The sequence below is a fragment of the Chenopodium quinoa genome, unplaced genomic scaffold (genome assembly GCF_001683475.1).
Source record: "Chenopodium quinoa cultivar QQ74 unplaced genomic scaffold, ASM168347v1, whole genome shotgun sequence".
Lineage (NCBI taxonomy): Eukaryota > Viridiplantae > Streptophyta > Magnoliopsida > Caryophyllales > Amaranthaceae > Chenopodium > Chenopodium quinoa.
The window spans coordinates 1,331,747-1,403,835 of record NW_018742904.1 but is presented as its reverse complement, the minus strand read 5'-3'; the positions used below and the strand labels follow the sequence as shown (position 1 = coordinate 1,403,835).

At 37.4% G+C, this 72,089-nt stretch overlaps 6 protein-coding genes across 7 annotated transcripts; 3 read left to right on the top strand and 3 right to left on the bottom strand.

Moving 5' to 3' along the window:
* Nucleotides 1–14,095: 14,095 nt before the first annotated feature.
* On the top strand, nt 14,096–23,785 carry LOC110727337 (pentatricopeptide repeat-containing protein At3g18020-like). 2 transcript variants are annotated; one of them, XM_021906901.1, is made up of 9 exons: nt 14,096–14,307; nt 15,511–15,645; nt 15,817–17,854; nt 18,830–18,937; nt 19,138–19,345; nt 19,454–20,353; nt 20,632–20,727; nt 20,842–20,902; nt 23,232–23,785. In XM_021906901.1, the coding sequence occupies exons 2-4, from the start codon at nt 15,567–15,569 to the stop codon at nt 18,876–18,878; spliced, it is 2,166 nt and encodes a 721-aa protein (XP_021762593.1). In that variant the 5' UTR covers nt 14,096–14,307; nt 15,511–15,566; the 3' UTR covers nt 18,879–18,937; nt 19,138–19,345; nt 19,454–20,353; nt 20,632–20,727; nt 20,842–20,902; nt 23,232–23,785. The 2 variants fall into 2 exon arrangements, with proteins under 2 accessions (XP_021762593.1, XP_021762592.1); XM_021906900.1 differs by having other exon boundaries at nt 15,814–17,854.
* Nucleotides 23,786–24,291: 506 nt separating this feature from the next.
* Nucleotides 24,292–24,801, bottom strand: LOC110727402 (E3 ubiquitin-protein ligase RNF181 homolog). The gene has a single exon (XM_021906963.1). The coding sequence runs from the start codon at nt 24,799–24,801 to the stop codon at nt 24,292–24,294; it is 510 nt and encodes a 169-aa protein (XP_021762655.1).
* A 14,749-nt stretch (nt 24,802–39,550) lies between these two features.
* LOC110727401 lies at nt 39,551–40,574 on the top strand. The gene is made up of 2 exons (XM_021906962.1): nt 39,551–39,598; nt 40,065–40,574. Exons 1-2 carry the CDS (start codon nt 39,551–39,553, stop codon nt 40,572–40,574), a joined length of 558 nt encoding a protein of 185 aa, XP_021762654.1.
* Nucleotides 40,575–43,725: 3,151 nt separating this feature from the next.
* LOC110727400 (protein MAIN-LIKE 1-like) lies at nt 43,726–44,658 on the bottom strand. Its single transcript, XM_021906961.1, has one exon. It carries the CDS (start codon nt 44,656–44,658, stop codon nt 43,726–43,728), a length of 933 nt encoding a protein of 310 aa, XP_021762653.1.
* A 4,003-nt stretch (nt 44,659–48,661) lies between these two features.
* Nucleotides 48,662–49,149, top strand: LOC110727295 (small acidic protein 1). The gene has a single exon (XM_021906858.1). It carries the CDS (start codon nt 48,757–48,759, stop codon nt 48,946–48,948), a length of 192 nt encoding a protein of 63 aa, XP_021762550.1. The 5' UTR covers nt 48,662–48,756; the 3' UTR covers nt 48,949–49,149.
* A 1,020-nt stretch (nt 49,150–50,169) lies between these two features.
* Nucleotides 50,170–62,593, bottom strand: LOC110727336 (ankyrin repeat-containing protein NPR4-like). The gene is made up of 4 exons (XM_021906898.1): nt 62,337–62,593; nt 52,157–52,995; nt 50,934–51,457; nt 50,170–50,821 (listed from the first exon to the last, which is right to left on the bottom strand). Exons 2-4 carry the CDS (start codon nt 52,836–52,838, stop codon nt 50,264–50,266), a joined length of 1,764 nt encoding a protein of 587 aa, XP_021762590.1. The 5' UTR covers nt 52,839–52,995; nt 62,337–62,593; the 3' UTR covers nt 50,170–50,263.
* Nucleotides 62,594–72,089: the final 9,496 nt, after the last annotated feature.

Genomic DNA, 72,089 nt, shown 5'->3' with positions numbered 1-72,089 from the left:
CCCTCCTCTCATTCCTCACTTTGCCAAAATTGAGAGAGAATTTATTTGAGAGAAAAAAGAGCGCTCCAGATCCCGCCTGCTTTTTCGAGCAAACAACCTTCAACCTCAAGTCATTTGGATACCGGCTGAGTATTTCTTTGTCCGCCTCACTAAGGTATCCGTCTGGCCTTGTTATTTTCTTCAATCTTGATTTTTGATAAAGCTGCAGCCGGTCTTACGCCGTTTGGAGCTTCTTTAAGCAATCTCATGGTGAATTGCACTCAATAGACCCTCAGCCGGTTTTTCACCGTCTGGGGTATCTTCAAGCAATCTCATTGTGAGTTGCATTCAATAGACCCTCAGCCGGTTTTTCACCGTCTGGGGTATGTTGAAGCAATCTCATTGTGAGTTGCATTCAATAGAACCTCAGCCGGTTTTTCACCGTCTGGGGTATCTTTAATAAAACTTTCTTTTGAATGGCTTCGCCATTCCCTCAGCCGGTCTCACACCGTCTGGGGTATGTGCGAGCAATTTCTTACTGAGTTGCTTTGCTGATACCCCAACCGGCCTTATATCGTCTGGGGTATCTGCGAACTGCCTCTTCATTTATTGTTTTAACGGATACACAACTGGCTTTCTGCTGCCTGTGGTAGTTCCGTTCAATTCTCTTCGCAAGTTGTCCGTTGATGGACCTCAGCCGGTTTATACCGTCTGGGGGGTCTTTGGACAACCTTTCATAAAATCTTCAAACTATTTGCTCTGCATATCTACCACAACCGGTTTTTCTCGCCTATGGTATCTTTGGGCAACATTGGTGATTAACTCTTCTTTCTTTTGCCAATTTGCAGTCCGCTTAAAGTGATACCATCTGGGGTATCGTTGGTCAACAACCTCAACTTCTTTCATCATCTCCTTTCTACTACAAGGTAACGCCTTTGTTCCTTGCTTTTTTGGAGGTTTTTAATTTTTTCGGCTGTATATATACTGTTAGAATAATGGGCTCACCCCATTCACACACGACACACCACGATTTAGAGGTCAGCCGGTCTCCCGGTACGACTGAGTCTAGGACTGGGAGTGCCGCCTTTGAGTACTGGGACTCTCCTTGCTCATCTCCAAAACCGACCGGTTCTGTTTCTGTGCAGGAGGCAATGGCTCGGACTAGGAAAACAACCGTTGATCCAGAGTATATAGGGGAAACTCAGAAGAGTTGCCGCCTGACTCTAATCAGGCTGAGATGACAAGGGGATCGCCGCATCGCACCCCAAGCACCCGCAGTGATGGAATACTGGGGTTGGATCAGGAAGGCAGTGAAAATGCCGCCTCTCCTTCCAGGGTCGAGCAAGAAAACCCTTCAGAAAATGCGAGCGGTGAAGGGGCCGCCTCCTCATCCGGTTTAGAGCAAAGCGGCAGTAGCAGCAGCCTTCTTACACCGGATGCGGATAGCGAGGAAGAGGAGAGGCCCACATGGAACAACAAGGGCGACCCTTTCCTTATTGTCGTCTCTGCAAGAGATAGGGCTAGCATGGCCAGAAACTTGGAGAACTTTGTAAAAATTCGTCCTCTTGGAGAGGATTGGAGAATAATCGTGCCGCTTGAGATGGGCACTATAGTCTGGGAAGATGATCAACCAAATTCAAACGGGTATTTCGGCTGTTACGAGGCGGCGTTTCTAGCCGGTCTCCGCTTCCCTTTGCACGACACCATAAAGGCCATTCTTCGAGGGTATGGTCTGGGTATTTGGCAGTTAACCCCCAATTCGTGGGTTAACAACTTAGGTTATATCTCCGCCTGCAAGATGCAAAACATCAACCCCGGCTGGGAGGCCTTTTCCAATATGCACTATCTGAGTAGGAGCCCAGGCGGGTGGAGAGCCTGGTATACCCTGACCATCTACCCTCAATACTTGATGGCTCTAGATAAACCGTCCAAGTGGTCGGAATGGAAGAATAGGTTTTATCTGGTTTCTGCTCCCACCAAGGAGGAAAACCGGGAGTATAGGACATACAACCGGAAACCAGACCTTCTGGGGCACAAGTGCAAAAAGCCTCGAATCCCAGATGAGGATTACGAGAGAATAATAGATCCAAATTTTTTTGAACATACCACCACCACCCTCTCCAATGGGGAATTAATCAGTGTGCTCAGGAACTGGGTACGAAAGCACGAATTCCTTCGTGATGAGGCGTTTTTGTCCACCTGTAAACTTAGCACTCAGTTTGAAAAACGTAGGTTGCATTAGCGCTTGACCCTATTTTGCCGTTTGTACATGATGTGCTTTCAATTCTTTTCTAACCGGATGGATTCCTTTTTGCAGTGCGTGCCTTAGCCATGTTGTCAGCAGAGAAGACATCGGCTAAGTCTGCCAAAGTAATCCGCAAAGAGAATGCGGAGAAGAAACTTGCCGCCCAGGCGGCAAAAAATAAGGTATACTGCTTTTCCTTTCTTTTTTTTCTTTTTTTTTTTTTAACTTCCATTTGACTTCGTGCTGGCTGACCTTTTTATGCGTTTGCTATTTCAGGATGGAAGAAAGGTGCCCCGCTCCTTGACAAAGCTTATCAGACCCAGGCCGGGGGAAGAGCAGGCTATCCAAAATAAGGCGAGGAAGACCTCCTCCCAGACAGTTCCCAGCCGGCTGACGGTTGGGGGTAAATCTGTCAAGACAACAGGTCTGGGATTTGACCTGGTCCCCAAGCAGCCGGATGTCCCAGGGGCATCCAAGGGGACGGCGCCGCCTAGGGCATCCGACGCTTCAGTACCGGCTGAGGGCAGTTATGACCCTCATCCAACATCCCAAGGTACAAATAATCCTTTCAACCCTTCTTTGCTTGGAACGCCCATGCGGGTCAAGTCGCACTCCCAGCTCCTGCCAGAAGACTCTTCTGGCAGCCGACAGTCCGTAGGAGGGAAGTATGTTGCTTTCTCACCATTTCTTTCTGGTGCAGATCTCTCCTCTCGCTGGCCGGATGTAAAATAGTATGCTCGGGCCATGCTGAAGGCCATTCCCAGAGAAGAGAAGAAGGCGATCCCAAGGATCAACACCTTCAATGCCGACCAGGTTATGGCCGGACTGGCTGAGGTATATGCTCTTCCAACTTGTTTAAGTTATTATGCCGTCTGACCCCTTCTAACACCGCTTGGGCCTTTGCAGTCAATGCTACGCGTGGAGGGGCTCAAGAAAGCCCATGCTCGCAAGTGTGAGGAGGTAAGACGAGCTAAACGGGATGCGTCTGAGGCACATAACGTTGCCCAACATGATTATGCGTGAATTAAAAACTAAAGGCATAATCATGTAACAGGTGGACTCCATCAAGGCTCTTCAAAAGTCTCTCAATGAAGCCCACACCAAGATTTTCAACCTCCAGGCGGCAAAGGAGAATGCTGAAGCGGAGTTGCAGAAGGCGTCTGATTCTACTAAGCTTCTGGACCTGGCCAAGAAGGAGAATTCAACGCTCCTGGCTGACAACGTCCGCTTGAAGAAGGAGGCGGCCGCTGCCAGTCAGAACTTCAAAATTACGTTGGAAGCTGAAAAGAGCCGGCTCATTGAAGAGAATGAGCAAGACTGCGCTAACAGAATGCAAATGGCTTGGTCTCTGATTCATCCGAACACGGATTATATCGTTTGGGAACTTGCCTATAAGAACGCTGATCTTGCCATTGATGCCCAAGAGTCAAACAAGCCGGCTCTAGAGCCTTATGAGGAGTGGGTCAAGAAAGAGATCGAGGCCATGCAGGCGGAGATGGGCTCAGGCGGAGGGGATGAGACCCAAGTTGAAGATCAAGGAGAGATCGCCCCCCCTTCCCGCCTCGGAGACCGCCTCCAAGGATCCGACTCAGCTTTAAGCTTTTATGTCATTCAACTTTTTCGGCTTGCTTGCCGTGTATCTGATGTATCTTTTTTCACCGGACAAGGGTCCGGCTAACACTTGAACAAATTCTTATTTATATATATATATATATGTCGACTGGGTCGGTTTGCTTTCACTTAAATTCTTTTCAATTTTTGCAACCTGAATTTTGAATTTTTGCGTTCTATTTTGAATGAACTTCTTGTGATATGTCGGATGCATTGGCTATGCCTGCCCCTGGACAGTTGGTTGCTTAGCTCAACTCTAAGCAGGCAGCCGTCCATAATCATCCGCGCATGCTATTCGACCCTTCGTTAGGTACGAGGCAAGGTTCTGGCCTGTTTCCCAACGTCGTTGCCGGCTGTAGTGCTTTCTTGCAAAGACAGGTTGCGTACTGACGTATAGATTGCCGCCTGAACTTCCTTTGGGCAATAGTCAGGCGGATGCTGGGGTCAACAGGGCTTGACCTTTCGCATAGGGGATTGTGCCGGCTGGGGTGCTTTTGGGCAAAAGCAGGTTGTCTGTACTGCTGATCGATGTCGATAATACTGTCTATACTGCATCGGAGCAATAACCAGGTACAGATATATAGTTGCATCGCTTTTTGTCAACGGCCGACTGTATTACCTTGGGGCAATAACCGGTTTTTAATTTTAAGACAACTTTGGGATAGAAGCGGGGGCCGGCTGTAATGCTTTTGGGCAAAGCCAGCTGCTTAACAAGATTTAATTCACCTTCTGTATTGCCTTGGGGCAATAGCCGGGTGTATCTTGTTTGCGATAGGTCACTAGAACGGCCATGGGTTATCCTTAACCTAACCGGTTAAGGCCATTAGAGATCATGACGCATAGAACAATGTACCACCCGGAAGGGAGATGTTCTCTTCGACGATTTCACCCACATGGGCGTCGCCGGATGCCTGCTAATAGTTAAAGCCGGCGATTTTAAAATATGTTGACTTTGGGGCCTTTAAATAGCTAAATTAGGTACTTAGCTTCTCATTTTGGGCAAATGGGTGCCCGGCTGCGCATTGCACGGTCGGGACTTCTTAGGTGCCCGGTTGTGCATTGCACAAGGGACTTAGATGTCCGGTTATGCATTGCACATGGGACTTGATACAAAAAATTGAGATAAAGTATTCCTTTCATTCATTTACTCTTTACTAAAAGTATTTACAATCTTCCTAGAACTAGTAATTTTTCAAGTTATCTACATTCCAGGTTCTGGCTAACTGCCTGCTGTTTGGTGTTTCCAGGCGGTAGGTGCCGCCTCTAACTTCTTCAAAAATCCGGTAGGGGCCTTCCCAATTGGGGGTTAGTTTTCCTTGTTCATTTGCCCTACCGGTTGCCTCCATTTTTCGTAGCACAAAGTCCCCAACTTTGAGGGGCCGCTTGTGTACTCTTTTGTTGTAAGCCCTCGTCATTCTCAAACGGTATATCTCATGACGTAAGGCGGCGTTGCCCCTGTGTTCTGGGAGAGAATCCAATGCAACACGCATGGCCTCCCAATTAGCCTCTTCGTCATAGAGCATGACTCGGAGTGTTGGCTCATAAAATTCAATTGGCAAGACGGCTTCAGTGCCGTATGTCATGAGAAACGGGGTTTCACCGGTTGCCCCCTTTTCAGTTGTTCTGATGGCCCAAAGGACGTGAGGTAACTCATCCGCCCAAAGTCCAGCGGCTCTTTCAATCTTCTTTTTTATGCCCTTTGAGATGAGCTTATTAAGGCTTCAACTTGGCCGTTTGCTTAGGGCCGGCCAACAGATGCAAAACAATGTGAGATCCTCTGATCTCCCAACCAATTCTTGAGGGTAGGCGTTTCAAATTGAGGACCATTGTCAAACACCATAGACATAGGAACCCCAAATCGGGTGATGATGTTCCTCCAAATGAAAGAGATGACATCCTTTGTCTTGATGCCTTTGACCGCCTTGGCCTTAACCCACTTGGTGAAGTAATCTACAGCCACCAGAATGTATCTTCTGCCGCCTGAGGCAGGTGTATAAGGACCCAAAATGTCCATGCCCCATTTTGCAAATGGAACCGGGCTGTAGATAGCCGTAAGATCTGTTGCCGGACGGTGTATGAGCCGACCAAATCTCTGGCACTTGTCGCACTTCTTCACCAATTCCATGGCGTTTGCCTCAAGGGTGGGCCAAAAGTAACCTTGCCGTCTGGCCCTCTTTGCTAGAGACCTGCCGCCTATATGTGAAACACAAAAGCCCGCATGCAGATCCTCTAGCACCTCTTTTCCCCTTTCTGGGGTAACATACTTCAGCAACGGCTGGAGGTAACACTTTATGAAGAGTTCTCCTTTGTACATTTCAAAGCTCAAAGCTCATTTTTTAAGTGCAGGCGCTTCTGAAGATGCATCCGGAAAAGTGCCGTCTACTAAATAATCCCTGATGGGGTCCATCCAGGTAGAGCTTCGGTCAAGAATTCCAATGGGATCATGTTCATTACTTATTTTTCCATGACCTCCCAGAAGACTGACCTAGGCGTATCACAAGTGGCGGATGAGGCCAATTTGGACAGAGCATCCGCCTGATTATTTTCTGACCGGGACACCTGACTTAGATGGAATTCGTCAAGTGTCCCCGCCTCATCTTTGACTGCCTGAAGGTATTTGATCATTGCCGGATGGGTGGCCTCATAGTCACCATTGAATTGGCTTACAATCAATATAGAATCAGAACAGGCGTCAACTTTTCTTGCCCCTTCCGCCTTACACATGCGTATACCGGCTAGCAAGGCTTCATACTCAGCTTCATTGTTTGAAGCCTAAAACTTGAACCGTAGTGCATATTCATACTTATCCCCTTCCGGAGACTTGCAAATTACGCCTGCACCACAGCTGTTCAAGGTAGAACTACCATCTACGAATAACTTCCAAACCTGATCGGAATTTTCCGGCTGTTCCGGCCTAGTCATCTCAACAATGAAGTCGGCAAACGCCTGACCTTCCACTGCCCGCCTAAGTTCAAAAGTTATCTCCAGGCTTTGCATTTCAACAGCCCACTTGATCATTCTACCGGATGACTCTATGGTAGTTATTGGACGCTTGAGCGGCTGATCAGTATAGACAGTCACCGGATGAGCCAAGAAGTAGAGCTTTAGCCGCTTGACTGCTTTGTAAAGAGCCAGCCCAAATTTTTCAATCATAGGATACCGGAGCTCAGCATTTCTGAGTATATGACTGATGAAATACACTGGGAGCTGTTTGCCGTCTCTCTCAGCAAGGAGAACAGCACTAAGGGAGTGATCTGAGACGGCTAGGTACATGTAGAGAACCTCATTAGGCAGGTGGCTCACTAGCCTTGGCAAAGAATGCAAGTGTTGCTTTAACCTCTAAAATGCCGCCTCAGCTTCTTCTCCCCATTCAAATCTAGACCTCTTCCTGACTGCTTGGAAGAAGTAAAGGCACTTGTCACCTGACTGGATGAGGAATCTTCCTAGGGCCGCCAGGCAACCGGTTAATTTCTGGGCCTCCTTGACGGTTCGGGGTGATTTCATGTCAATCACCGCCTGGACCTTTTCCGAATTAGCCTCTATGCCTCTTTGATCAATCGAAAATCCGAGAAACTTCCCAGACTCAACACCAAAGACACACTTCTTGGGATTAAGCATGACCTTATGCCGCCTGAGGGTGGTGAAGGTTTCTCGGAGGTCGGCTAGGTGATCCGCCTGTAGCTTGGATTTGACTATCATGTCATCAATATACGCCTCTACATTGCGTCCAATTTGATTGATGAAAACCGTGTTAATCATTTGTTGGAAGGTGGCAGGCGTATTCTTCAGCCCAAACGGCATCACCGTGTAGCAATAAAGCCCCTGATCAGTGACGAAGGCCGTCTTCTCTTGATCCTTCTTCCATAGGGGAATCTGATGGAAGCCTGAATAGGCGTCCATGAAGCTCATCAAGGCATGACCGGCTGTAGAGTCAACCAGACTGTCAATCTTAGGAAGTGGGTAGCTATCCTTCGGACATGCCTTGTTCAGATCTGTGTAATCTACACACATCCACCAGGCACCATTTGGCTTCTTGGCAAGAACAACATTTGCTACCCAATCCGAGTAGTAGCATTGCCGAATGAACCCAGCATCCAAGAGCTTTTTGACCTCGGCGGCTGCCGCCTGAGACCTCTCCTCGCCATGATCCCTCTTCTTTTTCCTAACCGGCTTTATTTTGGGATCGACGGCTAGCTTGTGGATGGCTAGATCCGGGCTGACACCTAGCATCTCCTCCACCTCAAAGGCAAATATGTCTTTGAACTCTCTCAGAAGTTAGAGTAAGTCTGCCCCCAACTTTTCAAAAGCAACCATCCCAACCATGACTGTTCTGTAAAGACGGCTGTCGTCCAGGACGACATCAATTCTCTCACCAGCCGGCTGTGGTCGGGAGTCATCCGGCCTTTCCCCGGCGAGTGATTGCTATTTCGTTTTTCTAGCGGTGGCTAATTGGTCCGCCTTTCGCTTTTTGTCGGCTGCCTTGGGAGCAGGCGCAACTTCCTCTTCCTCGAGGTAAGTGGGTTCCTCTTTATGACCGGCTGCAGTAGCAGTCGGCCTGACGTCTGAGAGGTAGCACTCCCTTGCCGTCTTTTGATCCCCACGCAGGGCACCCACTGACTCGTCATCCCTCTCAAACTTTATCAGCATAAGAGATGGGATGATGACTGCCTTGGACTCGTTGAGGGTGGGACGGCCCAGAATAAGGTTGTAGGCGGTCAATTCCTCGACCACCAAAAACTTGACGACCATGTGCCGCCCTTCCTCCTTGTCCCCTAGCTTGATGGGTAGGTCAATCCTTCCCACCGGATGCACCACTCCTCCCCCAAAGCCGACTAGGGGGTGGAGAGCCTTGTGCATACTGCTAGGCTTGTACTTGAGCTTTGTCAAGCACTGGTAGCTGATCAGGACAGACGAGCTTCCGGTATAGATTAAGATCCGGCCAACTCGTTGGTTGGCAACTTTGCATTCGATGACAATGGGGTCATCATGAGGCCGCCTGACCATGCCCCTATCCTTCTCAGAGATGAAGACATCAAGAAAGGTGTCTTTCGACGCCTGGCCCTCATCTTCTGGGTTGGATAATTTCGGATGTTACCCTTGGCACCCCGGATGGTAGGAACTCCTCTTGCGAAGCCGCCTGCTATAGTGAAGATATGCTCTTCGTCCGTTTCAGAGCTAGCAGCCGGTTTCTTGGATGGTTGTCCCCCACTTGGTTTGGGGTTGCCCTTGGACTTCACCAGATAGGACTCTAGAGCCCCCTCATCAGCCAGACGGTCCAACAGCCGCCAGAGGCTACAACAACCATTGGTGTCATGGCCAACGTCCTCATGGAACTAGCAATACTTGCTTTTGTCTCTGTTCTTGACAGAACTTTTCATTGCAGCCGGTTTTTCGATTGTCAACCGGTTCTTTATCTCCATGAGGATGGAGGAGCAGTCTTTTTTGAACTCGTACTTGGGGACGTACGGTTCAAACTTCCTCTGCTTCTTCTGGGACGGCTGACCTGGGCGGTCTGCTGCCCAGACTTCTTTTCTTTTCTTATCTTCTTTTTTGGCCGGCTGGGTAAGCCGGTTGTCTCTCCTGTCAGACCGCTTGGGTTCCGACGGGTGCTTGATGGCGTAGAGTTCAGTTGCCTGTATATAGGCCTTCGCCTCCATCAGCGCCTCCTGGAGGGTAGCTACCCTCTTCCGGACAAGGTCAAATTTGAAAGTTGACCCATCTTTCAGACCCTTGAAGAAGTCTGTATATGCAACTTCATCAGACAACCCCTGAATCTGAATTCTCATTAGGTTGAACTGTCTGACATAGGACCGAAGCCCCTCCTTGTCACCCTGCTGGATTGCCCCTAGGTCAAGACTAGTCTTTTTAGCAGGGATATTCATGGAAAAGTTGGACGCAAACAGATATGCAAGCGTCTTGAAGTTGTTGATGCACCCAGCCGGCAAGTTGCCGAACCATCGCTGGGCTATGCCCTTCAAGGTAGCCGGGAAGCATCTGCACCAGGCAGCGTCATCCAACCCCTGTAGGTACATGAGGTTGGTGTATGCCATTAGGTGATCTTCCGGGTTGGTGGTACCGTCGTAGGCACCAACCTACACATTTTTAACCTTGGCCGGCTGTGCCGCCTCGGTTATTTCCCGGGAGAAAGCCGAAGGCTGTTCCCCAAGGTTTAGCAGTCGTAGCTTCCAGTCCATAGGCTGGACCTGGTAGGCCGCCTGACCCCCAAAGGTAGCCGACTGCATGAATGGAGATCCATACGGGGCGTATGGCTGTTGGGGCACATACGAAGCCTGCTGGATAACATGAGGACCAGTACGTGCAGTCATGCTGCGTGACTGACTCCCCTGCTGCGTCTCCGAATGATTCATTGAAGCATTTCGGAAACTGTCTGAGTAGGTCGACGTTGAGGCCGACTGAGACATACTCTGACTTCTCTTCTCCTAGATGAACAACCGGGCGTCAGAGAAAGTCTTCTTTGACCCATCCGGCTGTGTATGCCGGATGGCCTTTCGTTGCCCTGATTCAGGGAAACGAAGTTTTGAGAGGTCAATCAGGGGCCCATCCGTCCCCTTGGGTTTGGGGTGCAAAGTAGGCACCCGGTCTTTGATTTTCTTCTTCCCGGAGGGAGAAGGCTTCTTTGCCGACTGACCCTTGCTGGAGCCAACTGACTTCTTGATTATGTCTTTGATTTCCCCCTTGAAACTAGTCATGAGATTCATGAGTTCGTCTCTGGTGACGGGGGCAGCACCTTCCGCCGCCTGGGTTGTTGGGACAAGCTTTGTCTTGGCCCCGTTCCTTCTTTTCTTTGGAACGGGTGCGCCTAGAGCGGAATGACCCGTCTGGGGCCATGTAGGTTTCGACATTGTAGTCGTCATCACTGCCACTTTCATGGTCCGTATGGACCTCAGGGTCAGCCGTAGGCCAGCTGTCCTATGCATTCGGTATAGCATCAGATGCCATCTCAGTAGTACTCTCCCCACAGACGGCGCCAAATGTTTCGGGTATTTTGGTCCCTCGAGAGAGTTACAATACGGAGTATGTGCACCTGACTTCTGTACCTGCAAAACCACGAAACTCCGGTTGGGTGGAGTTCCGCCTCCGAAGATTAAGTTAGTATGACTCCGGATGAGAAAACGTGCGGAAAGTAAGATGAATATTTCTCTCTGATTCAGGGAGATTCCGCAATTAATATTGCTCGGGATTTGTGTATGTATTTATGAATCCAATAAATGAGGATGATTCCTCTATTTATAGCAGATGAGAATCTGCTCCCCCATTGGGGGTTCAATGTCACGTGGCATCCTCTGATTGGGTCCCCTTGGGCTTTTATGAGGGTGACACGTTTCAGGCCCTCATTGGGCCACGTGGCAGGGGTTATATTTACCCCAATCACCATTGATACAGTTAACAGGCATACAATGTTTAAAACCATCGATACAAGGACCAAATGCCCAAAACACTCGTTCAAACACTTCCATGTTGCTGGTATACCTACCCTCCACTAGAGCTTTGTGTTTCCATACGACTGCGGTTCCCGGGTTTGACTGTTCCAGTGCTTGCATGAACTGAGGAAGTGTACTGTAAGAACTCTCCCAATCCCCAAAAATTTGAGTGATGGCTTTGTCCTTGGCATACCATGCTCTTCGATATGGAACTTCAAAATAGAATTGCTTGGAGATGAGTTCCTGTATGAATTCAACTTTTAGGGTCGGATCTTTCTGCACAAAGAACTTCACATACTCAGATATTATATTCGAATCCAAGTGTGGGTGATCAGTAGATAGTACTTCCGTAACACAGTTCTCCCGGTGCGACCCTTTGTATGTGACTAGGGTGAAGCCATGCAAGTGCTCACTTGTCCTCGTACCCCGTAAAGACCAACCACATTTCTTCTTGCAACGCAGATGAAGGACACTCTCATTTGAGGTGACTGTGGTGTAGAATTGATTTCTTTGTATAGAATACATCTTCACCATTTCTTGAAGCACTTTCTTACTCTCAAAGTACATGCCCTTCTCAAATTCTCCCCCAGGAACAAATGATGTATGGCTACCCGAATCGGCCCAATACTCATCAACTTCATAATTCTCGTTTATTTGACTAAACCATGGTACTGGAGTTCTAACCATGGGCTCATCAATTTCCATCTGGCCATGTTCAGCATCCATGAGCTCAAGTCCATCATCCTCCTCCCCGTTGTCGTCCTCATCATTTGTATCCGCACACATCGTAGACCGACAGTTCGTTGTTCACAATATTATCAAAATGAGTTGGCTCTTCTCGAGAAGGTGATTGTTGCACCTCATCTTGCATCGGTGAAAGAGCCACGGTGTTTGATGTCGAAGGACCGGATTGGCTGAACATTGTCCCACATCCCCCCCGCATGTACAGGTGATGCTATATGAGAACTAAACGACATGTGAAATTGATCGTCATGCAGCATTCGACTAAAAGTTCCCATCCCATATTCATTCGATGGAATGTGGTTTGAGGGCACTTGGAAGGACGCGGTGTTGTAATCAGAGACATATGTAGCATGTTGTTCTGCCCGAGTACTTTGTTGGGTACATAAAGGCACCGTTTCTACATATATCTCATTGGGAACACCCTTCATTGCAACAATGCTCCTCAAAGCTTTTAAATGTTTGTTTGTAGAGGCAGGTAACACTTGAACCCCATGACCAGTCTCAAACCTCATTTTAATGTTCAGTTCAACATACATTGGGTTTGAACCAATACTGTTATGAACCTCATTCATCAAATCAATGACTGTCATGTTAGGTTCAAGTGTTATAGGTTCCATATTTCCTCCAATGTACTCAACACTAGGTCCATCCGACAAAATTTCACCTCCCCACCGGCATAACAACACTACATTTTGTGTAGCCATATTCTACATAACAACCAAATCACATTTAAGGATAATCGAACTCTAAAACAACGTAAAAAAAAACCTAATTGAACCATACATAACATACATAGCAATGAAAAAAGGTCATTCTCACTATCAACAATTTCATCACCAATTTCATTAACATACATAGCAATGCAAAATGATTACTATAACCAATTTCATCATAAAATTTCACATTCAAGTACCGCATTACCATCAACAATTTCATCATTATTGTCACAAAAATAAACCACATTACCATCGACATTTTCATCTACATTTTCATCTACATTTTCATCAACAATCTATAATTTACAATTTACAACATTTTCATCTACATTTTCATCAACAATCTACAATCTACCACATTACCATCAATAATTTTCAACAATTTACAACATTTTCATTACTAATTACCAACAAATTAATACAATTTACATGACAAATTGCTACAATATACAACATTTTACAACATTTTCATCTACATTTTCATCTACATTTTCATCAACAATCTACAATCTACCACATTACCATCAATAATTTTCAACAATTTACAACATTTTCATTACTAATTACCAACAAATTAATACAATTTACATGACAAATTGCTACAATATACAACATTATCAAAGCAAATTTCAACATTATACTATCAATTTAGGGTTTACCTGAATTGAGTGAGCGAGAGAGAGTAAGTGTGACAGTTGGGCAATGGCGGCAGCAGAGGCGGTGGCAGCGGCGGTGGGAGGAGTTGCGGAGGAGTGTTAGAGTGAGAACGAGAGTAAGAGTGAGAATATGAGAATGAAAAAAAAACCAGAAACTGGTCTATATTCCCCGCAAGAATAAACGCAGCCTGAGGCAGCGTTTTATCTTAAACAATAAACGCAGCCTCAGACAGCGTTTCATTAAAAGGTATAAACGCAGCCTGAGGCAGCGTTTTACTGTATTTGAGTTTATTTTTTTTATTTTTTTTTTTATTTTTATTTATTTATTTTTTTAAAGTAGGAAATACGAACTTTTTTATAAAAGTCAACTGACATAAAACGCTGTCTCATACAGCGTTTTATGTCTTGGATTTTTTTTTTAAAAAACTCTGGGTATAAAACGCTTTCCGAGACAGCGTTTTACCCCAGAAGTTTAGTTTGAGAAATACTTTTGCCACGAGTCTTCTTTGCAAAATAATTTGCCAAATTGGCTTAATTTGGTAAAAAAATCCCTTTCCAACTAAACACTTGGTAACGGTAATGGTTTTAGCTCAGTAAAAATATTTTCTATTTAACAAAATAACTTCAATTCAATAAAATAATTTTAAATTAGTAAAAATAATTTTAGTTTCTTTAAAAAAAAAAGTTTAATAAAAATAATTTAAATTTATTAAAAATAATATAGTTCATCAAAAATTCAAAATTAAGGTCTAATACAATTGCTTAAAGTGAATTAAAATGATACTGTAGCTTTTCACTTGTATCACTCCCTGTTCGACTGTCCCTTTTCTACACTCAGTTTTTTTTGCGACTACTCTGAATTTTCCATTGAAGCGGATTGTAAGCTTTCTCTGCTCCATTGAACCGTAGCATTGGTAAGTTGTTTTTCTTAATCATCGAATATCAGTTTTTCACTATCTGCTGTTAATTGTTAACTTAAGTCATTGATTATTGAACTATTTCTCATAAATTAATACTGAAATGCAAGAATTTAGGTGTTCATATTGTTAAACAAGAAGAATTTAATTTGATAATTTAATCAAATTTGGTTGCTAAATGTGTTGCAAAACCCTTAATGTTAGGACTGAACTATGAAATTGGAAAATTTATGCCTTGGCTCAGGGACGAGATGATTTAATGTCTGTTTAGATTGAGGTTTTCCACATTTGTTTTTGATTTTTTTACGCAAATTTGAAATATGGATGAAATTATGGTGATTTTTACTTAATTACTGTATACATGGGATATGATGATTAATTATAGTTGAATTATCAGTTCAGAAAATCAATTACAATATAAATTACGTAGATTAACCTACAAACAAAAATAAATTTAAGCCATCAAATGTTATTTTGCATCAATTTCAGAAGCTTCAAATGAATTTATTGAATTAGCTAAAGAACTCTAATTTTTATGTGTGGGTGGCCACACTGCCATGGGGTTACTTGGTTAGTGTTATTGAGATTACCCTGTTAGGGTAATAGGGGTTAGTTAGTAATAGTATATGGGTTACACTATTAGTGTTGTAGGAGTTACTTTGTTATTTTAGGGTTACTCAATAAGTGTAATAGGAAGTTACTCACTCAGTATTAATAGGGGTTAGTCTATCAGTGTAAAAGGGTTTGCTCCATTTATTTACAAGTAGACACATAGTGTAATCAGCCGTACTGCAAAGTTTTACCACCAAATTGGTGAAGAAGTTGACTAGAATATCCTAGTACATAAGTAGAAGAACAAAAATTAGGTTTTTTGGTTTACATGTGCCAAATTCGATGAAATATTTGGCATAAATTTTCCCTGTCATAATTCTAATACCTTAATGTTGATGGAGGTTTTTTTCCATCAATTATAGAAAAGGATCTTGTCAATACCAATATGGTAATCTGTCCAAAAATAGTGTGACATGTTTTATATTGTTGCTAGCTTCAATGCTATAGGAATTAAATACTAAAAATCAGTTTTAGAAATACTTGTCAGATTATTGATAGATTTATCTTTGCAACCGATGATTCAATTTATCTTTCTCTAGCTCCCTGAGAAGAAGAATTGACCCTTCTTCATTGTTTTGGTCTTTTCAGGTGAGTTTTATATTTGAAACTTGAAATTCTGTTGCAAATTCAGTTTTTGCAAAGAAATGAAATTGACAGTGAAGCGAATCTGCATCCGTGCTCATCTCATAAACCCACAGCCCATTTCAGAATTCCTGGAAAAAGGTTAGGTCCTCTCTGTGTTCAGTTCTGGTTTTGTGTTTTTATAAATTTATAGGTCATTTTTTCAATGTATTTTTAGGACAAGGTTTAGCTTCTGCCTACATAAAGCATTAAATCTTGCGAAAATGGCTAACAGCTGCATCATTATTTTCTCTTTGTCTCTCTCAAAAGCAGCTAGATTCATAAGTTATGTGCCAACCCAAAAACAAGAACAGAGGGTTGAAGAAGTAAACTTGGACAGTGAAAGCATATTGAACAAGACATACTGGACAAGAAAAATTCATAAGCTATGTGCTATTGATGGAAATGTTGATGAGGCACTTTGTCTCTTGGACAGCATCCGTGTCCGAGGCTACTGTCCTGATTCTCTAAATCTCAGCAGTATAATCCATGCCCTTTGTTGGTCTAAGCGTTATGCCGAGGCTCACCAGCGCTTCCTCTTCTTCATTGCCTCTCAATGTATTCCGGATGTGCGTACTTGCAATGTCCTCATTGCTAAATTACTTGATTCTCGAACCCCACACATTACATTTGATTTGGTCCGCAGTTTGATCAAAGAAAACCCTGAGTTTGTTCCATCTTTGAACAATTATAACCGTTTGATTGATCAGTTTTGCAAGTCATCCGAGCCTCATGTAGCTCATAGAGTGTTGTTTGACATGGTTCACAGGGGGCATTGTCCAACTGTTGTTTCCTACACTACTTTGATTAACGGATATTGTAAATATGGGGAGATGGGTTCTGCATTTAAGCTCTTTAACGAAATGTTTGAGAACAATGTAGTGCCTAATTCTCTGACTTACAGTGTTTTGCTTGGTGGAGTTTTGGGGAGTGGTGATACACAGCGTGGGAAGGACTTGATTATTAAGCTTTGGGAGCAGATGAAAAATGTTATCAATCCATCTGTTAATTGTGCAGCATTTTCCAACCTTATGGATAGCTTGTGTAGGGTAGGATTATTTCATGAAATTTTCCAAATTGCTGAAGATATGCCGCAAGGTAGAAGTGTTCCTGAGGAATTTGTTTATGCTCAGATGGTAGATTCTCTTTGCAGAGTTGGTAGGCATCATGGAGCTTCAAGGATAGCATATATAATGAGAAAAAGAGGGTTTACACCAAGCAAGACAGCATATAATTCTATAATCCACGGATTAAGCAAGGAGGGGGGATGTATGAGGGCTTTTCAGCTGTTTCAAGAAGGAATTGTATTTGGCTATGTGCCATCTGAATATACATACAAGATCTTGGTAGAAAGTCTTTGTCTAGAGGGTGATGTACCCAAGGCAAAGGAAGTTCTGCAATCCGTTCTCAAGCTGAGAAATGTGGACCAAACTAGAATCTATAATATATACATTAGAGCTCTATGTCTTATCAACAATGCAACAGAGCTCCTAAATACACTTGTTTCTATGCTGCAGGCACAATGTAAGCCCGATGTGATCACCCTTAATACTGTTACTAATGGTTTATGTAAAATGGGAAGGATCCAAGATGCAATGGAAATATTTTATGACATGATGCTGGGTAAATTTTGTGCACCTGATGCCATAACTTTCACTGTTGTTATTGGTGGATTATTGAATGCTGGAAAAGTCAAAGAAGCTCTTGTTCTGTTGCATGAGAAAATGCCAGAAAGACAACTCAGGCCCAGTGTCGTGACCTATAACGCTGTTCTTCGAGGATTATTTAATCTCAAGAAGGCTAATGAAGCTATGGAGATGTATAGAGCCATGGTAGCCCAAGGTTTAAATGCTGATAGCACCACTTATAGTATAGTTATTGACGGGCTTTGTGAGGCTGGTCGCTTAGATGACGCCAAAAGATTTTGGGATGAAGTAATATGGCCTTCCCAGATTCATGACAATTTTGTTTATGCTTCCATATTGAAAGGGCTTTGCCAGTGGGGTAGGTTGGATGAGGCTTGCGACTTCTTATATGAACTGGTAGATTGTGGTGTATCGCCTAATATTTACAATTATAACATTTTAATTGACTGCGCTTGTAAGTTGGGCTTGAAGAAGCAAGCTTACCAGATCGTTGGAGAGATGAGGAAGAATGGGTTATCTCCAGATGCCGTCACTTGGAGGATACTTGACAAGCTACATAGGAACTTCCATATAGAAGAAAAAGAAGGCAAACATCAACATCCGGACGTAGAACCTTTAGAGGGCAGGGTTTCAGAATTCAACAATGTTGGCAGCAACATGGAAATGTAAGAACAAGTACTTGTATATTTTTATATTTTCTAATTATCTAATCAAAAGGGGGTTTGTGAATCTATTGGAAATTTTTAAGGTTTTAATCTGATGATTGGCTTGCATTTTGATATTTTCCTACTGAGACATGGGTTTTCTTTGGTCAGGGCTGTCTTCCATCCTCACTTTCATATTAGAGAAATGGAAATCGAAAGCATCTAGCTTAGAGAAATGTTGTCTTTGACCACTTTTTAAAAGGAGCTTAAAGAAATGCTGTCTTTGACCAAATCTTAAAGGGTTTTACACCAGTGATAGAATAAAAAAAAAAAAAAATCAAAGAGTGCTTTGGTGTTAGTCCTGTCTGAGAGATCATATCTTTGGATAGTAGAGGTAACTATTATTTTGCAGAAGACAACTGTGATGCCTTGGTTAAGTCACTTGCCATAATCAACAAATCAATATAATAGCTGGCATAGCGAGTCCTATAGGTTTGGTCAGGATAGTTGTAACAGGTTGAGGTTGTCACTCAAGAGAAGTTTATAATTCCTGATTCTACATCTATTTCGGAGGCCTTTTCTTTTCGGGATCAAAATTAGTTTCAAGAATTCGAAAATAGGATGCTTCGTATGCCTTTCTATTTGTAAGATGTATGTGAATCTTTGAAATGTCATTTGTGACATCTTTGCATAGGTTGCGATTGGATTTCATCTTTATGCATGACTTAAATTTTGTTTGTCTTTGTTTTCAAAAATGTGGTGTAGTTTTATGCTTGTAATGTTTTGTCATTGTGTTCTTAGCTTGAAAGGAAATGTGTTAAACAGACAAGGATTAGAAGTTGTTTGCCAACTTGAGTGAGATTGAATATTTCATTCTGAAGGACTTGAGATTTTTTGTTTTCAATTTCGTGGTGATTGATTGATGTGCAGATTACATTTTATGGTTTCTATCTTGATTTAAATTGTTCTTATTTGTGCCTTTTGGGAACTATTCAGGTTAGGTTCCATCCAACAATTGCAGGCTTGTTTGCTAGTGGGAGTCTAGATCATGAAGTTCGGCTTTGGGTGCAATTACAGCAGAATTTATTGGGTCATGGGATATTTGTAATTGCTTCTATCTCTGATTGTTTATTTCAATGTTTGTAGTTCATTCTTTTTCTTTTATTATGTTAATACTTCGTATCCTGTATAAAATATAAATAAATTAACGTATTTTGCCCGTTCTCTCTTTTTCTTTAAGTCCTAATCTGAATGCTTCATTTTTTACAGACTGACCAATTGCTCGTATTGCTTTCCATGTCCAGGGGAAACTGCTTGCAATTGCAGTTGCTCAATCAAGTGATGGCGTGATGCTGAAGTGTAAATTCTGTTTTGGCTAGCTATACATATGGCTAATGCCACTATAATGAATGAGGAGAATTGTCTATCCCTACTGTTGTCCTGAAGACACGGCGTTCATTACATGCTTTTCACCTCCATCTACATGCTTCACCTTTTTTATTGACAGCTGAGGTAAGCTGGTTTCATTGAAGTAGAAATTAATTATCTTTCAAAAAAAAAAAAAAAAAAAAAGAAATTAATTAATTCGTTAGGTTTTCTCACAACTTTCTCGGCATGCAGGTCAATGGCCTTGATTCTTCAGATTCATCAATGACACTTGCAACTTCTCAGGGTATGTATGATATCCACCTTCTACTGTATATGTTGCTAATGTTCATGCTTCTGATTGGTCTAGCTCAGCTTCCTCTCATGTCCCTTCCCATCCTGATCTGGCCTCCGCTCTCTGGAAATAATGGAAGAATATCTTTTCAGCACTCAGATGGAAATGCAGGTTCAAGTAGTTTGAAGCAGAGGTTTGGTCCTTCGTCGGTGAGGTTGCTAAGCTCTTGTTGTCTCCCATTGAATCTAGTAACATTTCTTCGGTTCCGAATGAAATACGGCCTGTGTCAGCTGAGGTGGAAAGCCATTGCTCCCGAGTTTTCTGTTGATGTTATGAAATCATCTGATGTACAGCCTGAAGAAAGAAATACTCGGTTTTTCCCTGTTGGAGACCCTGCATATTAGGATCTACCTTTCTTGCAAGTATGGTTAGTTGGTCATAACCAAACTGGACAACGCATGATATGTCCTGTAAATTCTAGGTCGCAACTCGCAAGAACCTCCTTCTGCGCAAAGTGGGATGTTAATTCAGGATCCGGTGGCTTCGTCAGCCATGCAAAAAAGTACATCTTATACACGGGGTACCAGTTGGTTCAATTCTTGGCATCATTCATCACGTCCTCGAGCAGCAGCTAGTACTGCTGCAGCGGAAGCAACTGTTATTCTACAGGATGAAGGTGACCCTCATCCTGTCATTAGTAGAGTTCAATCTGAGCTTGCCACATCACTAGCAGCTGCCGCATCAGCAGAGTTTCCGTTCACTGTGAAACTTAGAATATGGCCATATGACATAAAAGATCTCTGTGCTCATGTTGATCCAGAGAAATGTCATTTGATTATTTCTCTTGCTGGCCTTTGCAGGTGAGCTAATATATAGCTATATGCATTTTCTACCTGCTAAACAATTGTTTGTTATGTGAGATGGCCTTTTGCTTTCCTGCTGCTTGGGCTTTATTGGTGAAGTTTTCGTAAATTGGGATTAAGCAAGAGTTAACTGTTTTTTAATTTATGTATATTCAGTATATTGATTTTTTGCATTTAGTGACTGTTGCGCTAACTGTTTTTTCAGTGAAATGGGTGCTAATTTTTTTCCACGTGGCAAATTTTTGGCTGCTTGTGTTTCATGTATGTTGCTGCAGGCAAGTGTTACCTGGAATTAAGAAGCAGGCTCACCATGATGCGTTAGGAGCTGCAACTTCACCAACAAGGCATCCAATCTCAGCTCAACTAGTTATGTATGAACTATGGATATTCCTTTGAGGCAACATATGTGGTCTAATTATTGTTCTTTGTCCATTTTGTTTCTGGTTAAATCACATATTTATTTGGTTTCTATTGCAATGATTTAGGTTTGGGGTAGTACTTGCATCACGGGCATTAAGGGTTGCCCACTGTTTGATGTCAATTCAGGTCTGTTTTTGATGTGCTTTTCTTTGGCATATCTGCCTTTTAGTAATTATGATTCTTCTTCATGGAACATGATGTGATGTTACTGTAGCTAGTATAATACTTCCTTCATTCTTTTTTAGTTGAAATGTTTTGACAATGCTCACAAACTCTACTTTGACTAGCTTTTGTAATCTATATTCACGATAAAACATAGTCATTTAGGATTTTGTTAAAACCATCTCAATCACTCGATGTATATTTTTAGGGTATCAATTTATTTTTTTTTATATATTTATTCATTTATATTTTTTCTGCTATGATCCTTCTTTTGCTCACTTTACTCACCCTTTTTTCAAACTCTTTCAAATGATTAGCTTGTTATGTCCCTTTCTTAATATCGTACTCCGTATGGTTCCTTATGACGATTCATTTTAGCCAACCCCAAATCATTTTGGGACTAATGCTTTGTTGTTGTTGTTGTATTCATTTATAATTGGAGACATTAATTTTTAAACATGTGCATTGGAAAACGTGATAAAAGAAATGTGTTAACTAAAAAGAATAGAAGAAGTAACCTAAGAAAGGCTCACTATCTTGCGGTTTAGATTGTTTCGGCTCACTAAGAGAGAATGAATTCATTGCTAAGAATTTTCTGCTGTACTAACTCGAAGAGGCGTATTGGAAGCTAATTAGCAACCTGTCCTAATATTAGAGATCAAACTGGTCAACCTGTTTTAGGGGCATCAAACCTTAAAAGTAGGGAATTAGTGAAGCATAAATTCTTGTAGATAATAAAGTTTATTATTTGTTAAGAATTTTGCTTGAGAGATGTTCTGGTTATTATTTAAGGATATAATAGATCTAGAATTTGAAGTCAAATCCTTGATCTTTGATTTCTATCTGTTTTGAGAACTTGTTGAGTAATTATTTATTAAGTAGTGGTTTCCCTCTGTCTATAATTTCTACTTCGTGGCACTATTGAATTGCTGGTGATCTAGCTATGCTTCCTGGACTTGGCAATTTTTTTCTTGGAACACTACACTATGTGTAGGAGATCCAAGTCGGATTGGGTCGGTATCACTCGGACATGGCTACTTCAGATTTTAGGTCATGGAAACCCTATATTTACAAATAGAAGAATCAATTTTATGAGAAACAAGAGTTAGAGAATTTTGGCTTTTGGTCACCCAAGGGAAATTCCATGGTGGTATTCTCAGCACTTGCCTGCCAGTGATCAAAGAGAGTGTGGAAATGGGCGGGAAAACAGAGGAACCTGGAAAAAAATTCAGATATGCAAAGAGATATGGAGAATGTGGGGGTAGAGAAGTCATAACCTACAATGGAGGTTGTCCACTTTGAGATGTTGAATGCCCTTTCTTTTTCCTTTTAAGTTCGAATTCCAGTATTTTTTTTTTTGTTTGTTTTGTGGGGAGGGGGGGGGGGGGGGTGGAGAAGCTGCCGAGCATATTTTGCGGCTGTCACACATATACATACAGGTCTAGTTGCATGATTGATAGGGATGAAATAGCTCCTCCGTTCTCTTTTACTCTTATCGTTTTGACTTTTTTGTTGCCTGTCTAATGCAATCCCACTCATTTTATCTGCATAGGACTAGTGTTTGGGCATGGAAAGATTTCATTCTCAGTGAAGCTCACCTATGGCTTTAATTCCCTCCTGTCTGGCCTCGCCAGTTGCCAACCAAAAAAAAAAAAAAAAACCACCTTGTTGATTTAAATTTTCTCCTACCTCGTTTAGAACAAACTTGAGAAAAAAAAAAAGAAAAAGATACTTTGTGTGTTTGAAGTATGGATTGGCCTTTTTTGCTATTTGTTGCCTGTCTAATGCAACCCCACTCATTTGATTTGCTTGGGACTAGTTGTGTGTGGGGATGGAAAAGACTTCCTCAATCACTTTATTTGTGAAGCTCACTAGTTCCCTCCTTTCTGGTCCACCCAAAGAAATTGATAGAAGAAAGCAGTACCAGTGTCAATTGTTAAACAATGTTACATTTTGTTTTTATCCCCCTCTTACATTTAACCCCGTAAGATATTGAAGGAAGCAAGATTTGATGTACATGATTATTAATTGGTCTGGATTTATATGATGGTAAGATCTTGTGATTTGATTTGTACTGGGACTATTGAGGCATCCAAGCACTATCATCAGATTACAAGAGCAACAGGCACAAGGTTTCTTTATATTGAATTTTGTTGTTTCTGTGTACCCTCGTTCTAGTTATACTTTTCTGTTGGATAATATGATAAGGTTTCCTAGCTGACATATCTTCTGGTATCTCCTCGTTCAATTTTAGTTTAACAATTTTTTATTTTTTTTAATTCTTCTGGTATAGGCATGGCTGAAAATCTGGGCAGAATAAATTTGGTTGTCGATAATCTTAATAGCAATTTAGCCTAGCTAGTGGTGTTCATCAACAATCTCCCGTTTCCTATCTACACTTTTGACGATTGTTTTATTGCTGGAAGGCTTTGAAGGTGTCTGTTCGAAATCAGAATGATTGTAACAGACCATGTGACAGAAAGGAGACTAGTAAGGAGCTATACTTTGATTTTACAGATCAGCTGATGGGCAATCTTATTCATATCTGAACAGCTGCGCCTCAGCGCCTGTAATCTTATTCTGATCTGAACAGCTGCGCCTGTAATCTTATTCTGATCAGAGCAGCAGCTTTTCAGTTATGAAGGGGAAAATGAAACGAATTCGTCGATTTTTGTTTTAAGATTCAGAGCAAGACAGATTTTGGTCAAAGGTTGAAAAAGAAAGAGAAGCTTTGTTTTATTTTGATAAAATTGTATATTAAGTACAAAACTCAATCATTATTCTGTTTTGTATCTTGTAACATTTATGATTTGCTGGTTATATAAACTAATGGTGTTATTCGGATTATATCTTTGTATAGTCGAATACTATTACAAATAATTTACTGTTGAATATAACGCATATTTGCTCAGCATATTTGTAGTTCTTCACTATAGAGAATCTAGCAAATTTCATGAAACTATTTTGAATAGGATCCAATTTCCAATCCTCCTGTCAATCTGTAAAAACTGTTACAACTAAAATTATAATACTAACCCTACAAACTCAACAATCTATAAATGTGGTAAAACCTAATTAGTAATAACAACAAACGTCAAAAAAATAAAAAAATAAAAAAATTAACAACAAAGTAAAACCAATAGAATAAAAGATATTGACAGCAACTTAGCGTAACACAAACGTCAGCAATCAAAACAACAAACGCTGCAACAGAGCAATTAACTAAAAGCAATATACTATTAATCTGAAAATGTCGATTACAAATTTGCTAAACCTAATTAGCAGTAATTACATCAATTAAATTGAAACAGTCACTAGTGCCTAAATTTCACGGCATCATCATCTATAGTTAGCTAGCTTGAATAATCGAAACGACAAAGCGGGCATGACCGTTTCCTCTGGAACCACCTTCGTAAGCAAATCTCGTGAAAGCCATGGTTGCAACTCAAAACACAATTAATGTTTTCCGTAACGTCATCTAGGCAGATCGAACATATCTCATCGCATTCGTCAGCAGTTATCCTCTTAAAATTTGGCAGAACATCGGGAACTTCATGATTGATCCCGTCAACAGGAACTGCTACATCTTCATTATTGATCCCTTCAACAACTGCCATATTTTCATGATTAATCCCGGCACCAAGGACTGCCATATCTTCATGATTGTTCCCGCCAAAAAGGTCTGCCATATCTTCATGATTGATCTCGGCAACAACACTTTCCATGGTCGCGAGCATCGATGCTAATGATGCTCGTTCATCTCTGATGTAGTCGTCTAATGTCGCGAAATCACTCAAATTTGTGAGGTTGACATCAACAAGGTATGAAGTAGTACGAAAGAAGTCAACTTGGGAAATCGACATTTTTGAATAGGGTGTATGAAAGTGTTGATTCAACTATCTCAATTTGTTTTTCTGACGAGAAGTGCGTAAAATTGAAGTGGAAAGTATGATTATTTTTGACGAGAAGAGCGTAAAATCAAATTGAGATGTATGAAAGTATGATTACTGATCAAGCATATTTATAGAAATTCGACCGTTGGTGTGTTATACGCGGTCAAATTGCAAAGACCCGTTATTTTTTTCCCATTTCGTTCTTCACATACGCGGCAAATCTTTTGATTTTGGAGGTAAATCTTTGGGTTTTGGAGGTAAATCTTTTTGAGATATCTAAAAGATATGTTTTTATTCTTGTGGAGGAAAAGATTGTTAACCAAATTAAATGGCATTTAATCTTGTTACCCATTTACGTGTACACTTCGTATTATTAAATAAATAATTATTGTCTTTCTTCAAAAGAAAAATTTTATTCTTAAATTTTGTATATTTTTTTTATCTCATAATTATGTATTTTAGACATGAGATATCTATTGCTATTTGCTAATATTATATTAAGACCAGTAAAACTCATTATAATTTACGAATAGACAAACTTTTAAATAGATTGAATAACCAAAAATTAGAGCACATAAGTTATAAAGTAATCCTAAAGTGATCAAAAGTTATTTCAATATTTTAAAAGCTACCTATATTTAATTGATATAATTCCCCAGGAATAGGAGTAAAAAACATTAGTGTGCAGAGGTAATAATGTTACCCTAAGTCCCTAATAAAATAGGAGAATGAGAAATCGAGTGAGAAAGAATGAAAAGGAGGGAAAAGGGTGGGAAAGTAGTTAGAGGGTCTTACATGATGTCACATTTGAGTTGAGGGCCAAGTAGGTGGGAAGTTTTAATGTTTTAAAAAATAGTAGGTGGTAAATTTTTTTTTTTTTTAAAAAAAAAAAAAGAACTGTAGGTGATAATTGCTAAAATAGCAACAATTGTAGGTGATAATTGCCAAAAAAAACCTAATAATAAAGGCAACATTGATAATAACAATGTTGCAAGTCTTACTCCAAAATCTTCTAATCTGATATGTCATCTAGGATTAAGAAGTCTTTTGGTGATAATTGGAAAAGTCAAGTTAAGAAAGGCCCTTTTGGGCAAACATGGAAGCAAAAGAAAACTCAATATTCTTTTGGGGATATGCAAGCTGATTCAAAATTTTTAAATCAAGCCTCCACTTCAAAATCCAAGAATAGCAATGATAGTCTGAATTTAAGTGTTGCTCAAGAAAACAAGCTTTTGCCTTCTACTACTATCTCAAACCATGCAAAAGATCTTTTATGCAACGTGGAGGACATGATTCTTGATATTCCTCTTAGAGCATGCACAATGTAAGGAAAAAAAATTTCCCCATCAGTCTCTCTCTATCTCCATTTTCTTCTCCTTCACATCAGCTTTTTTTGTGAGGGGATTTATTTTATTCCATTATAGAATAAACCAAAAATTTCCTCACCAATTTCTCTCCTACTTTTTTTCAATACCCCATCATATTTCTCTCTCTTATTTTATTTTATAATTTTGATAAATAAAAGTATTTACATATATTACATGAAATTGTCAATAACTAATTAATTTGTTATTATTTTTATTATTACGTAATTAAGGGATAATTATTCAATAATGAGTTAGTTATTTATTCCTAATGACATGATTTAATTTATTACTTTTCATCTCACTTTTACAATTTTTTTAATAATTCGATAATGAATAATTTGCAAATAAAATATATAATGAACACATAGGGAATGAAAATGCAATTACTTTTAATTTGCCACCTTTTATATTGATAAACGTTTAAATCAATTATTTATTTGTGGGCTATGTTTGTGTATTATTAGGCTCTTTTATTATTTCGGTGGGTTTTGAAAAGGAATTATTAATTAATCGATCGCAATATTTTTGTTACGCTTTGTTTGAATAGAAGAAAATGGAAGAAAAAGAAGGGAAGAGAAAGGGAGGGGGATAAACTCTCTTGTTAATAATTAATAATTAATAATCAATAATTACTCCCTCCGTCTTTTTATTAGAGTCTCATTTCTCATTTTTCACGGGAATTAAGGTTTTTGTAGATTCCTTAAACCATGTGATTGGAAGTACCAAAGTATATTAAGCGCATTAAATAACAAGTGAGAGAAAAAGAAAAAAGAGGTTAATAAATGCCAAAAAGAAGATGAAGTACCTAGAAAGAAGAAGAATGAGGAGAGAGAACATATGTTGATGGATTAATAAATACCAAAAATATTTGGCACAAAAAATCAGTAAAAATTGAGGATAATTTGGGGATTATATTAGGAGTGAGGTTAAAGTTGTAAAAAAAACCACTTACTAAAAAGGGAAAGATTTTAACAATGGGACTTTAATTTTGATTTGCCAAAAAAGGAATAGTGGACTCTAATAAAAGGATTAATATCAATTTGGTGCTATTGATCGAGTGCACTCTATCTCACTTAATAATTTGTGATGTATAGAGTGCACCCGATCAAGATTGTGCTATTCTAAGCATCGAACCTATAATTAGCATTATTGAGGCCAATAATGCCTTTATTTTAATGTTATAAAAATTAATGCTATTATAAGGTTAACGTAATAAAAGCGAACGGCCTAAAAGTTGACTTACAAATTTTTCTATTTTTAAAATTTATTTTAATTTCCCATTTAAAATTTTCAATTAATTTTTTATAATTTTTTATTTTACTAAATCCCTAATTATCAATTTTAATTTAATCTTCTATTTAATTTCGTTATTAAGGGACTGGAAAATTAAGTGAAATTAGTATTTTTACTTTTTTTTATTCAATATTTAATTTCTCTAAAAATGATTGGAAAAATAAGTGGGAAAAATATATGGGAGAAATAAATAAATAAATAAATAAACCATGACAACCATTAAATTAGACATTCATGAATAGTTTGCCGGAACTTTTTTTTGGGTCAATCGTCGCTGGAGGGTTTTTTTTTTTTTTACCAAATTACTGCTTGAGTTAACTTTTTTTAACCAAATTGTCGGTTGAGTAAGTTTTTTTACCAAATTATCGCTAAAGGCTTTTTTTTTTTCTTTTCTTTTCTTTTCTTTTACCAAATCAGCGTTTCCAGTGGTCGAACATGTTGAAAACAATGGCAATGATAACTAGAAGAGCCTCAACAAATTTCTTTGCCTTCATTATGTTTATTTGCTACTATAGTAAGTCTTTTATTTTGTGTATAGTACTACTCCATTGGTTTTCTATTTATAGCCTTCAATTTCAATGTCTTTCGTTCCTAACATAATAATTGAGGGTTTTAATAATGTAATCATTTCAATGCATCTTCTTTAGCCTAAACATGGACATGAGTTGGCATTATTGTCGTGAGATGCCGTTATTCGAACTTGGTGTTCTTATTATTATTATTATTATTATTATTATTATTATTATTATTATTATTATTATTATTATTATTATTATTATTATTATTATTATTATTATTATTATTATTATTATTATTATTATTAACTTTGTTATGGAAGTCAAATTTATCAATCTATATCACTTTGGGCCTTAATAATCAATGAAATGTAAGGAAAAGTCAAATTTATCAATCTATCACTTTGGGCCTTAATAATCAATGAAGTGTAAGGAAATTATCACTTAAATTATGAATTTAGGAGCCTGATGCATGCATGTACATTATATGCTCTTGATTAATGTTCTTTCCATTATTTTTATAAGTTCTTTTTATCATACTTTCATTTCCTATTGTTAAATACTTTGTATTTTCGTTTATCATATTCCGTTCTATAGATTATTCATAATTTCTTATGAATGATGATGATGTACTAGTATGCACTTTAATCTAATTTTATGTTAACATGGATTCCCCAGCTTTCTCAGCCTAAATATTTACGTATGTCCTCTTTTTAATTTAGGAAAAATACATTTTAATAATCCCAACTTTGCTTGATTTACTTTAAATAATTCCAACTTTTGATTATTCTGCAATAATCCCAACTTTTGATTATTCTGCAATAATCCCGACTTGTACTTGCGTTTTCTTTCTTCAATCCCAACAACCGACAACCTGCTGAAAAGGTTTTTTTTTAAAAAAAATTTCCAATATGCCACGTGTTGAGCATTTATTGGTCTTAAAAATGAAAACCAAAAAAAACAAAAAAAATAAAAACAAAAAAAAAAGGAAAAATTGCTTTAAATAATACCACCTTTGGCCCGTCCGCTAAAAACAAGTCCACCTTTTGTTTATCTCTAAATAATACTACCTTCGTAGGTTGTCCGCTTTAAACAAGTTATGACCTGTTGTTGACTTGATTAATAGGTATATGGGACACGTGTCAATGTTTGATTGGGTTAAAAAAATATAATTTATTTTTTTATTTAATATTTTAATGTTTAATAGGTAATAATATTAATTATTATTATTATTATTATTATTATTATTATTATTATTATTATTATTTTTGTAAAAATAAAAAATAACCCCCTCCCTCTCCCCCACCAGCCACCCTTTCTCCTTGCGCCGGAAAAGCCTATCACCCCCTCCCCTCGCATCCATAGCCACCCCACCCTCATCAAAACTTAAAATTAAAAAAAAAAAAAAATCAAACCCCTTTTGCCCAGCTCCCCTTTCACCGGGAACCACCACCACGATTTCAGGCCCCCTCCCTTCCCCGTTCTCGATTTCAGCGCCCACCCCTCCTCCTCCCCGTAGCAGATTCGATCACCCCTCCCTTCATCGTCCCCACTTTCGAGCCTTTCCCCTTTACACAACCATCATTTACGACTAGTTAGGGTTTCGAGGAAGGGGATAGGTGGTAGGGGGCCGAAAATGGGGAAGGGAAGAGGAAGGGAGCCGAAAATAGAGAATGAAAACTGAAGGAGGGCCAGAAATGAGGACGGGAAGGGGAAGGGGGCCCGAAAATGATGACGTAAAAGGGAAGGGGGATCGAAATCGGAGACGGGGTCTAAGATGGGGTGGTTTCAGGTGGGGTGGGTCGGTGGGGGTGATGGTTTCCGGTGAAATGAGGGGCTGGGAAGGGGGTTGATTTCAAAAAAAAAAACATTTATTTTGAAAATAAAGATCAGTTAAATGAAGTTATTAAAAGAAAAAAAAATTTACCGGTCATTCAGGTTGCAGGTTTAATAACTTGTTTAAAGCGGACAACCTACAAAGGTGATATTATTTAGAAATAATCAAAAGGTCGACTTGTTTTTAGCGGACGGGCCAAATGTGGTATTATTTAAAGTAATTTTTCCAAAAAAAAAAATCAACAAATCACCCCCTCCCTTTACCAGCCCCACTGTGAACCTCCCCCATCTCCTCCTCCCCACTCCCCAACCCAACCGAAAACCACCACCTCCACCTCACCGGAGATTGAGCAAGTTCTAGAGCCAAATCAGACGTTTTCACCGCAGATTGACGGAGTTTTGGTGCCAATTAACCTTTTCTCACCGGAAATTTCAAAAGTTAGGTCACCGATTTGTGCTTTTTGGCAAGAATTTAGAGCAATTCCAAAGCCTGATGATGTGGCTTTCATCGGAGGAAGCATCAATTCAGTATCAGTTCCGCCAATTGATGCTTATTCACAAGAGGATGTCAAAACTCCGACACCTTCACCGTCAGTGGAAGCATCAAGTGAGTTAAGGGTTATATTGGTTGAATTGAATCGGGTCGTAAGCGGAGCAGAGGTTGTGACGGTGGTTATGGTGGTCGAATTGGGAGAGGCGTAAGGTGAGTGGTGATTTTGGTGGTGCGGCTGAGTTCGCAGGTGGTGGCGACTGGCGGGTTTGGTGGTGGTTGTGCTGCTTATTTTGGTGGGGAATTGGTAGCAGGGGATAGTAGGGAGAGCTGGCTGATTTGGGATGGTTTCGGAGGCGGGGTTGGGGGGGGGGGATGTTCTGGTCAAGTTGATGTGGAAGGAGGTGGTTTCGGCGGTGGGGCAGGGGTGGAGGTGGTTTCGGCAGTGGGGCAAGGGGAAGAGGTGGTTGTTGGGGCTGAACTGAGGCTGGGTAAGGGGGTAGTAATTAGGTTGGGTGTAATTTTAATTTTAATTTTTTGAACCACTCACGTATCAACACGTGTCAAGTAACCTACAATAATAGATTGTTGACTTTTGTTGACCGGTTTGGGATTGTTGAAAGAAAACGGAGTTGAAAGTTGGGATTATTTAAAATAAAACGGGTAAACTTAGGATTATTAAAGTGTATTTTTCCTTTAATTTAAATGCAACACTTTCTTAAAACAACCTTTTACTTAATGAGAAATTATTTCATGAGGCTTGCCTCACCAATAGCTTTGTGAGGCAAGCCTCAAAACAACTAGTCCAACTTATTATAAATGATATTATAGAACAAATAGAGTATATTACCCAACCTATAAATGATATTATATCCATTTATTACCCAGGCAATAATAGATGATATCGTAGACACAATAGATGATGTCATCCACTTTATAAATGATATCATAAAACCAACAGAGGATATCATCCAACCTATATATGATATCATCCAAGCAATTAATGATATTATAGACACAATAGATGATATCATTCAACCTATACATGATATCATCGAACCAATAAAGGATATCATCCAAGCAATGGATGATATCATAGACACAATATTTATATGATACCATCGCCTATAGATGATATTGTTTGGGCCTAGTCCGTGTCGTAAATTCAATATTGCTGAAATGACAAAAATACCCCTCCATGATCCAACCCATCATCATTAACCATCCATTAATAATTATCACAAAGTACAGATTTACCCCTAATCTGTAATAAAGTACAGCTTTGCCACTTGAAAGTATATCTATAAATAGCCAACTTATGATTAATGATGGTAACTTTTTCTAATTTCCCTCCTTCATTTCCCTCTCTACCTCTCTCTAGAAAGTGCTTCTCTCTACTTTCTCTCTCTAGGAAGTGCTCTCTCTAATTTCTCTCTCTTGAAAGTACGTTTCGCTAACTTAAGCATTGGAGGGACTTTTCCGGGTCATACCCCAAAGCAGCTAACCTTCTCTTTCTTGCAGGCAGGGCTCTCCGACACTCTTGCAAGACGGAGCTAAAGGATTTATTGGACAATTGGACATAGTCTCTGGGATATCTTGATATACCCGAAATACCTTAACACTCCAAGGAGAAGTTTGTTTCCAAAAAAAGATATCATCCATAGAAACAATAGAGGATATCATTCATCTTATATATGATATCATCCAAGCATTGGATCAGCCTATAGACGACATAATCAGACAATGGATGATATCAAACAAAATAAATGGATGATATCATACAACCAATGGATGATATCATTAAAACAATGAATGATCTTGATATCATTCAAATAATTAAGGACTTTTTGTGAAAAACTATCTTATTAAAAAAATGTTGTAAGTAACTACCTTATAAACACTATATGTTGTAAGAAACTACCTTATAAAACACTTAATGTTGTGATACGGATCGTTTACTACACCAAATTAATTAATTAAATACCTAACTTAGACCTTCAAAAATATTAACAACTAGTAAAAAGGACGAATAAGGGTCGATCCCACGAGGAGATTAATCAACTCTATAAATTCAAAGTCAACTCGAAAAATAAACTATAACCACAAAAAGAATACTATATACATGAGAATGAGGGGTTTTAACTTGAATGAGCAACTAAACTAAATGAGAATTAAATAATAATCTACTAATCACAAGTGATGACACATTATTCCATTCATAACTTTACTTGAATTAAACTATTGGTGATAATAATTGACCGACCTTGCATAAATAATCAATTAATTACTAGACTAATTGTAGAGACTTTATTAATAAAGACTCCCTGTCTTCCCGTAATTGAAACCAAATTTGGACTAAGCCAAAATTGACTCTAAGCTAAACCAATCTAATTGACACAAATATGGTCGCAACTTCCATGAATTAATCTTCGAAGCATTAATATCTAGGATACCTCATTGATTAGTCCTAACTAATCTAAACACATAAATGTCAGATTATATAGATGAAAAATTGCGCTCTAATTTAAATCAAACCGTAATCGCATACTCGATATAAAATGAGGGACTAATTCACTATACAATTAAAACTAAGCTAAACCATATAGATAGCAATAATACACAACCAAACAGTTGAAAGATAACAATCAATGTCAAATTGCAAATTAATAATCAAGACCAAGCAAATTTCAAATAGTCAGTAAATTGAAAGAAATTATCACTACTAGAAAACAAGCGATTTCCGACGGAATTTTTCCGTTGAAAACCCGTTTTCAGCGGAAATTCCGTCGGGAGCGGTTGTCGGAAGAGGTTTTGTAGGAAAAAGTACCTTTTCCGACGGAAATTCCGTCAGAACCAGTTTTCCGACGAAATTTTTCTGTCGCGAGACATCATCCGGCCCGGAAAAGTCCGTTTGAAATTTTCGACGGATATTTTTCCGTCGGAAAATTTCGACGGATATTTTTCCGTCGGAAAATTCCGACGGAAATTCTGTCAGAAAATCCTATTAAAAAAAATAAAATAAAAAACTGCACCACCACCAGCCCCCACCCCAGAACCACCAGCCCACCCAACCAGACCTCACTGCACACCGACCCCAACCACACCACCACCGACACCAACCACACCAGCCCCTATCCCACCTTCACACACTACCACCGACACCACCAAAAATTAACCCCACCTTCACACACCACCAAAAATTAACCCCAACTTCACAAACCACCACCGACACTAACCACAACAGCCCCTATCCCACCTTCACACACCACCACTGATACCACCACACCAAAAATTAACCCCAAAAAAACGAAACTTAGCACAAAAAAAAATGCAAAAAATCGAAAATTAACCCTAAAAATATGAAAATTAACATAACAAACAATAATTAAACAAAAAAAATTAAAGGAAATATATAAATATAAAATTATCTAATAAAATTTATAAATTAACATTACAATTACATAAAAAATTAACTACATCTACAATCTAACCTAAATTAAAACTAGATCTATAAAACAAAAACCTTGAGAGTGGGTGGCTCGCAACGATGGTTGTCTGAACCATTATTGTTGCGCCGTTGTTGTTGGTGTTGATGTTGGTGGTGGTTGATGTTGTAGCGTCGTTGTTGTTGTTGATGGAAAGGAGGACGAAGAGAGAGAAGAGGAGGACGGAGGAGATCGAGAAGAAGAGGAAAGAGAAGAGAAGAGGAGAGGAGAGGAGAGAGAAAGAGAAGGAGAAAGGGGAAATAAGAGGCAGAAATGAAGTGAGGGGGGGGGGGGTTTGGTTATGTTTAGGGTTTGGTATTTTTTTTTTAAATTAGATTTTGACAGATATAAATTCCATCGGAAATTTAGTGTTCCGACGGATTTGTACATATTTTCCGACGGAATAATTTTCCGTCAGAAATTTTCGACAGATTTCCGACGGAATTTTTGAATTCGTCGGAAATATCCGATGGAAATAACTCCATCGGAAATTCCGATTATTCCGACGAAATTACGTGTCCGTCGGAATTCGACCTGATTCTTGTAGTGTATGCAAATAGATTATAAAATCAAAGACCAATTTATCACATCAATAACCTAATCAACGTAACTAATCAAACTTAGCAAAATAATCCAAAATAATAGTAATATGGAACAATTGAGTAAAAAGACTTATGAACTATACTCCCAAGAACATCCGAATGAACTCGTCTTCGACCCCGCAATTCACCTTCGCCCTTGTTCAACCTTGGACTTGAGACTAAGCTTCCCTCCAAGGCTATCTTCTCTTCTCCAATTGCCCAATTATGGACTCACTCGAACTATCTTGCTCTATGTATATTTCTCGGCTAAGTCGTGTGTTTTGAGAAGGAATACTTGGGGATTTTTATAACCAAAAAAACAGTCTAGGTTTTCTGGTTTTGAAGAGATAAAATTGTAGAATAGGATAGAGATTCATCTTCTCCATATTATCTCCTTGAATTTCGAATGGAAATTATCAATCTTGATGGAGATGAATCTTGAATATTTGTGGGTTTGGATATACACTAGTTCAATGGTTTTCACGCCACTTTCCTTCTTCCTTCTATCTTTTTTTTTTTCTCTTCTCTTTTTTCTTTTCTTTGCTTTTGATGGCACGTGATCTTGAGTGGTCTAACACAAGTGGGTTTCTTGTAGCTATTTTGCATTTGCCAATTCAAGTCCACTTTATTTCCCTCTTGCTTTCCTACCAAAAACACACAACATAATATTAAGTATCAATTATTATAAAAATAGATATAAAATAAAATACTAATAGAAAATAAGAACTAAAATTATTAAAGTGAATAATTTCATAAAATAACTAATAAAAAACAATTATAGGACTAATATTAGGGATAAATATAGGGTATATTATGCACTTATCATGTTGTAAGAAGCTACTTTTTGCCGGATTATTACATTAATTAAGGAACGTTTAATGACCCATTTTCAATCATTTTTATCCTTTTCCCACCCAATTTCTCCATAGCCCCCTTATAACCCCTAATTCCCCTTATCTTTCATTGTTAAATCAAGCACATGATAGCAACTTACAACATTTAGTTTTTATAAGGTAGTTTCTTACAACAATTTTTTTATAAGGTAGTTTTTCACAAAATTTGATGTATATAAGGTAGTTTTTCACAAAAAGTCCAACAATTAATCATATCATCCAAATTAAACTAACAATGAATTATGATATCATACATCTAGCCTAGAAATTAAGAATATCGTCCAAACAATTAATTATATCATACAAACAATGAATGATATCATCCAACCTATAAATTACAGATATTATCAAAGCAATTTATCATTTATCCAAATAATGAAAGATAATATCCAACCTAGAAATTAAAGATATCAACAATTAACCATGTCATTTATACCATAAAATATATAATCTTAGACAACTTTTTTTTTTTTTAATTTTAAAAAAATTTAAAGCAAGCTGGTATTAATTAGGAGATATCTTCTAGACACTTATGGGATGTTCTGTTCACATTATTTTCACTTATTTTAGGTCTAATAAGTTCAAATAAGTTTAATTAAGTTCATCTAAGTTCAGCTCAGGAAAAATAAGTTTTGATAAGGGTTGCCCAAGTTCAAATTTCTACTAAAATAAGTGTTAATTAGGTCTAATAAGTTCAGATAAGTTCAGGTAAGTTCAGATAAGATCATATAAGTAAAAATCCGATGAATAAAACACACCCTTATTCCACACTTTATTTCAAAAAAAAAAAAAAAAGTTCAGATCACATCAGATTAGAAAAATACGTTCATATCAAAGCATCGTTATAGGTGCAGTTTTTTATCGCTAAATATATTTAATTACGTAATAAAAAATCATAAAATTACATATTAATAAAATATACATTAATACAAATCTAACAAGACCCTACTTGATTTTTTTTTTTTATAGATTATAGTACACAAAAGGTTAAAATTTGGACAAATCAGCCAATCAGATTAGATCATATCATATAAGAAAAAATAAGGTGAACTAAACAAGAAGCCCTAAATTACATTAAAAATTGAAAAAAATATTTTAAAAAAAAAAAGAGGAGAGAGAAAATGAAGAAGATGATGATATTGTAGGAGAGAAAGAGCCAAACTACCATTAACAAAAGTGTTGTTCTAATAATACATACTCTGTATATATTAACAAGGAACAATTGAAACTAATAATCCCACCTTTACCTCATCTTCTCAAAATATTCCCACCTTTGCGTATTTTGGAAATAATCTCACCTTAACACCCCATATTTTCAAAACAAGCCTTTTACCAATTTGTGAAATTGGCAACTTGTTTTAGAAGGCAATATGCCACGTGCCATCTTTTAATTGGTTTTTTTTTTTATAATTTTTTAAAAATTAAATATAAGGAATAAACAAAAAAAACCCTGCTTCTTCTTCCTTCCCCTGTCGGAGCTTGCTGGACCCAGCCAACTGCGGATCGAAACAGCCGGACCTAGCCACCCCCATCCCCGATTCCCTCCCCTTCTGCAATTCTAACCACCATTATCACCACCGCCACCACCCTAACACGCCCATAGTGCAATAAAAAGCCACCACTTTAAAACTCAAATGGACAAATTAAGCACAATTGCAAACACCAAACTCAACTTGACCCATCATCATCTCCACTTGAACTTCACCAAAATTGTCAGATCAACCTCTTCTCTTTCAATTCCTCTGATAAGAATTGGCAGACATTCTATGGTGAAGCAAACAATTTTTACTCTTTCCCTTATTTTAGTTCTTTAATTAATTACTTGTTCTTCAACACCTTCTTTCTCTCTCCTCTCACACCCCAATTCTTCCGTGGATACTGCTTCTTCGTTCTCACTTTTCAACAATAATGGTGATAATTCGGCAAAGAAGGTGAAGATTTACATGTACGATTTGCCTTTTAAGTTCAATTATGGTGTTATCGAAAGTTATACGATGGCAAGAGGTGGGATCAAATTGCTTGTTGCAGATGATTCGGATTTTGGAGCTTAAGTATCTACAATACGAGAATTGTTTCTAGAATACAGGGAAGAGGGTGGGGGTGGGGTTGCTTCGGCAGGGATGGGGTAGGCAAATGTAGCGTGGGGGAGTGTTTCAAGTTGGGGTTCGGGATGGGGGAAACCGAGAAGGTGGTCAGTTTGGAGGTGATGGATGGGTAGGTGGGAAGGTGGTCAGTTTGGTGGTGATGGATGGTTATGGTGGTTGACATGGATGAAGGGGGTGAGGTGGAAGTAGATGGATTAAAGAAAAGAAAAAATTAAAAAATTATTAACCTGTAAAACAGGTTAAGGGTAAAAAAAACTTATTTTGAGAATATGGGGTGTTAAGATGAGATTATTTCCACGCAAAGGTGGGATTGTGTTGAGAAGATGAGCCAAAGGTGGGATTATTAATTTCAATTTTTCCTACCAACAAAAGTGTTGCTCTAATTAATAATATATATTTTAGTAGTAGTACGTATATTACTCTTGAATCTAAATGAATGAATATCACTCTCAATTTCACTCGATGTTAATCGTCATCCTTGTCACTTTGCTCGGTGAAATGATCGGATCGGAAGTGGTGGAGTCAGTGATGGTTTCATCGCTATCCCGTCACTTTCAGAGCTACTACCGTTCCTCATTTAGATTACAATTGATTGGTTTGATCTAAGCAATTTTCATATGATGATTACGAAGTTTCGCTGACGACAAACTTCTCCGAGCTTAAATCAGAGATTATTCCAGCAATATTTGTGCAAAGTTAACTTTCCTATGTGAATTTAGCTTTTCCTTACTACTCAATCTGTCCCTTATTTTTTGCTCCATTGGACTTTTCACGGTCTCCAATGCGCGTCTCCACACTTATATATCTTCATTTTTATACGTGTAAAAATTATAAGAACTTGATATTAATAAAATATACAATGAGGCGATTCTAACAAGATCCCACATGAATATATTATCACTTTTAGATTAACGATAATTTATGGTCAAAGTTTTAAAAGTTTGACCCAAAAAAATAAGGGACGGATGGAGTATATATTACTCCCTCCGTGTAATACTCCGTATTTTTATAATATTTTTGTATATAAAAATTATTTATTTATTTATTTTATAGATTAAAATGATTCATTTCATTTTTAAAAGAAATTAATTATTTAAATATTATGTAAGTGTGCACAAAATAATATGGGTCATTAATTGAGGCAATAAAAGTGTTTTGAATTGGGTCATCTTTATTTAAATAGTTGGATCAACTTGTTTGGAGATTGAGGACACTTAAGAGCCCAACAAGTTGGCCCCAAAGGAAGAAGTCAAGAGGGAGTGGATTTTGTAATGACAGTTTTGTAATTATGAGTTTTTGCTTTAAAAGGGGAGTATAAATACTTCAAAACATCAAGATTTTTCACTCTAAAATCATAATTATCAGATTTCACAAAAATTCCAAAGGTTTTCTCTTTATTTTCTCTCTCCTTTTTCTCCTTATTTTCCTATTCTTTTTCTCTCTTTCCCATGCCTCTCTCTCCCTCTTCTTCTCCCCTCACGCCGGCAGCCACCAGTGACCACCGGCGGCCAGCAGCAGCAGCCGGCACACCGTCATGCGCCACCCCCTCCTCCTCTCTCCTCTTTTTGCGATTTGGTAGTGTTAAAAAAAACCTCTTTTTCTCTGTCTAATTTAATTCTATTATTTTTATTAATTTAAAGCATGATTTTGATTATGTTTTGGTATTGATTTTGGGTATTTGACGTTGTTAAATTATTTATATAGTTTTCAGATTTTTATTCAATCAAAAACCCCAATTTACAAACCCTAGAATTTGGGAATTTAAGGTTTTATGGTTAGGGTTTGATCCTAGGTTGTTGTTGTTTAATTAATGATTTAAACATGTTTTTAATGAGTTTAAAGCCCTCAAATTAATGCTGAGATTTAGTGAATTGCTAAACAACGCTCCCATTTTACAAGGGAATGCTCCTTTTTTGACATGGAAGGACGATATTGCCCTGTGTGTAAGTTGTAGTATATAATGGCCCATTATGGGACATATTGGCATTATAATATCATTCTCGACCCCTCCACTTACTAGCATGTGGTAAAAAAATTCCCGACCCTTCCACATCCAACCCCACTACATCTGACCCCACCACATTCGATCCACCACCAAAATTTCGAGTTTTTTTTTAAAAAAAATTCTTAAGCATTAGCGACGGGTTTAGGACGATGGACGACGACAATGTTCGGACACCGGAGACTTCGTCGGAGGATTCTGTAAGTCGTCGGACTTTTTTTTAAAAAATTTTTGAACAAAAAGATCTGCCTAAAAAAATTAGGATACACTTAAAATTTCCGGATCCACCTAAGTAGATGCGGAAATTTAAAGCAGATCTCCACATCCGCCCAGAATTTTTAGATCTTCCTAGGTGGATCCGGAAATTTTAAGTGGATCTACCTAGGTGGTCCTAATTTTGTAGGCGGATCTTTCCTAATTTTTTTGTTTTGTTTTTTTTGTTTGAATTGATTAATTAGTTAAATTTATTATTATAATCTTTGTATTATTATTATCTGATATTTAATAATAATAACAATTTGAATTATAATAAAAGAAATAATATTGGGGAATATTGTTTGTTTTGTTTATTTTTAAAGGATTTGGAGTCTGAAGACGGCGGTGATGGTGCCAATTATAGTGTTAATTTCGTCACGAACACGTTATTTTCAATGTTATATGATGCAGTTAAATGGGCTGGATGCTGTTTCCATAAATCTGGGATTTATTTTGGTTAAATCATCTTACAACAAAACCAGAGATGGTCAGCCCTATCGATATTTGAAATGTGATCGGGGACGGAAGAGCAAATTGAGAGAATTGGAGAACGCGATACGGAAGGACACAAAAACCAAAGCTAATGCTTTTCCTTTCTACATCAAGATATATTATGAATTCACCACAAATAGTTGGAAGATTCGTGCAAAAAATGATGAAATTGGGACCCATAAACATCCAATGATTGTGTATCAGGAGGGTCATCGTAAAATTAGTGGCTTAAGCCCGGGTGCCAAAAAGGTTGTGCGTGACATGACAAAGTCCAAGGTTGCACCGCGTAACATCATGGCAACTATTGTAGAGCAATTTCCTGATGATCATCCAAACATCAGACACATGTACAATTGCAGGAATGACTTGAGAACGGAGATGTCTGAAGGCAGAGGAGTTGTTCAGCAATTTCTTCATTTGGCGAGATAGAATCAGTATATTTACTGGGTCATGGCCGATGACCTCGACGTTCTACAACATGCATTTATGGTGCACCCAATCACGGTAAACATACTACGCACATATCCACATGTAATCGGTATGGATTCGACTTGCAAGACCAACCGATACGGGATGCCATTCCTTGAGATAGTAGGTGTAACACCGACAAATCAGAATTTCCTCGTTGGTTATGTGTTCATGTGCAACGAGTGCACGACAAGATATCGATGGGCGTTACAGAGATTAAGGGAGTTGATTGGGTATGATAAAGAACCAACGATATTTTTGTCTGGCCGTGAACTTGGCCTATGTGCAGCATTGAGAGAAGTGTTTCCAGGGACGTCGCAATTTCTTTGTCGATGGCACATTAACAAAGATGTGGAGGCTAGGGTGACTGATATGTTAAAAAATAAGAAGATCGGTGAGAGTTTCAAAAATGGAAAATGGAAACGTATCATGGATGCTACAACCGAGGCGGATTATAATGTTGCTGTAGATACAATGAAAGCTAGGTGGACAAGTTATCCGGCAGTGATTACTTATGTTGAGAAAACATGGCTTTGTCATAAAAAAAAAAAAATTTGTGACATATATTACGAATCAAGTTCTTCACTATGGTAACACGAGTAATTGTAGAGTTGAGAGCCAACATTCGGCAGTGAAGACGTGGTTTTAATCATCGACAAGTTTGTTGTTATAATGTTGTAGTTGTTGTCTTTACTTCGTTTTAGTAATTTTAATAAAAATCATAATGTTTTTTATATTCTGAATCAACGACAGGTTCTTTGGATACCGTATGGGCCCGAGTACATTGTCATATTGGTAATCAGATCATTGCAATTCGTGATGGTTTGGAGGCATCAAGATCGAAAATTGGTGAGAAGTACAGACAATTGCCACTGTCACGTATAAATGACAAAGTGTCTCAACATTGTTTGAAAATTCTGGATGATGAGACGACAAGGATAAGGGAGTTGAGTGACAGGTGTATGAACGTTGTGGTTGTGCAATGCGTGTGACCCATGGTCTACCATGTGCTTGCCAGATACATGATTTTCTAGTTGCACATAAGGGATTGTATATCAGGAAAATTCATCCATTTTGGAAGACCTTGGTTATTGGTGATGGTGTTGATATACCTGTGTTCGTTAACGATTCAAACGAGGAAGTTTCACATTTTTGTTCCCTGGTTGATGAGGTCATTGGTAGTGATCCTGCTATACTTCGAAATGTATCTTGCATCATTGAAGAGGAGCTGCATCCGGATCATACAAACCTTGAAGAACAACATGTAAACCACAATGTTCGAGGTCGACAAAGGAACAATGATACCATGCGTGATCCCTGTTATTTCGAGCATGTAAACCGTCAAAACAGTCAACGTGGTACACAACAAACAGGTACGACCTCAGGTAAGTCATGAAATTAAACTTATTAAGCTTAATGTAAATTACACTTATTTCATCTTGTAGCGTACTAATAAATGACCATTTGTTTTGTGCAGAAGATCAATGTGACATCAGGCAATGAAGGTATTTGCACTTGCTTCCAGGACCAATGGTGCCTTACATCACGGCATGGAAGGATGTCATTGGTGATGGAAACTATGGCTTTCGTTGTGTGGCTGACTTCTTCTTTGGTGATCAAGCGTAATGGTTTACCGCTCGGGAAACAATTGCAAATGAGGTCGCCGCTCATCCAATGTTGTACGAAAGGATTTACGGGATTGGAAGGCTTGGGTTGAATATAACACGTATTCGATGAGATGGTGGGGCGGTTGATATGCGACATTGGATGGTAGCAATTCAGGATTTATTTCGTATTTCTACTTGGTTCAACGCAAGGGTGATATGTCTTGTTATAGGGAATGTACCAACCTACTACTACCCATGCATCACGGTGTTACCGTTGCGGACACGAAGCACAGTTAGGGCACCCACTCGAGAGTTCGTGATCGCTACAGTTGGTGGGTCACATTTCATTCGTCTTGATCTCGCACAGGATTCACCTCTTCCCCCAATTACAGGTTAGTGGACCGAGCACCACGAGCTAAGTGTTGTTGGATGGGATCAGCAATATGAAGTTAGAACAAACATATGGGATGCATTATTTAGATAGTGAACATATTTATGTACTTTTATTAAGGTTGAACATTTGTAGTTATGTAATATAGATTAATAAAAGTAATAAAACTAAGATCCAACAAAACCAAATATAAAAGTGTCCAGTTCTTACATTACATGCCGAATAAAGAATAATAAAAAATAAGTAAGACAATTAATAAAAATCAAACCACTAATTAAAGTACTTAAAGATAAAAATAGTCAATATTTTACAATCCAAAAATCTACAACCCCATCATCGCGTTCCAATCAACTACCAGCTGCTCAGTCATTGCCCTAAACTCACGCGACATGTTGGGATACTCAGCAAGAACTCTTTGGTGAATCTCCATGGACCGACCCATCCACTGCAGAGAAGAAAACAACATATTATAGACATTAAAATTACTGGAAGTAGGATTAATAGTATAACTAAACCAAAACTACTTACATAATCCGTGTTAGTCCTCTCGGGTAGACCAGTACTCTCAGCTGCTGAACCCCCACGAGATACACGAGGGTGACAAAATCTATACAACGTTGCATGTAACCAGGTGCAAATGTAGGAGGTCGATGACCAAGTTTGGTGTAGGTACCTAACACTACACTGAAAGACGAACCAGGGACAAACCTAGTCCACATAACAGATGTCATCTCATTCGAAAATTCTACCCAATACATCTTCAAGTTGGTCGGTCTCTTGGCCTTCTCAGGCCTGATAATGCTCCTTGGAATGTCCTGCACGAATCTAAGTTGTCGAACCACTCGATTAGGCATGTACGGCTCAATGATGCTACGGTACTGTATGCAGCCAATAAATAAAGTGGTAGGCACGTGATCTGCAGGATCAACTCCGTACAGTAACCAGTTAACCTCAAGGTCAGTTAACTCATCGAGTCTACTACGAAAAGCTAAGAGGCGCTCCATGCTCTTGTTGGGGCATCCCGATTCAACATCCCAAACAGACGCACGAGGGATATTAAGCTCCCTCGTCAAAGTACCCTGTTGAGGCCGAAAGCACGGAAAGTACTCGTAAATCACGCTTGCAGAAGCGTGAGACAACAAGCGATCGAATTAGTATCTTTTCGTGATGTTGTACCCAACTGCCGATACAGGTACGTTAGAGTAGCTGAACCCCAAGAGTACTCATAAATCGGAACACCTTCAACAACAAGCTCGTGGAGGAAGGAATAATGAGTGCGGTTACCACTCTTGTCTAAAAAAAGTGATCCTCCTAGTACTAACCACATGTATGCAGTATCATGGACACTAAAGGGCCTTTGTGCCTCCAAAGTCGAACCAAAAATCCTCTCAGTCAGCACCCCACTACCCTGCCAAGTGGTTTTAGTACCGTACTTCTCATTCAACTCATCCGCAGTCAAATCCATGGTAACCGAGCACGTGTCCCATACGGTGTCTGTTCTAGGGGTAGTGGAAACCATGGAACAATCAAAACGAAGCCCAAGAATATGGTACAAATCGTGCAGCATGATCGTGATCTCCCCAAATGGCATATGAAATGTGTTCGTATCTGGATGCCATCTCTCAACAAAAGCAGAAATCAACGGCCAGTCGAGACGCTTATACATAATCCCAGGTAAGTGAGACAGACCACTGCCATAAATCAACTCGAGGTGCTCCTGGGCAAGACGAACTCGCCAATCAACCAATGCAGAACATAATTGTATCCTACTCAAACCGCGCAAAACTTCTCGCTCCTGCCCGCCCCATATATATGACGTCACATGACCACCAAAACTAGGGATAACACTCCCATCCTCAGGACCACCTGGCATCAACTGCTGCACCAACCATGTCTCTACTGAGGTGGTAGTAGGTTGACTCGCTTGACTACTAATAAATCTCCCATGCTGACCCCTATATACCGTATGAAAATCCTCAGGGTACAAGTCTTCGTCTCGATCATCATGATGTACCAGCTCATCGTCAGGCGGTCCACCCGAGTACATAGGGAGGCTCCCTTGTGACTTATGCTCTCCCGACTAACTACTAGGAGACCCATATTGCTGCTCATGACGAAGCGCTGCCCCCGTAATATTTGAATGAGATGACTCCCTTCGAACAGACGCATTCAAACTTCGTGATATAGCATGACGAGCACCCGAACCCTCAATCTACATTAAATATGTTCAAAATCAAATGTCAGTAATAATTACAAATATAACTATTTGATTAAAATTAAACAACCGATATTAATATTAAAAAAAAAAAAATTCAGAACAACACCACCACCAACAACATTATTAATAATAAGGACGATAATAATAATAATAATAATAATAATAATAATAATAATATAATAATAATAATAATAATAATAATAATAATAATAATAATAATAATAATAATAATAATAATAATAATAATAATAATAAAGCCACTTCCTTAAAAAAAAAAATTAAATCACGAAAAAAAATAAAAATAATTCAGGACTTCCGCTTGAAATATCCGGATGAACCAAGGAGGATCCGAATTTTCCAAGCGCATCCACCTTCGAACATCGGATTTTTTAGGCGGATGGGTGGATCCGCCTTAAAATTTCAGATCCTCTTAAGTTCGTCCGGAATTTTCAAGCGGATCCTTCTGAATTTAATTTTATTTTTTTTTCAATTTTCAGGTGGAATTCATACCTGCTTGCCTCCAGTGCCGCCGCCTCGACCTCCATAAGTCAACCTTATTTCGCGCCGGTCTGCCATCGCCGGAACTTCGTTGGTCTCCCTGGATTGGTGGCTGTCGTTGATGGGTTGTGGCTTTTTTTTTTTCTTAAAAAAAATTTTAGAGAGATGAAATGAGAATGAAGTTACAAGTGAGTTGTGATATTTTCAGAAATGAGAAATGAGTATGAAATGAGAATGAAGTTACAAGTGAGTTGTGATATTTTCAGAAATGAGAAATGAGTGTTGTGAGTGACGTGAATATTTATTTACGAGGGGTAAATACGGAAGTTCGTATTAAAATGCGAGCGGTGCCTTGTAAAATGGGAGCATTGTTTAACAACCCCTGAAATTTATCTATGCACACTGATTTTTAATTATTGAGTTAGGGTTTGATTACCCATAAAAGGGGATTAGGTTTTAATGATTTAAATATGATTTCCTAGCTATTGGTGATGTTTTATATTAAATAAGTATGTTGGAATTTTGTTCAAGTCATAAAAATTAAGTCTTTTTGAAAGGATTTGAAGTACCCACTTAAAGAAAAGGTTTTATGGCTTTTATGTCATTAAATTGGGTTAATTAGTAAGGTTTAAAGAGTATTATAGTTGCTGGAAATTTGTGAGAATAGTAGATTAACTATACTTATGTGTTCTTAATTGTAGGAAGCTTCGAGCTAGGTGAATTCTAGCGAGTGTGGTCGAGTTTAGGCATTATTCAAGGTACATATGTGCACAAGAATATTTGTGTATGCGTAATATCATGCTAGGATTTGTACAGTATGATGTAAGTGATGAATTAGTAGCATATTTGGTTGATTATATGATTGAAAGTGATGTTAATTGAGCATGATTTGTTATGCATATGTTATTTAAGGCATGATACAAGTTGAGTATGTATGAATCATGGAAGTATGTTTTATTTTCAAGTATCAAGAAAGCATGTACTTAATAAACAAGGCTTATATATGAATTAAAGAGCTAAAGTTAGAATTATTGAGCATGGTTCATGAATTTATTTCTTACCCATTTATTATTGGTGTTGAGTCAAGAAGTTAGTTTATTTATTTACTCACTCATGTAAGTTGAGTTTGAGTCAAGGAAGTTTAGTAGTGCATTTTATGCACCAAGGTAGTAATCGTGCAATTTTGGTGCACAAAACCAGGTAAGGAACCTTAATTAAAATAAATAAATAGTATGTGCTCACTAATTAATTCAAGAATGAATTGGAAGTATGTGTGGAGTGTTGCTATGTTTATTCTTGTTTGATTGGTTTGAGTCATCTCATGTTAAATTGGTAAATCACGTAAATTATAAGAGGATACGCACCAAAACTCTTGGAACGTATATACCTTGAGTATGAACATATGGGGGGGGGGGTTATGAGGTTCTATATATAACCATAGCTTCTACAGGGGTACAGGACGTTGTACTTTATTTTATTATTAATACGCTAGAATTCCGTCACAAGGTGACATAGTAGGTGCCAATTAGGGTAGCTCCCTGATTGGAAGCTCAATATTTAAATAGGCTATTTTCAAGGAAGGAAACCCATTCGGTGGGTAATCCAAAATTATTATTAATAATTACTATTGCTAGCTATGAGTCAAAGATAAGTTGACTTGTGATTGTGTGGCGGGCATGTTTTAATTATTATTTTTATTTTGATGCTAGGATATTCATGTTAGTGTGGTGAATATGTACTCAACTTTGCTGATTCATACTTTTGTGTTTGTGTTTGGCTTTCTTTTGGATTGACCCTACTATGACCCATTTTTATGGTGAGTAGAGAGTTGAAATAAAGAGGAAGTAACAGGTACTTGAAGCATGAAGAGCATGATGGGATAGAGTGTAAAGAGTTACTTGTTATGTTTCTTAGTTTTAATATTTTTGAATTATTGGTTTTTGTCTATGGAATAACAAAATATATTATGTTTGTTTTTAATTGGTTTTAAGAAGGGCCATGGTTGAATTGGTTCCAACTTGTGAATGTTTTATTCTACTTTTGTTTTGAGGTTGTGAACTCAAGTTTTATTTTTAAAAGTTGGTTTTTGTTTTTAGACTTCCACTGTGAGACTTTGAATATTATTCTTAGCCGTTATTACGGTGGCGGTAATATTTTGTATTTCCTAAAAAGGGTTTCATTTAGGGTAAAAGGAGTATTTTTAAGGAATGAAATTTCCTGGGTATTACACTCCGTTTCATAATTAGAAGCCTATTTCCCATTTTTCACGGGAATTAAGGAAATTGGTTGGAAGTACAAATATGCGTGTGTGGTTAGAGAGAGATAGAGAGAAAGAAAAAGTAGTTGAGAATTATTGAAGAGATGGAAAGAGAAAGTATTGAGAATTGATGCCAAAAGTACAAAAAACAAAAAGAAAAAGGATGACAATCATCAAAAAGAGGGTATTATTATCAAAAAGTACTATATATAAATAGAAACAAGCTTCTAATTTTAAACACCCAAAAAAGGAAAACAGGCTTCCAATTATGAAACGGAGGGAGTATTACTTTCTCTCTTTATGTTTTGCAAATTCCATGTGAATTTAACTTTCCACGGTACTTTTACCACTTTCTCTTTCCCCTTCTTAATTCCAGTAAAATTTGCTCAAATGGGACCATAAAAAATGGACGGAGGGAGTACTTCCTTTCTCTCACATTTTTTTACTTTAAAATAAACAATAAAGTCAATATAACTTTTTTTTAATTATTTAATTCCAGACTATTGGGGCTTCAAACAATTTAAGTGAGCCCTAACAATTAATGAAGAAGAATTCTTATTTAATTTGCCTAATACATGATGCATAATTTTGGTTTTTACTCAATACATGTATAAGTAGAGTTGGAAATTTACTCATATTTGATTATTACTCGATCCAATATACGCCGTTTAATATGAAATTCTAACTTTCCTTAAATCATTTTCCCAATATTTCTAATAATGAACACTTATTAAACTAGGCATGCATAATGGCAATGCACTTGAAAATGACCAACATGCCTCGACCTAAATCGATCTGAACTAAATATCAATTTGAATATTATTTAATCCAAAAATTATCCAACTAAAGAGATGATCCAAACCCCTAATTGAGTAACCTTGACCAATCGAGTAACCCACGACCAAGTAATCCCGACCACATATGAAACTCTGTGTATTTCTTAAGATGAAAAGAATAGGGTTAGGGCCTAATTATTGTTTTTTTGACAGCCTAATTATTGATATTATTACCAATTTACCATTAATACCTCCAAATTATTTGAGATGGCCTAATATAAATCTTTTGGCTTCACTACTTCACCTTTAGTCATTTACCTTCTTGAAAAATTAACATCCCTTTTCCACAGTTGATTTCTTCTAGAGTGAGAAAGAGAAACAAGAAGAGTGAGAAAGATGAAGCAAATTCCGGGAGACTACCTTGCAGAGCTCGAGGAGCAAAGTGCTGCAATGGCGATGGATGTCGACGATGTTGATCCTCTTGAGGTTTTCGGCGAAAATTTAATGGCTCCTGACAATTTCAAGCTTGCTGATGCCGATTTCTTCAACTTCTTCTCCGATGATTTTGATGACACTGATATCAATTGATTGACTCACCGTCTTCCCCTACCTCGCTTTCTCTCTCCTAGGGTTTGTGTCAATTTCTCTAATGTTCGGAATTGCTTTTACCATGAACAAATTTAGGGTTTTTGATTTTGTTATGTAATGGATTTCTGAGAATTATATGGAAATTTGATGGATTGATGAAGATATTCCCTTAATATGATTTGTTTCGTTTTCTCATAGTAATATCTCCTGTGTTGTTAAAATCTATCATAATCTTATGTTTTTGATAGAATTGAAGAAACTACAGTATCTGCTACTGAAGTTTTGCATGCATTTTTTTGTATTTTGTACTATGATGATACATGATTAGCTGATGAGAAAACATTATTATAAAAAAAAATTAAAGGTTTGAATTGTCATGGGGAGCCTGTACATTGGACTCCTTACGTTGCCCTTAGTCGAACCCGTAGAGGCATTGAGGTATCGATGCTGTAATTTTCTTATTTCACTGAGTTGTACTCCGTATTCGAGGGGACCTAGAAATATGTTATCTTCCTCGAGGTTTTCAGAATCATAGATCATCTTGTAACGGCCATTAATTGGTATGTGTTGATGGGTAGATTTATACATGTTAATGTTATGGGTAGCTAGAGTAGTTGGAAGAGTTTTTAGAATGAAAGATTTTGATGAGATAGGGATGTACTCTTGTGTTAAGACCTATGAGAACTAAAAGAGTGACTTGGCATCCTGTAGTTTTCTTATTTTTAATTCGTGAAGCGCGTTGTGATTAATACTTCGTATTTTTCCTAGTTTTTATGATTTCTAAGATAACTGCTAGCTCCTTTTGATTTATGCATTTCCTAGTTTCTATGATTTCCAAGATAACTGCTGGTTTGATAAGGAAAGGAAGGTATTCATAGTTATATAATATCTTTTCTGAAGCCGGTTATTTATTTCTATCTGAATTTTATTTCCTTGTTTCGCCCCCTTATTTTGGTAGCTTCGACGTTTCACATTTGTAGAGTTGAGGGTGTAGTTAGATGACTGGAAGAATTAGTCAGGGTTGTGTGGCAACTGCTCAGAAGTGTATGACTGAAGTTTTTTCTATACATGGTATATATATGGGTTTCCGGTGTAAGAACCAGAATCACAGGTTTCTGGTATGAAATTTTGATTGAGGAACTGATTATTTTATTGGTAAATACCAAAAAGAAGAGCATATATATCTCATGTCTTTCATGGTGTGCAAAATTGCAAACTGTCTGGGACAGATCCATAGTGGTATGTTTATATTAATAGGAATCAGATCAGATGTAAGGTCCTAGAACAAATGCTACAGTATTTAGCTCTTCCTATTTTAATAAATCCGAAGCCTGGAAAAAAATCTTGCTAGGCGAAATACAACAGATTTTGAAATAGTTAGTAAAACTGCACATGGAGGTAAACACACTAGTACAATGGCCAGCCATAGTGACCGAGCTGATGTCAGAGCATATGCACTGCTCACAAAAGCTATCAAGGTTGCATAGAAAGATAGTTGAAGGATATGGATGCTGAAAGGCAGAAGAAATCTTGGCTGATCATCTCGCTGAGCAAGCATCATTGCCCAGAGAGTACTGAATAACACAAATGTATAGCCACACATAGCAGTTGTATTTGACAGCATGAACACCTTGAAAACTGTATCCCGTGTCAGAACAGCGTATCCACGTTGATCAAACCCACCAGGGATTGAGAATCCTGCTGCAAAGGTGATAGCTGCTAAAATTACAGCTATGATTCCAAGTGTGCTGAACTTTTTCTGCATTCTTTCGTTAGCATTTTCTGGACAAAGTGTTGTTTGGTTGATCACTTGAGGTTGACTAGGTGTTTGTTTGTCATCTAAATGCATTACTAGCTGGTATCCTATTTCTGCCTGCAATTGAATATAAAAAATATATCATTATTGTTGCATTACCTTATTAGTCCTTCAATTTATTACGAGATGCCTGGTACAGGTTACAGAAATTCTAGATATAGCTGCTTACCATGTTTTCAGAAAGTTCTTGTAGTTTGATTAAATCCCATGGAGTGTAACCTTCTTTATTCCTTAGATTAATTCCTGTCTTATCAGTATCTAGTATCACCTTGGCCATAATGTGGTCAGAGTTCCTTGCTGCTAGATGTAAAGGAGTATTTCCTTCTATATCTGGTATATTAATCAGCCTCTTCAGTGCTGGAATACTGAGCATTTCTGTACCTTCTTGATAACTTCCTAATTTCATAAGGTGCAGCACAGTCTTGCCATTAGGGTCACAAATTGTAATTGACTGTGGACAATGGAGAAGAATTGCACGAGCAGCTTTTAACTGGCCAAGACTGGCTGCGATAAGTAAAGGACTAAGACCTTTCTCGTCACGTAGATATGCACATGATTTCTCTGTCTTAAGTATTGCCTCCACATGTCCCTCTTTATCTGCTACTGCTGCATAGTACAAAGCATTTTGCCTGCGTCGATCTGCTTTCTTTGCTAGTTCTGGGTGTTTAGCTAGAAAAAGTCTAACAACATCCTCTGCATCACAATATGGTTGATATACTTAGTCAGTTAGTTGCATGGAGAAGCTGTTTATGACAGCATAGATCATTGTTTCATTAGTATGATTACCATGTATGATCTCAACTTTCACATAATGAGGGTGGTAGGTTGACTAATTTATAGTATACTAGCATCATGACCCCCCGCCCTAATTGGTCCTTTTTTCCTTATTTATTTCTTATAGTATAGTTTAATAATGATCCAAATATCCAATGCATGTGTAACGTATCTGATGTTTCTTTTATATACCTCATAGTCTCATACTATCCTGTCCTCAAATTAATGTTCTCTTAAGGTTGAGCAGACATAGTAAGAGTAGACAATAAGGTACTATAGGCTTTTTGGCAGATAGTGGAAAATCAATATTTGATTGAGAGAGTTAATAGAGAGATAGCGAGCTTGGTTATGGTGAATATATGAATTAAAAAAACAAATACACACATTATTTCTTCGTGCCGACCATAAAGATAGTTGAATATCATATTGTATATTTGTCTTTCTACAGAATATATTATCTAAAGGAAGATGAATTTGAGGTAATAGTTTTTGGTTTGAAGGGAATTAATAGAAAATATTATTGGTAAGGATCCAATGGTGGGTAAAGGAACTGTAATCTAGGAGTTAGATAAAATTAGAGCAGAATAGTTGCCGGAAGTGTGAATATGTAAGTCATACCTGTGCAGTTGTGTATTGCTGCGTGTAGTGGAGTCAACCCAGCTGGCGCACTTAAGCTGTAGGTAACATCTGAGGTTAGGATCTTCTCAAGAACTTGCTCATGACCATATGCTGCAGAAAGATATGGGGTTCCTTCTGCAGCATTGTTAACATAATTAGCCAGTCTCGGTTCCACATCGAGCAGGTACATTGCTACCTCCTCATATCCATTCCTGAGAGCCTCGTGTAGTGGTGTGTTTCCACTTGAATCTTGAACTACCCATGGATCGGGACTGGTACCTTCTTCAACCACCATGAGTGACAGCATGGTGGATCTAACCTTCTTATCTTTGACATTCTGCAAGTGAGACTTGTAAGAATTTACTAGCGCCTGCACTACTTCAAGGTGACCTAATCTCGCAGCAATATGTAATGGGTTTTCCCCTTGGGAGTTGCTGCGGTAGATTAGAAGAACTGCTGCCGGAATTTTCAGCAGAGCCTTCACTATGAAGCCATAGTGGCCTCGGCTTGCTGCCAAGTGAAGAATGTTTTCCCCGTCTGACGTTTGACCGAGGAAGTAGCTCTCATCTGGAGCTGCTTCTCCGTTTTCTTCCCCATTGGATTGTAAATGAATATCATTGAGATAGCCTTCATTTCCTTCTCTGGCAGCTGTTTCGAGATAAACATCCATGGGTGTTGTCATCTCAAGTTTTCTGGTACGGTGGCTCTCCTCTGCCCTTACTTCCACTGCTGAGTAAGGTGGTGGTTATTTTCTTCACCTCAAAGTTGAAATGCTTTTAAAGCACATCATAGTCTTTGTCCACGTTTTGCTCACTAAGTGCAGGTATAGTTCAATAATTCTGAGGAAATAGAATAAAAGTATATCGTATTGTTAAAACAATGTTCATTTGATTGAGGTTAGTTACATACTACATAGTGGAACATACATGCAAATTTAAAAATAATTTTGCATGACAATCGATGTAGTTGAATTAGATGGTTGTTACTCGACCAAATTAGATGGTTGAAGTTGATCACGGCACGACCAAATTAAATATGCCAACTTTGCTTTTGCTGATGTTATTCAGTGATTTATACATGCATAGAATGTCTTCTGTTTTATGGAAAAACAAATAGGCAAAGCAATCATGAGAATTATGGAATTGAGTAATGGAAAATCATTTAATAATACTCTCTTTGTCTCATAATATAGTTCCTGTTTTCCTATTTTCGGAGATTTAAAATGTTGTTCTTGTTTCTATTTTTGGATAGTATGTAAAGACCATTATACCCTTACTTTTTTAACTTTATTCATTGTACATCCTAAATTACCCTTGAATTTTGCACATGCCTTGTACTTTTTTTCACTTTATCTCTCTAACTTTTGTCTATAATTGTACTTTTCACTTTTATTAATGTACTTCATTCACTTTCTCTTCCTATTTCTTAAATACCGTAAAAAAACACAAACAGAAACTATAATATAGGACGGAGGGAGTATTAATATCTAATACCAAGAAAAAAGGGGTGATTGTTTTATAAGGCTTATTTCCTTGGTTGTTTGTTAGGCTTGTTTTATCATTTCTTTTACTCTCTTTTTCTCCCAAAGTTTTTTAGCATCGCTGCATGAATAGCATGCACTACTATAAAGGGTTATGAGTGCAAATGTGCAATGAGTGCAAAATGTGCAATGAGTGCACTTGCAAGCAGCCAAGCATGATTAATTCAACATGAACTAGATCATATTACTCACCTTAAAATAACTCATGAACTTAGAAAAAATTGTCAATTATTACTATCTTAAAAGGGGTGCATTATTAATTGTTACTAAAAAAAAAGTAATTGTACTACCCTTATTTATTGAAGACAACTTATTGTCGAGCTATGCCCGGTTAATCTCCTTGATAAACATAACATCAAGGGGTAAATACATTTGGACGCCGTTTGTCTAACCTTTCTCATGCCTACTGTTTCTTCCTCAAGTGTATTCACCATCTATTGTAATCCATCCTCCATAACTGTGGTAGAGCTTTAGACCTTCCCCACAAAACCCCACCAAAAACCCGCCTCCAAAAAAATCTAACAATTCCCCAAAATTTAAATTCTGGAAATCCTTCAAAACCCATGAAATCTCATGCTTAGTTTCTTCAATAACAACAATGGAGGAAGGTTAAAGTTCAACATTGACGCAATTTAACAATGAACAAATTCCAGAGTTCAACAACATGATTTAATAATGGAAGAATTCCCGCGGTGAAAGATTTTACAAAAAGCCCTAAGAAAATTATGGAAATAAATGGAACGATTAACCCCGATAGGGTTGGGTGTTTGTCGTGGAAGGAAAATAAATCTTCTAAAAGGAGGAAGTTCAACAATGGAGGATGATAAAGCTTCATTAATTGAGGAGGAGAATGGCAACAAATGAAGTTGCTTCATGCTAACAAACAACTCAAACTGACCAAACTTTGGTAAGGTATAGAAGCAACTCAGGTTGCTAGGTACGTAGACATTAAATTAGAAAACAATTTTTTTTTTGTTACAACATGTTTCAACACCAAGGCAAGTTATTATATAAGTGCCGTTTGATTAATAACAAATGTTTTCCCTGTGATAACCTTGGATTTTCTCCTTATTTCCCATGCCAAAGAAAATTGATAACATCCGCCTCATTTGCCAACTGTCAATTTCACATTAGCTACAAAGGAAACTGAACAATAATTTAAATTTGTAATGTTTATATGCGAGTTCAATTAATTTATTTATGGTCGTTTGGTTTGCACAGGGTAATTGGAATGGAATGAAGAAAGGGAATGAAAGAGAATGGAATGAAACCCTTTCTATGTGCTATGTTGTTTGTTTTACAAAACAAAGGGAATCACCACCACCACCACACAACCCCTCTTCCCCACTTTTCCAGCCACTCCACCGCCCAGCCACCACCTCACTGAAACTCGCCGCCCGTAGTCGCACATCCTCCACCCCTTCGCCGCCCCCTGAAAACCGTCGGTCGTCATGGCTTGTGTCAGAAATCGCGAACCTGGAAATCGCGAACTTGCTGCTCCTCGTGGCTTGTGTCAGAATCTTGGGCAGCGGAGAGGTTGGGTTTGCGTGGGATGGCTTGTGTCATGGCTTGGGTAGGAGGATGATTTTCTAGGGTTTGCGTGGGCGAGGGAAGGTTTTTCATGGAGGGGAGGGGGAGGTGCGACGGGTTCCGACGAGGTGGCTGGGCGGTGGGGGCAACTGGGTAAGGTAGTGGCTGGTGTGGATATGGTGGTGTAGTGGTGGCTGGAGAAAGGGAATGCAAAAGTCTAGGGGGGGAAATCAATGTAGAAGGATTTTGGGTATACTCAAAAATAAAAATGGGTAAAGGGAATGAAAAAAATGACAAACAAACAGCAACAAAGGGAATGAGCCATGTTCATTCCCTTTCCCTTTGTTTATTTAACCCCAACCAAATGGCCCCTTAATATGTTATAGTTCATTTTCTCTCATTTCATCGGATATACTTGTATTAAGAATTGTTTATATGTGGTACATCTTATAATATTCGTATGTTTTTTCCTTTTACTTGAAAAAAAAGGAATAAAATACTAGAAATCACATAATGTGATGTTTGGAACATTAGGTACATACCTCTTACTAGATTAAAAACTAGTTTTTAGCCCGAGCGATGCCCGGAGTCATATATATATGTATATATAGGGGAGGGATCCGGTAAAAACCCCTTCTTATATAAGAACACGAGAATATATATAAGAACTATTCTAATCCGTAGGATTAGATTAGATCGGACGGTCGAGAATAGGGGTGTGCAAAGTAATGGCATTGATGTAATTACAGCCATCTACAACCCAAGTATACAAACCCTCATCATTTACTTTCTCTCTCCTCAAACATACCCCAAACTTCCCTTTAAACTCTCTCTCCTAATATTACTAGATTCTCTCTCCAAAAACCACCATAATTGCTCCAAGTCGAACACAATTTCAACCAATTTCTTGCGATTTTCGCCTTATATTAGCTAATGTTGTTCATAAACTTGCAAAAAACAAGTTAAACCGAACAATTTAAGCTGACTTTTCACAAAAGAAACCCATGATTTTCGCAACAACAAATCGAAGTGAAATCTAAATGAAACGAAGCGACGAACAAGAGAATCTTACTGAAATTGGTTACGAATTGGAAAGGTAACTAATAATCTGATAATTTCAAAAAAGTTAGGTCTTTTTTTTTTTTTTTTTTTTTTTTTTATCTTTTGCTATTTTTGATTTATATATTTTGAATTTGCAGCAACAAGCAAGGTGAAAAAGAAGATAATCCTCATATGTTTTAAACTAAATGCACCTACTAATCTACTACTACAAATTCCTAAGAATTTTCTTCAATTTGGCTTTACGTTCTTAATTTGTGTTCTATTTTTTTATTATTATTATTATGCTTGTTATGTTCTCAACTTATAATATGAAGCATGTATAGTAAATTTAGATCTGTCAATTATTGATTTTTGTGATGTGAAATTATGATCTAAAGAAGGTGTATTATGTTGTAGAAGTATGTGTATTATGTTCTAGATTATATCTAATTAATATGGTTGTTATGTTCTAAAATTATAATCTAAAGTATATATAATATGTTTAGATCTGACAGTTTATGCTTTTTTTTATCTAAAATTATGTTCTGAAGTATATATATTACGGTCTAAAAATGTCTATTATTATGGTCTGAAAAAATGTATGTTTTGTTCTACAGTTAAAGTTTATCTATTACTCTTCGTTCTATGATTATGTTCTAAAATTTTGTTTTTGAAGTATGCCTATTATGTTCACATCTGAAAATTTATACTTCTTATGCTCTAAAATTGTGTTCTAAAGTGTGTCTATATATGTTATAAAAATATGTTCTAATTAAATTATACCTATGATATCTGTTATGTTCTAAATTGTGATCTTCATATGTCCTCATTCTTATTTTACTCGTAGCAAAAGCATGTTCTAAAGTGTAATTTATGCATAAAATTTTAGAATATACCATAGAAAACTTTAGAACATATACATAAAATTTTTAGAACATTGCAAAAAAATTTAGAACATATGTAGAAAATTATAACATTGCAAAAAAATTTAGTACATATGTAGAAGATTATAGCATGCATAAAACTTTAGAACATATGCAGAAAAGTTTAGAACATATGTAGTATATTTTTAGAACATATGCAGAAAAGTTTAGAACATATGCAAAATATTTATAATAGAACATATGCATAATTTTTATATACTTAGAACATAGGAAAAAAAATTGAGAACATATATTTAGATAACTAGAAAAAAAAAATTAAAAACACAAGTAGAAATTTTAAACATAGACAAAAAAATGTATATAACACAGGCAAAAAAAAAAAAAAAAAATTGATCATACATGTATTTAGAACTTAGGGTTATTGTAATGGTTTAATTAAATTTCACGTTGGATTACATTTTATTACTAAGTATGCCAAAAACCTATTAGCTCAAGTGATAGAGCACTATGCAAATGCATAGAAAAGGTTGGTTCGATTCCTACATAGATTATCTCTAAAAATAACTTTAAAAACTTCAAATGTAAACCATATCATAATAACTCATAAGTTTTTTTAAAAATTTGTAAATCAAATTAGTATGTAATGCAGTATGAGTTAAAAAATTGGTTTGAAAGTTTATCATAACAATAATAATTTAGAATGTTTTATTTACGATTTGAATAAAAATTTAGAATATTCGATTTAAAATTTAGTACATATGGGCAAAAATTTAGAACATAGATAGTAGTATTCTTACCTAAAAAGTGTTCTTTCATAGAGGAGGTGTTCTTACAAGAGCCTTCCTCGGGGAGGGATTCGATAAGAACACGAGAACACTTTCTTATGCGAGAACACTCTATGTTCTAATTTTTTTTCTTATGTTCTACATTTTTTCCTAAGTTCTAAATTTATTTTTCCTATGTTTAAGAGTTTTTTCTTCTCATGTTCAAAACTTTTACGTATGTTCAAAAAAAATTTCTTATGTTCTAGATTTTCTTCCTATGTTCCAAACCTATGGTCTAAATATTTATCTTATGTTCTAGATTTTTTTTTCCTATATTCTAAATTTTTTCAACCTATGGTCTAAATTTTTTTAGTTTATGTTATAAATTTATTTTCCTATGTTATAAAGTTTTTTTTTTTTTTTTTTTTTTTTTTTGCTTATAATACAAATTTTTACCAATGTTCTAAATTTTTTTTTCCTATGTTCTAAAAATTTTCAACTCATGTTAAAAAACTTAAAAAAAAAAACCTAAAAAAATCCTACATAGGTTATCTTTATAAAAATAAAAATAAAAAACTAAAAAAAAAAAACTTTAAAAATAAACCTAATTATTTCTCCTTATAGCCTAATTTAGAACATAATCTAATAATTTAGAACATAGGAAATAATTTTAGAACATGTACGAAAAAAAAAAAATTAGAACATGGGCTCTAAACATAGATTTAAAACTTAGGAAAAATTTTAAACATAGGATAAAAGTTTAGAACACAGGCAAAAAAATTTAGAATATAGGTAAATAAAAATTTAGATCATAGGTAAAAAAATATTAGAACATAGATAGAAAAAAAAATTTAGAAGATAGCAAAAAGTTAGTATGAAGGAAAAGTTTTAGAACATAGGAAATATAAATTAGAACATAAGCAAAGGATTAGTACATAGGAAAGATAGTTTAAAACATTAGTGAAAATTTTAGAATATAGGGAAAAAAATTTTAGAACATAGGAAAACGTTTAGAACATACACAGAAAAAATTTAGAACGTGGGAAAAATTTAAAACATAGACAAAAATAATAAAAAAAATATAAAATATAAAAAAAACATAGAAAAAGTTTTAGAAAATAGGCTGAAAAATATAGAACATAGTCAGAAAAATTTAGAATATAAAAAAATCTTTAGAATATAGGCTGAAAAATTAAGAGCATAAATTCTATACTTTATGTACTAATTTATATACTTTATGTTCTAAACTTAATACCTTAGTACCAAACTACATATTTCATGTAATTTTTTGCATATATACTTTAGAATAAAAAAATTTAGAATATAGAGGGAAAAAATTAGAACATAAGAAAGGTTTAGAACATAGGAAAAATAATTTAGAACATAGAGAAAAATTTAGAACATAGTAAAAAAAAATTTAGAACATAGGAAAACGTTAGAAACATAAGCAAAAAAAATTTAAGTTTTAGAGCATAGGCATAAAGATTTAGGATTAAAAAAATATTTAGAAATACTCAGAAAAATTTATAACATAAACTCTATACTTTATGTTCTAAGTTGCATGCATCTTACTACTTAATCTCAATTATTAAAACATCATTAGTTGTTAATCATACAAACTCTCGTCTCCACATTACACAAATGAGCCTACGTGGGATTCAAACCCACATCTTTTATGCTTTTGCACAATGCTCTACCCGTTGAGCTAGTAGGCTAATGTATATAAAACACTCGAACTAGAGAAAAAACTACTACCAACTATATGAGATAATCACAAAAGTAATTTTTTTTCTTTAATCATATCCTTTTGCACTTCTAAACACTATCTTTACTGTCGTTTATTGTTTTGATGATCGATTACTTGCATTAAGGTGGGTTCATTATATTGGCTATATAATCAATCTATCATTAGTAGTCCTTTAAAGCAAAAGTTATCCCAAGTTAAGACTAGTGCTAATCAAGCAAGCTTTGACAAACATGCTAAGATTGTCTACTTTAGAACACAATGAATTACTTTAGAACATAAAGAGTATACTTAATATATGCTAAATAAAAGTTTAGAACATGCTAAGATAGTTAAATAATAGTTTAGAATATAATGAATTACTTTAGAACACGGTGAATTACTTTAGAACACAGATAGTAAACTTTATAACATAGAGGGAAAACTTTAGAACATAAAGAGTACACTTTAGAATATTGAGAGAAAATTTTAGAACATAGAAGGAAAACTTTAGAACAACTTGAATTATTTTAGAACATAATGAATTACTTTATGTTCTAAATGTCCTTGTAACATAGTGAATTATGTTCTAAATGTGTTTTTGCTTAGAACGTAGTAAATAACTTTTTGTTCTAAATTTGCTTAGAACATAGTGAAATACTTTAGAACATAGTTATGTTCTAAATTTGTTTTTGCTTAGAACATAGTGAATTACTTTAGAACATAAAGGGTAAATTTTATAACATAGTGAACTATTTTAGAACATAAAGGATATAGTTTAGAACATAGTGAACTATTTTAGAGATAAAGGATATAGTTTAAAACATAGAGAGATTAATTTAAAACATATAGGGTAAAGTTTAGAACATAGAGAGAAAACTTTAGAACATAGAAGGAAAACTTTAGAACATAGTGAATTACGATATGTTCTAAAGTTGCTTTATGTTCTAAACTATAAACATTATGTAATAGTTATAGCTAAATTCAAAAACACAAAATGTGGCAAAACCAACAAATTGTATTGATAATAAATCAATAAATTTTATTAAAAATAAATCAAACAAATACACAAAATTCTAGGGGAAAAAGAGTTGCATATAAATTTAATTATAGTAGACTAATCAAGTAATCATGCACAACTACTCAATTATTACATAAGTAACCATAGGAATTCAGCAGCTCATCACAACCCGTAATTATTTTTGTTTTTAAGAAGACTTTCTCAGCGCAATTGAAAGCACTGTATATAAGTATTGCAATGGTGAATTTAGCTAACCTGCAACAATCAGAGTAGCTACAAAAAAGAGGAAGGCTGCCATGAAGCAATCAGGGGAAAATTAGCGTTCATGGCACCCCCACAAAGGCCTAACAGGTCCAACAGGGACCTTTTACACTACAGAAAATAAAAGACTGAAAGTAAAATACAGTAATAAAATAAACCAAGCAGCAACATTTCTAGACAAAAGGGGGTCTGAAGCAAACTCAGGAAGTACAACCGTAACCTGATCAGTGCCCATTAGTAACATAGAACTTCACCAACTTTAATAGCTAGGACATATTTTTTTTATTTTCTTGTTAACTATAGAAACCACTAAAGGACATGGGTCCATAGAGTAATCCATGAAAAAATACGGAGTGCATGCTATTGCTTACAGGATAAAGCATTTAAAAGGATGCTTATTTCGGCTTGGTGCTGTCAAAACCGTTTCCTGGTTGAGCTTGTTTTCGACTCATCCATAGAGTTCGAGCTCCTAGCCCTAGGCTTCTTGGTGCCAAATTTGCCAAGCTTAGAACATATTGTGGCACCACAAAAAGACTACTAAGTAGAAATATATGTGCACATCAAATTGAATAGCAACTTTAAAACTTAAAAGTCGGTTAATAATAGTTATTCTAAGGTCGTACAGAGAAGGTAGCTTACTGATGAAACCAAGGTAGACATGTGCATTATTCAAGCTATTCCATCCACTTTGAAAGGTTAGAACACAAGCCATTCATAATTTTTGTAGAGCATACTTGTGTGTTCTAATTATATCCATTGTTCAGATTCTTTCCGCTTCAAATAATTTCTTGTAAATCCACTATGCTTATGTTCTAATTAATTTTTCTATCCTTATCAAATACAAACCAAGCAAGTTCAATTGACAATGTAACTAGGAAATTGGCAGATTTTGCAATAATCTATTCAAAGAATAACATAATTCTACAAAATATATAACATCAGACTGAATCAATATGTGAAAATACAGAATATATATTTAGCATAATATCATCCAGAAAATCAATCACAATCACAAATTTTATAAATTAAACATAACTCCTAATAAACGAGCAGATGAAATCGTAAATAAAAAACAAAAAAAAAAATCGAAAAAGTTAAAGTTGAAATTGATGAAATTAGGAAAAAAAAAATCAGGAAAAATCGCAAAAGCTGGAAATAAAAAAAAAATATCGCAAAATTTGGAAAAAATAATCTGAAAAATTAATGCAAAAATTGATGAATAACATGAAATCAGGAAATAGAATGGATGAAAAAAAAATCGCAAAAATTGATGAATAACACGAAATCAGGAAATAGAATGGATGAAAAAAAATCGCAAAAATCGAACAAAAAAACAGGGAAAATCGATGAATTTAACAAATAAAATCGCATAAAATTGAACAAAAAATTAAAATCTAAAACAATTGATAAACTTACAACAATTTATCCAAAAGCTGAGAATTTTTTTGATTTAATCTGATGAAGTTTTGGCTGCCGAGGAGAGAGAAGCAGGTAGCGTGAGGATAGAGAAGTAGCGTGAGGAGAGAGAAACAAAAAAACGTAGTTTTGTTTGAAAGGGGAAAAAAAATTGGATTGTACAAGATCCTCAATATTACATACTACGTATATAAGATTGATTTAAGAGGGTTCTCTCTCTATATATATATATATATAATTAAATTGATATGAGTTTAACTAGGAATCTGAGATATTTGGATTTCAAATTAATTACAAATGCCGTTAATTAATAGTGTCTTTGATTGCAAAGTAGTCTCAAGTTCTCAACCAATCTAGCTTAGGGAATGTCGTATGTCAATGCCTTTGATTCAAATTAGCTACTCCCTCCGACCCTAAAAGAACAACCCTTTTGGTCAAATTTTAATCCCAAAATGTTCCTCTCATTTACATTAAAATATCCTCTAATTTACAATAATATTTATGCAAAATTAGCTTTCTCATGTAAATTTTGTTTTTTTCCATGTACTTTTATTACTTTTCTTCTCTACTTTTTCTTTGCAAATCCTATGTATATTTACCTTTTTAATGCACTTTTATTAACTTTCCATACACTTGTATTTCCCAATTAAGTTTATTAATACTTGTGAAAACTTTCCAAAAGGGTCGTTTTTTTAGGGACAGATCAAATGGAGTACAAAATTCACAACTAGAATTGTTTTCCCTAATATAAAATCTAATGATAATGTATCGGAATACTAGCTATCAACTTAGTTCGGTTGAAAGAGATAATTAAAAAATGGCAACCACAAAAGTACAAACTCATGTTACAAAGTATTATACAACGTATGTCCAAATCTGAGCCCATAAGACTCGTGAATCTATGATTTTGTCCAAGAAATCAAACGATTAGATAGCACTTTTAAAAAAGCTTTTAAATGATGTTTCATAAGCTTTTTCGATTTATATTGAATAAGATATGAGCAAGATATTAAACCCGGACCCAAAACATTGACCCGATTCCAATTAGATTAGAAAGTAGACTTAAAGAAATTTCCAACGATAATTTATAAGCACTATTTCAACTTTGGAATAAAAAATTACCGGTTTTGGAAAATCAAACTTTTTTTTGTAGAAGTACAATTGGTAAAATCTGTGTAGAATCGTAAAATTTGTCTGATTCTATCGATTCTATTAGCAATTCTACGAATAAATGACTTTGCAAGCTATGATTCAAATCGTTTGGGTGGATTGGGATCATTACATTTGAATCGTGATTTTAATAATAATGGTTGTATTTTTATTTTTATGTCATTGAGTCAGTGTTGTGTTGTGTGTAAATCTGCAAGCATCGAGTTCATACCTATGAACTAGAAGTACATGCCAGATGTAGTCGATCTGTAAGTGTCTCTTTTAATTGTTGGTTGGTACACCCGGATCAAAACTAGTTTTTTTTTTGTTTCTAAAAAAAAAAAAAAAAAAAACAACAACAACAAAAACAAGAACATAACTTATATTAGTAATGAACATCACGACTTTATTAAAGAACACAACATTGAAATATTAAGAACGTGATAATTTTGGTGAATCGGTTTTTTAAAAAGGTAAAAGATAATTACCAATTGATTTTTACCACGTATTTAATGTCAAATCATTTCAAAATATTCAGTTTTTTATAATTTCTCTCTCTAAAATTATTTTTTATCAAGATTTCATTTTCAAATTTCAAATTTTAAAATTTGAAATTTGAAATTCATTTTCAAAATTTCAAATAACAATATTTTTTATTCTGTTCTCTTTCTTTTTTAAAAAAAAAATCTTTAAATAACCAATTACATATTTTTATATTTTGTTATAATATTCATCTTGGTCATGTGTCTCTATTATGATTCATTATATGATTTTAAATGTCCATGTTTTTTTTATTGTAATTTAATGTACCTTTATTGTCACATAATGTTCATTTCTTATTGTGAAATGTTTTCTGAATTATGTTTTAACATGTTGGGTAAATAATATAAATTATGTTCTTTAAATAATATTATCATGTCCTTTATTAATATGGCGAATGTTCTTTAGATCTATCGAAAAATCAATCATCAATAGAAGAGGTCCCAAAAGTATGTCGTCTTCATCAACCTTTGTGATCCTGATTTCAAAAAATATACATATACACAAGTAGATGATTTTATTTTGAAAAAAATACGCAATTAGATGAACATAGTTTGTAACGTTAATAACACATACTTTAAATCCGAAGAACATAATTTGTGACAATAATAAACATATAGTTTAGACCCAAAGTGCATATTAATTAAACTCAACGAACATATATATTCTAATGAATATAGATCAAAAAAAATTGATAAGAGAACATTTATCCTAATCCAAATGAATTTCATCTTCAACCTCCGAAAAAAACACAAATTTTATTTTTTTTTTAAAAAATAAATTAAATAATCAAAAAAAAAATTACATTTTCTTTCAGTGATGAATTCGTTAACAATAATCCATGAACAAATATCATAATCTAAAAATATCATCATCAACAACAAATTATGAAATATAAATTGAAAAAAATAATTAAAAACTACCTTCTCATTTGGTGACAAAATCTAAAATTAAATATCAATTGTCAAAAACATCAATTTGCTGATCATCAAGTGCAAATCGACAATCATAGATCGTGACGAAATTCACCATGAGCCATTATTTTCTCTCTAAATTTTTTTTTTCTTTCTCTTGAAATTTTATTTTCTCTCCAAAAATTCTCTATTTTCTCAAAAATTGATTATAAACAATTATGGATATGGGAAGCTAAAATTATGGAAAGGAAATAAAAAAAAAAAAGCCTTCAATTAAGGAGCATAAATTTAGGAAGCTGACTTTTATTTTTTTTGAATGACAATTTTCATCCTGGTGTACAATGTAAATTTCATGTCTCTTTTCCCATCTTTTAAAATGTTAGAGATAACTCTTATTATAATATTTGGACAATTATACCATCTAAAATATTTATTTACTTATTTGCCCTTATTTATGTTAATTGCCTTTTTTTTTTAACTCTTAAGAATAGTGTGCGAATATTAATATCCCTAAAATATTTATTTTTTACATATTTTTTCTAATTAATCATATCAACAACAATTTTTTAAGGCCAAATCGAAAGAGCTTTCGGACATGGTTAAGTATGTTGTGCACCTTAACCGTCCTTTGATTTAATACTACAATAAATTTGTTTTGCCGCTACGTACAAAGAAAGAAAGAAAAAAAAAAGATACTCTAGTATTTATTACTTGATCTATTTCTCCGAACACGAAATTTTAGGAGGAATAGTAGAAAATATGGCCTTGTTTGGCAAATGACTGTTGGCTTTTGGCGGTTGGCTGGTTCATTTGGCTTGTTTGACCAGCTGGAATTGTAACACCCTAGAAATTCCTTTCCTTTAAAATACCTGTTTTGCCCTTTTTAAAATACGAAATAGGAAAATCTAAGACATTACCGCCACCGTGAAAACGGCAAAGGCAAATATCAAAGACACTCAGCGGAAGACTATCTTAAAAAAAAAATCAAATGAAATAAAGTTTAATAAAATCAACTCAAATTTTTAAAACCAACTTACACTAAAACAATAACTTGGAACCATTAAAGGCCCCTTTAAAACCAAAGTAAATATAAATATTAATTAATGTTAGTGTCAACAATTACATAAATAATTCAATACAATAAATAACAAACAAAGAAACATGTAACCCTCTTCGCTCAACCCCATCATCCTTGATATGCTTCATCACCTGAAAACTTCTCTCTACTTGTCCCCACTACTTGCCATTAGAAATGGGTCGTCGTAAGACCAAGGTAAAGACAAGGCCAAACAAACATGCAAACACACAATCAGCAATGCTGAGTACATAAGCGTAATAAAACACACTAACATGCTTTTATTCTAACATCACACAACTTACCGTGTTTCACCTGTTTACAAGCGTACAAAACATTCAACACCTAACTAGACCACTATCAATGTTCATTTAATTTTGATTACACATCAACGGGTTTCCAACCAAATCTCTACCTCAAATAAATTGAGGTAAACTACACCGGGAGCTAACCGGGTAGGCAAATGTCACATAAAGTGACTGGACGTCCTGCGCATAAGATAAATAAAAAGGAAAATACAGCGTACTCTCAGTAGAAGTTATGGTTAAATATAAAACCCCATAACTCCCTCCATATGTTCATACTCAAGGAATATACGTTCCAAGAGTTTTGGTGTATAATCTCTTTCACTTTACGTTATTTACATATTATTATATTTGGTGATGACTCTCAAACCATAGCACAATCAAACATAATAAATCATTCAAGCAATCAAACATACCAATTTAATTCTTGAATAATTAGTGTCCACATAAATTTAATAGTTGAACCCTTTTTAATCTACCTCAGTGTCAAAGACACCTTAATGCGCCGCAAACCTTATCCCTTGGTGTTAGAAACACCTTAAGTGCATAATAAGCACCGCAATAAAATTTATTCCTGTGTACTAAGACACTTATTAGCTCAAATCCCATGCTTAAAGCATCAATAAAAATTATATGAAGCATAATAAAATTTCCTTTTCATACTCCAAACCAAATTAAACATCTAGTTTAATTAAACATGCTCTCTATCATGCCAATAATAAAAGTGTGGTTCATATCCAACATGCCAATATAATTAATTCCAATCACCAATTCACCATAAATAATTCATACATCACAAATCATTCACCAACATCAATCCAATCACAAATTCCAATCAACACCTATCATGTTGCTACTTGGAATTAATTCATCAAAGCCTAGCATGCTTCTACACATTCAAATAAATACCAAGTACGCGAACGTACCTTAAATCATCTTTCCAACTAGCCACAATGCAAGAAATTACTCAACTTAAAGTCTCCTACAATACCAAATACATAAACTCAATTACTCCCTTGATTACACAAATTTCCAGCAACTTTTAAACACTTTAAACCTCTCTAATAAGCTGAAATTTTGGTTTAAAACCTTTAAAACTCTTTCTTTAAGTGGGTAATTATAACCACAAAGTAAAAACTCATTCATGGTGTTTATATAAAAATTCCAGCACACTTTTTAAGATTAAACCCCTCAAATAAATCTGAAAATTATATTAAAACATTAATCCTTCGTTAAAAATCAAAAACTGCCCGAAAACCATATTTAGAGGCTGAATTTGGCCACGAGAGGGTGGTTGTTTCGGGGTTTTTTGATGTGTCCTGCGGGAGAGTTACAATTCCAAGAATGCCCTTCGACGCCTGTGCCTGCAAAATCACGAAGACTCCTGGGGGTAGGAGCTCCGCCTCCGACGATCAAGTTAGTAAAGATACGGGAGGTAGAATGCACGTAATGTGGAAGTTACTTCTCGCGTAATGGGAGAATTCTGCAATTAATATTGCTCGGGGTAAGTGTTTTTCTTTTTGAGGAGTATTCAATGTGAACAACAAATGTTCTAGCCCCCCATTAATGAGGGTCCTTCCACTATTTATAGTGGGGAAGGGATGGTTTCCCTTTTAGGGTTTAGAGGACACGTGTCAGCAGAGGATTGGAGCCCTGCTGACCAACGGCTGGATGCCACGTGTCACTAGGCCATTGGGCCACGTGTTTAGGGTATTTTTACCCCAAACATTTGCCCCTCACTGGTGCTGACGTGGCAGGGTGCCACGTGGCGCCGGTGAAAGGTTTTTTTTTTTTTTTTTTTTTTTTTGAAGGATGGAAAAGCAGAAGGCGAAGAGTCACGACTTTTCACCTTCTGGGACAAATTCTATAAATAGGAGAAGATGTCCCCCGAGCTCTCATTTACAAACTTTGCCAAATTTCTGAAAATTTGAGAGCAGCCGGCAATTTGAGAGTTGAGAGCATTCGGAGTTGAGATTCGTTGGGAGCAACCGGTCTACAGACCGTCTAGGTCGTTGCAAGCTAGCCAGAGGTTTTCGAGAGGGTAATCAGAGAAACCCAGCCGGATTTTGAACCGCCTGCGTCTTCGCAAGCATCCCAAAGAATTTCCAGATTTTCTTCTAGGTACCGTCTCTATTCTTTCTAGCTTTTTCATGTATTTCCGTTTGAGTCTTTTACTCGCATTTTTGTTCATTGGTCCCATAAGTAGATGGACCCCTTATACCCATACCCGGAACCTAGCTGTGAACTCAGCCGGTTTATTAGTACGGCTGAGTCTAGAACTGGGTCTGCCGCCTCTGTTCTTTGGGACAACCCTTTTTCAACACCCATATCGACCGACTCTGTGTCTGTGCAGGACACAATGGCCAGAATCCGGTCTACTGCCAGAGATCCCAACTACAGAAGTGGGAGCTCAGATGAGCAGCCGCCTGAGGTCCCAGCTTCAGGCGGTGAAGTAGAGCAAGGAGAGGTAGAGCAGAGAGGCTCACCCGGGGGCGCTCCTAGCACCCCGGGTGATAGCATTTTAAACGAAGAGAGTGCTCCCCTCCAGGAGACCAGAGAGCAGGTAGGCTCTGATGAGGAGGTCTCCAACTCCCCAGCCGGCTCTGATGCCGGTCACGTTCAAAGTAGCAGTAGCAGCTACTTAACCGAATCTGAGGATAGCGAGGAGGCGGAGAGGCCTTCTTGGGACAATAGGAACGATCCTCTCATGATCGCCGTCTCCTCTAACGATCGCGAGCTCATGCGGGCTGCGCTGCCAGATTTTATCAAACGGCGGCCGCTGGGGGGTGACTATTCAATAAAAATCCCGGCTGCTCTGGGAACAATATGGTGGGAGGATGGAAAACCGAACGCGAACGCTTGGTTCGGGTGCTACGAGGCGGCCTTCGTGGCCGGAGTCCGCTTCCCTCTCCACGACACAATAAAAGCCATACTTAGGGGGTATGGCCTAGGTCTCTGGCAATTAACCCCCAACTCATGGGTAAATATTTTAGGGTATATCGCCGCCTGCGAGATGCAGGGCCTCAACCCCGGCTGGGAGGCGTTTGCCCACATGCATTACTTGAGTAGGAGCCCAGGCGGCTGGAGAGCCTGGTATACCTTGACCACCCAGCCCAAATACCTTATGACCTTGGACAAGCTATCCAAATGGTCGGACTGGAAGCACCGGTTCTACTTGGTTAAGGCCCCAACTACGGCAGAGAACAGAGAATTCCGGATCTACAACCGGAAACCAGAACTCTTGGGGACCAAGTGCTGCCTGCCCCCTGTCCCGGAGGATGATAGAGAGACCATCCTTGACTCCGGGTTTTTTGAGTTAGTTCCTGACACCCTCTCATCCGGAGAGATAGTAAGGGTACCTAGAAACTGGGTGCCCAAACATGAATTTTTTAGGGACGAATGCTTCTTGTCCGCTTGTGGTCTAAGCAGCATGTTTAAAAAACGTATGTATTCGGAACTCAGCCGGTTTCTTTCGAACCGGATGCTTTTATTTCCTTGCTTATTTATTATTCTAACCGTGTGCCTTCCTCTGCAGAAGAAGCCAAGAAAATGCTGCCCACCGAGAAGACACCGGCTAGGTCGGCTGCCGACATCCGGAAAGCCAATCTCGAGAGAAAACTTGCTGCCTAGGCGGCGAAGAAGGTATAACCGTCTGATCCTTCTCGTTTATTTCAATCCTTTTATCCCATAACTTATATTTTTCTCGTTTACAGGACGGGAAGCAGATGCCCCGGTCCCTTCAAAAACAGGTCAGGCCTCCGCCGACCCAACAAGAGTCTGCATCCAAGGTGCAGAAGACAGCCGACCGGCAAACTACCGGCGGCAAATCAATAAAGGTCCCAGGCGGGCCTGGATCTGCGGATGTGCTTTCTGCCATCCCATTGAGGACCGCAACCGGTCCCTCTGAAGGCCGTTCGGGCCGCCAAGGTAACTTCGACCTTACACTGCTTGATCTGCCCATGCGGGTCAAGTCTTATTCACAGTCTCGATCGCAGCCAGGGGATTCTCCAATCAGCCGGCAATCTATAGGCAGAGCACATGCGAGTTTCTCACCGTCTGTTTCTGGTGCAGATAATTCTCCCCGCTGGCCGGACGGGGCACAATATGCCTGGGCCATGCTGAAAGCCGTCCCCAGGGACGAGAAGGAGGCGATCCCTGGGATCAACTCCTTTAATGCCGACCGGGTGCTGGTCGACCTGGCCGACGTATGCTCCAACAACCATGCGGTAATTTTCTTGACGTGCATTTTTAAATATGCAGTATTAACCGGCTGTATTTTTGCAGGCTATGCTGCGCGTAGAGGGGCTCAAACGAGCTTATACCCGCAAGTCTGAGGAGGTAAGGAGAAGCAAACGGGCTGTTGATGACGCCCATAATGTTGCTGACTACTCTTTGTACATGCATGGCTTAGAATCTAAATCTATACGTATGGAACAGGCGGAGAAGACCAAGGCCCTCCAACAGCAGATTGATCAGCTGAAAAACCAAGTTGACCAACTGCAGGCGTCCCTGGATGATGCCAATAAAAAGTTGGAGGAACAGACAGAGCCCCTCCAACGGCTGAGCAAGGCGGAGACTGAAAATGGTCGCCTTGTCAAAGAGAATGAGCGCCTGCGCAAAGAGGCGGCTGCTGCCAATGAGAACTTCAAGGCCACCTTGGAGTCGGAGCAGGAGAGGCTCATTGAAGAGAATGAGCATGACTGTGCAAACCGGATGCAACGGGCGTTTTCCCTCATCCACCCGGAGGCGGACTTCACCGTCTGGGAACTCGCCTTCAAATATTCTGATCTTGCCATTCTGGCCGAGGAGGCGAATGAGCCGGGGCCCGGACCCTATGACGCTTGGGTTAGGGAGGAGATTGCGCGACGGCAGGCGGAGGCTGCTGAAGAGGAGGAAGTCGTTCCTGAAGCCGACGCAGCCGCACACCCTGATCCAACCCAGAACCAACCGGAATAGGACCGGTTCACTGTTCGCCTGGAGTAGCAACTACTTCCCGGCCTGCGCGCCTTGTATTATCTTGTAATAGCACCGGATGAGATGGGCTAAGCTGTAATAATTTTTATTTTGAATATTAACATTTTCACCGGCTGAGCCGGCTTTTGAATGCTTTTTATGTTTCTGCACTTCAATACTAGAATTCTTGTTATTTTTTTTTTGTACATATTTCTGCGAGGATAACCAAAAGAACCCCGCCGGTAACACTACCGCTTGGGTCTTCGCCAACTAGGCGAAGAAATTTACTAGGGTTGCCAAGAAGACCCCACCGGGAACACTGCCGTCTGGGTCTTCGCAAACTAGGCGAAGAAATTTGCAAGGGTTGCCAAGAAGACCCCACCGGTAACACTGCCGTCTGGGTCTTCGCAAACTAGGCGAAGAAATTTGCAAGGGTTGCCAAGAAGACCCCACCGGTAACACTGCCGTCTGGGTCTTCGCAAACTAGGCGAAGAAATTTGCAAGGGTTGCCAAGAAGACCCCACCGGTAACACTGCCGTCTGGGTCTTCGCAAACTAGGCGAAGAAATTTCGACCCAAAACCAAACCGGATGGCGTCTGGGCAATTGCCCCTGGATAGCGGTCTGGGTCTTTGCAAGCCAGGCGACTATCCATATGATATAGCTCGAATATACACTAAGTGCCAACATTAGATTCGGGAGCCAGTCGGTTTATACTGAATTACCGGTCGGGACTTCGCAAAAGAATCACGCCAGATTAGGATGTCCATTCACCGGTTGGGCTTTTGCAAGCATACCCCTGAATGAATTATGGCCTAG

Excerpts from the sequence above, each read along its gene's own strand:
- LOC110727337 (XM_021906900.1), top strand. The coding sequence starts at position 15,567 with ATGAAATTGACAGTGAAGCGAATCTGCATCCGTGCTCATCTCATAAAC. Across the intron at positions 15,646-15,813 it reads TTCAGAATTCCTGGAAAAAG|CAGCTAGATTCATAAGTTAT; the intron begins GTTAGGTCCTCT and ends CTCTCTCAAAAG. Across the intron at positions 17,855-18,829 it reads GTTGGCAGCAACATGGAAAT|GTTAGGTTCCATCCAACAAT; the intron begins GTAAGAACAAGT and ends GGAACTATTCAG.
- LOC110727402 (XM_021906963.1), bottom strand. The coding sequence starts at position 24,801 with ATGTCGATTTCCCAAGTTGACTTCTTTCGTACTACTTCATACCTTGTT.
- LOC110727401 (XM_021906962.1), top strand. The coding sequence starts at position 39,551 with ATGGACGACGACAATGTTCGGACACCGGAGACTTCGTCGGAGGATTCT. Across the intron at positions 39,599-40,064 it reads AGACTTCGTCGGAGGATTCT|TTAAATGGGCTGGATGCTGT; the intron begins GTAAGTCGTCGG and ends TATATGATGCAG.
- LOC110727400 (XM_021906961.1), bottom strand. The coding sequence starts at position 44,658 with ATGTACTCGGGTGGACCGCCTGACGATGAGCTGGTACATCATGATGAT.
- LOC110727295 (XM_021906858.1), top strand. The coding sequence starts at position 48,757 with ATGAAGCAAATTCCGGGAGACTACCTTGCAGAGCTCGAGGAGCAAAGT.
- LOC110727336 (XM_021906898.1), bottom strand. The coding sequence starts at position 52,838 with ATGACAACACCCATGGATGTTTATCTCGAAACAGCTGCCAGAGAAGGA. Across the intron at positions 51,458-52,156 it reads AGCAATACACAACTGCACAG|AGGATGTTGTTAGACTTTTT; the intron begins GTATGACTTACA and ends ATTGTGATGCAG. Across the intron at positions 50,822-50,933 it reads AAGAACTTTCTGAAAACATG|GCAGAAATAGGATACCAGCT; the intron begins GTAAGCAGCTAT and ends ATTCAATTGCAG.